The 72,089-nt window shown below is 46.6% G+C and overlaps 1 pseudogene; it reads left to right on the top strand.

The window, feature by feature from the left end:
• The first annotated feature begins 45,020 nt into the window (after positions 1-45,020).
• Positions 45,021-59,667, top strand: LOC144756453 (uncharacterized; annotated as a pseudogene).
• Positions 59,668-72,089: the final 12,422 nt, after the last annotated feature.

Genomic DNA, 72,089 nt, shown 5'->3' with positions numbered 1-72,089 from the left:
TCACAGGTTCACAGAAACTAAATGAAAAAAATAGAATAATGCAGGAGAGTAGAAGTATAACTTTTCTAGGTTGTCCTATGGTACTGAATCCAGTCAATATATTTTTTCACATTCTATGTGCTGAAGAATGGCTTACTGTTCCTGATTTTTGTCAAGTTCATGTCACAGTGCTATTGCATGAGAATAGTCAGGAACACTATCAAAAAGAAGATGAATGTCTGGGACACATAATTAGAAAAGGAGCTACAAAGGTGTCGCCAGAGAGAGTGGAAATAATTCACCAGATGAATCCACCTCAAATTCAGAAAGAAGTCAGGATGTTTTTTGGAAATGGTTGGCTGCTGTAGTGAGTGGTTACCAAACCTTTTCCTAGTGGCTAAGCCTTTACTGAGGCTGACACACAAGGATGTGTCTGAAATACTTTCATTGGACAACAATTGCACAAAAGCGTTCCTAGATTTGAAAGAAAAAAAGTGTCATGCCCCGGCACTAGGGGTGCAATTTATTTAAAAGAAAAGACACCAATTTGCAGTGAGAGGGAGGGCTGCGCTCTCTACAGTGCCTCTTCAGATACCAGAAACATGAATGTGTTGAGAGATCTGTGACGTATTTCCCAATGACCCTTGACCCCAACGTCACAGAAATGCCCAGCTGCCTTAATTTAGTAGCCAAGGTAAATGTCAGTCACAAAAAGAGTGAGAAAATAATGCCTTCCTTTGTAAAGTTGTTTCGGAAATAATACTGTGAATAAGAAATGTCTGAATTCAAATGTATTGAGCTTACAGCCAACAAATGGAATTGTTTGTGATGAAACTGAATTTGAATGTCTAGGTGTCATGAATCTATGCGTAAAGCCAAGGTTAGATTTTAAGGATGAACGTCTGATTGAGCGCAACAATGTCAATTTTTTAGACTGCCCAGGTTTGAAAGGTAACAATGACAGATTAGGAGCAGCACATGCTGTGCTCCCTATATATTATGTTGTCAAAGCTTCATGGCTTTCAGCAGTTACATCAGCCCAAAATTCGAAATTGATTGCCCTGACCATAACATGCAGTATAACTGCTTAAATGGGAGTCATTATTGTCATGGAAGAGACAAATGCTAATTCAGTTGTACAATATTGTGTCCTGTTAGCATATACATTCAATGGAATTTTCAGAGGTGTATATGAAAAGGATATTTTTTATTTAATGACTTAAAGAACTAAAAGAGGTATAAGAAATGTTTTAGAAGCAGAACAACAAGGTTGTACCAGAACAGAATATGAGAAAAATGACAACTGTATAGTAGCAAATGCGTTATTTCAAAAACTGATGCCCAGGTATAGATTGCCAGTTTCTCCGAAATCAGATCATAATGAGGTCTCAAAGTTGATGTGTGCAGAACCACAGATTGGACAAAGAATGGATTGTAGCTATCTGCCTGAAGTTTCAAGCACAATAAAGTCACACAAAGACAGCACAGAGTTACACTTTGCAAAAGACTGTGTTCAGCATCACTGAAGTGGCTTGAATATGTACATGCAAATGCACTTGTGAAAAACACTGATGAAAAGACTAGCCATTGCTGTGAAGCTCTGGCTAATGTGGAGCGTGCAGTTTCTCGTCAGATTGCAGCGGCTACACAAGATTTGCATAATGGTTGGTGCCAAAACTTTGATCTGAGAGATGTTGTGAAATGGAAAGGCCTGTTCCAAATGATCATGGCAAAGACTGTTGTGAAATGTGGTGGCCTTCCAAATTGGGTGTATGCCTCTCACACACTATGGTCCTGTGTCCCCCTGACAAAACAGCTCCTCTTCAAGAAAAGATGCCAGCAGTGGTCAAAAGCCAACAAAAGAGGGTCAGTCAATCTGTAAGGGAACACACACAGTCTGAAACAGCACTAAAGCAAACTGCACTGGAAAAGCAAAAAGTGAATACTGACTCAGATGAAAGCAGTGTCAAAGAGGTGAATGAGCCAGGTGCAGCCTCTGAAGGAAAAAGTAGTGATGTGGGCCAACGAGTGGAGGAAGGAAAAAAGCTGGCTGAAAGGGTATCCAAAATGTCTGCAATGGTCCCTTGAAAAATCATTTGAACCCATAGCTGAAATGTCTGAAACTGATCAAAGCAAAAATAAAAGTGAAAAGCTTGGATTGAAAAGGTGCAAAGGATTGATGGTGCTCAGTCACAGTTTCTCAGCACCTGAGTGGTCAAATTACATGGAAAAAGTACAAAATGCCACATTGAATGAACCATGTAATGCAAAGTTTGAACTGTATGAGCCACCCTGATGGCAAGCTGATAACAAAGAGTCAAGAAATGCTTAAATAAATAACTGAGAACTGTCAAGAGCTGAAGAGAAAAGAATCTTTGAATGGAAAGAAGAAGATTTGTGGTGCAGAAAACTGCTGATACTATCCGTGAGTACATTACTTTGGTCTGCCCAGGGTTGGAAATAGAATCTGAACTTTCCACCAGTTGGCCCAGAAATATTTATTGGAAAAAAAGCAGTCTATTTAACGATCCTTCAAGCTGTTGGGGATGAACTTCTGGATGATCTTTCTAAAATACTTGCTATAGTGACTTTCTTTTTCATTACGATGGTTTTATTGAACTGCAAGTCTTCAACGATTTTTGTTTTTTGTAGCTTGGACTTTGATTGAGGTGAAAATGCTGTTTGATTGTTTCAAATGTTTTATTTCTTTCTGAAATTCCCTCCCCATTGACTGATATATGCATTGGACAATTGGACATAAACTATAGACATTTTTGAAAAAGAACATTTTTGTGCAGCGTTTTTAAGAGACAATACAGTTAAAGACATTGTTGATTTTTGGATGCAAAACATGGAGGAAGAACGCCTGGATATTCAATGCCCTGCGTTGAGAGAGACTAAACATAAATGGACATTCATTTATTTGGCAGCAAGTTTATCTAGTGTTATGAGTATTTGTGTAATAGCTTGGTTCCTACATGTGAAATTTCCTATGCATACACTTGTATGCCCAACATCAACACATGAACATTATTATTTTACTATTTCACTGTTAGATGAGAAACATAGGTTTTCTTACCAGAACAATTCATTTATTCAAATGATGCAATATACCCATAGTATTACTAATATTTTTTGTTGGGTTTGTAGATTGTTGCCTGCACACCAAGAAAAAGGGGGAACGCCTCTCATACCACTCCCATTCTCCCACAATAGCTCTTGCACAGCTTGGTTTGGAGTCCTGTGGGCAGCACATGCTAATAAGATTTTTACCTTGATTATAGGAGGTCTTAATAAAGAGCTAAATATAGCAGGTTATCCAGATGATGATGCTAGCCCACAGGCAAAATTATCAGATTTAGAAGTAGAGGAATATGGTGGTCATGGTGATTATATCACTATGTATGTTAATATGTTCTCTTTTATGCTCATGAAGTTTTATGTATCTGGAATAAATATTTTTTATTATTTAATTAGACAAAATGTGTTTAGTAGAGTCTAAAAGGAGGGACTCTTGAACGGTAAAAAATGTATTCTGTTAAGTTAGCCTGTACTCCTCTTCCATTTTGTCTCCCAGCCCCTATTTTTGTGTTTCTGTGGGACTTTCATTAAGTCAAAAGTTACATATTCACTGGAAAGCTGGTTGTATTGATACTACCTGCGTGCCACAGTAAGGAGTCCTCCCCTGCTGAAGGGCCAAAGTGTACAGATGTCTAAACTGTTAGCCCACCAACGCCTGTAACCTCCCTTGCCTATCTTCAAAGATGACGTGGGTAGGGGTTTATCAGGATTCAACAGTTTAGCATGTACGCATTATGTAAACATGCCAAAAGCGGTTGTGTAAGCATTATGTAACAATGACTAAGTGGTTTCAATGTGTTTCACAAGGCACTGAAAAGTATAAATGCCATGTTTGAATTTATTATTATTTTAAAGTTTTATAGAACGCATAGCTGCCCCAGTGACGGGGCGTCCCAGCGCTGACTAAGCAAGGGTCGAGAACACTCGAAGAAGAAGAGAGTCTAAGCTGGAAAGAGCCAGGTCTTTAAAGCCTTTCGATAAGCCAGATGGTTCTGGAGTCCTCTAATGGAAGTTGGGAGAGAGTTCCAAAGGAGCGCCCCCTGAACTTTAAAGGATAGACCGCCCGCTCTGGCTCTGTGAAATCGGGGAGTACAAACCAAGCCCGGATTGGCCGATCGCAAAGGGCAGTTCGGTACATATTGAGCCAGCAGATCTGCTAAAATCTGCGGTCCTTGACAAGTCAATATTTGTACTTGTTAGTTCCCTCCCTCTGGCACTTGCCGTGTCTGAGTGATGGGACTCCTCTCATGAGTGAAATAACCCGTAGACTAAGGGTCTTCCTGCACCAGTGAGACTGATAAGAATCTCACTTCTACAAATATCAACCCCTTTTATGCATTACTCTGTGTGACAGGGGTGGTGCTGTTGATGTTTCGACGCAACATCCATAGAACCTGACTTATTTCCAGATTAACAAAGTGTCATAAACCTGGGAATGCGTCAGAATCCTACGCCTCCCCATGGGAGGTGTTGGAATGGCGCAACAAGGAGAAATATGTTTATTTATCCTCATTTGTTGCTCATTCTATGTGTGCTGCATTGTGCAAGATGCCATTAACGATTGGTTTTATACAGAAAGGTGTCCCTTCCTGCAAAACAAAAATCATTCCCACAAAGCAGGCACTCTTGCATCATGGCGCAAGGGTGTCTGCATTGGCTCACTACTGCTGCAGAGAAGAAAGACAGGTTTGCGCATTTTCTTATAGATACGGAGCATTCCTGCCCATTTCATTTAATTTCATTGCATTTTGACGCACGGCAGCGCAGCAGGAAGCCATGCATCAAAATATAGTAAATGAGGCCCTATATTGTTGCAAAGAGCATATCAAACCAGACAGGTTTCTGGCTGGATAAATCCTTTTGGATCTGGCGATTATCCAAGATCTCTGAGAATATTTTGTGATCACAGTTCATTAATGTCTTTCACGTAAAACTAGATTCAAACTAGGATGTGAATGTGAAATTGCAGATTTTTCTAAGAAATTCCATATTATTTCTAGGATATTCCATGAAAATTATGCAGAGGTACGCAAAACAGCAATAAATTCACTTGTCCGTATCACACACGAAAAGGTTATTGAAGGGCATTTCAGAAGTCACATAAAGCAATGACAAGAAGCTTGTTTTCCCACAGATTTTTTTACTTTCCCCATTTGTATAGGAGTGCCCACATTCTAGTTTTCATAGCAAGATTGCTGGGAGAGATCTGGGGGTGTGGGTTGGATGTGGTAGGGGTGAATGCTGGCATAGAACAGTTTGTATCAAAGGCAGTTCTAGGAGAATTGCTGTATTGGTTTAAGGAAGGTGACTTCAGGACAGGCTTGAGGTAATTAAGGACTTCGTTGGGGATTACAGGTGAGATTCCGGCAGGAGGTTATTTAGGTTTACTGATGGGATATCTCTTAGTAGGTGTGGGGTGGGGTCACTGACATGAAGATATCATGGTTTGAAGGAGATTGGTCAACTGAGTGAGAGATTTAAGATGAGACTTAGGGGCATATTTACAAGCCCCTAGTGCTGCCGTTACGTCACTTTTTCCCATATTAAAAGTGACGCACCAGCAGTTCAAGAGGCTTGTAAATAAGCCCCTTGGTTTCCAAAAAATGTGAGGGGTGGAGAACAGAAATGTAATAATGCATGATCAGAAATAAATTTGGTTAAACGGAGTCAATGTGTTTAATTGTCAGGATTATGATTAAAAACACCCAGAATGATGAAGTGTATTGCATAATAGTGACTCTAGGAGCAAGGTCATCAAAGAATGATTTCATGACTCCTGGTGAGCGACAGATCACCACAACATAAGTGTTGGAAATGTTGCCCTTTCTGAAGGGTCACCCTGTTATTTTTGTCTTTTGCTGAGCACAATTTTGCATTTTATCCCTGCTAACCAGGGGTAAAGTGCTTATGCTCCTCCTTTAAACATGACGAAACTGGTATACACCTGATTCGCATATTTAATTCACCTATTAGGCCCTAGTATATGCTACCTAGGTGTACCCAGGGACTGAAGTTTAAATGTCTTAAGTGAACTTCAACATTACTTGCTAATGCTCGCCTCACAGTGCAGGTTTTAACTGCAAATTCAACCTTGTCAAAATAACCCTTTTGGCTGGTCTAAAACATCCTTTAAATATTATTAGAACATTGGAATGTTCGGAGCTCCATTGAAAACAATGGAGTGCTCCGGGCTTATAATGGCTGGTATAAGCCTGGAGATCCAACCTTCCAATGTTTCTTTGTTCACAGCTCTGGCTGTGAACAAAGGCTTCAGTGAGCCTGAGGGGATTCCAATCCCCTCACGCTCCCGTAAGGCTTTGTTTTTTTTGTTAGAACATTCTGGCCTCTAGTTGCAGAATGTTCTAATAGCCTTATAGCCCTTCGTAGCTGGGCTATACTGGCTATTAAAGTCCCGGCTCGGGCCTTTAACGCTTGAGAGGGCCTTTAATAGCCGGTATGGCCCTCTACGGCGGGCCATTGCCCCAGATCTCTTAGCTTGACTATATGACGGCATGAAACATGTTGACCTTATGATAAGTCACCAGTGATCATTGTCTCCACTGGTGACACCCCGTTTTTAATAAAACAGGAATTCTCACGGATTAAAATATGATTTGAAATTTACCTAATCTTTTTAAGTTCACTACACCAACACCCACTTTTGTCAATCTGCACAAAGGGCTCCAAACTTTCATTTCATATCATAGCTTTGGAAAAAAATCTCCAATAAAGTGCACCCTTGAGGGTGCCCATTGGGCATTGCAGCGCGGCCTGACAAGGAGCAAGTCTGATGATGGATCATAACACCCGCCAGGGTATGTGAGGGCCCTATTTCCAAAAAGGAAGCACTACTCATCTAGTGGTTCCTTGTTCACTGACCTATTACCTCCTCCACCCCCAGAAACAGGATACCTCATTATTTCTATACTTAAAACTATACACATGCCTATTCCCACTTCTTTTATTGTTATGCAGTTCAACTTTATTACTGTTTTAGCATTGTAGCAATGCTTTATTTATTTATTTATAAAGTTTTATATAGCGCGAACATGATCCCGAAGGATATCAGAGAGCTTTACTATATGTGGGAAGGGAGGTACTAAATTGCAGTGCCAGCATCAATAAGATTAACCAATATAACAGTTACAAAACAAGGTGGTCGATAGAAAGTAATACAATAAGTGGTACATAGAGAGCAAGAGGGGAACAAATGATAGGCTAAATAAGAGGAGCACCCAGCGTAAGGTTGTAAGTCCAATGACTTGGAGCCGATGATCCAAAGCCATTTAAGGTAAGAACTTGTTCATAAGGAATCTTTTAGCTTCCAATTTGAAAGCAACCGTGGAGGAGATTCTGCGTACTTCTGCTGGAAGAGAGTTTCAGCTCTTCGAGCAGAGCTGCAGAATGCACAGTGACACGCTCTCTTTTTGCAAAAGATCTGTGGTTTCAGGAGGAAAGTGTTAGCATTTCGTGTATGTCTACCGCCTCCTGATAGTTCTAGCTTTCGCGTAAGATAGCGTGGGATTTTGGGATGGAGGGCTTTGTGAGACAGGCAGGCAATCTTTAGTTGAATTCATGCTTCATAGGGCAACCACTTAAGGGATTTTAGGACTCGGGATATGTGCGCATTTCTTTTGGTACCCGTAGCCAATCTGGCAGCAGCGTTCAATGATGCCCTTAGTGGGGCCCAGATATATTCGGGGAGGCCACAGAGCATAGCATTGCCATGATGTAGTCTTGGCAAAAGAAGCACTTGGACTACCTGCTTGAAATCGGCTTGAGGAAGGAATGGTTTGATATTCCAGAGTATCCTCATCAGGTGATTAGCTCCCGTGCAAACATTGCTGATATGATTCTTCATGTTCAGATGCTTACCCAGGGTGATTCCGAGATTTACTAAATTAATAGCTACCAGGGGTTGAGTTCAGGTTAATTTATTGACTTCAAGGGCTCACAATGACAAGGATTGTGATTATTACTTAAGTGTAGTACTTGCCCACCTCAACTTATAACCCAAATTCTTACAATGAGCATACAAATGCTAGTAACCATGACTCAGCCATATTCAAAAGATGATGGTGCAGGTTCTAGTGTTTGAGAAGAATGGTTATGACTGATGTATTGAGGAGCATGGCTACACCTCTGCCTTTTAAGGTTTCGTGTGGTGTCTCCAAAAATGGAGCTAATGCAATGTGAAGGGCTGTATGGTTGGCTTTATCTTTTAAATCAATCCACTTTTTGGTGATGGCTGATAGTGTAATAGGGTAGATGAGAATCAATGTGTTCTGTGATGTAGAAAGTTTGATTGCGTTTTGAATGGCATTCTTTAAGAAAAAGGAGAGTTTCAGAGGCTGTGCAGTGAATTTGTGAACTGAAATGTTTGAGAAATGTCGAGTCCAAGTGCTATTGTGATCAAGGTGAAAGTGATTTGCTTTCTCATCACGTCGCAGTGAAGGTTGAGTGTAACTAGTGGAAGTTAGGAGTGGCCAAAAAAAAGTCCATGACTTGGGAGGGTAACAGTGAATAAAGGAGATAGGAAATCATAGTGGAGTACAACATGGCATGCTGTCATGGCAAGAAAGCTAATGGATGTGTTGTGATGATGTACGAACCAGGTTGCCAGTTGGCTTATTTTGAGTGGGTGAGGTGTTTAGAGAGAAAAATGGCCCTAAAAGTTATAATGCATCAGTGGTCGGGTGTATACCTGAGTATAACTGAAGTAAGAAATATTTAGACCTGCTATGAACAGGGCACAGCATCATCCAATATTACACATTATATAATGTTGCCATGGAGCAACTTCATCAAATGCAGCACAGCATGTCAAGGGGCAGCAACATCACGAGTAGTATTATACTGGTATTATTAGAACAGGGATATAGAGTAGAAGTTTACCTACGGTTAGTAGTACGGTGAATTTACATTCATATGATATGCTAGAAATGGAGCAATTGCATAATGCAAATGGTAAATTAGTTGTGCTGTTTTTTTGCAAGATGTGCATAGAGCTACTAAATAGAATCCTTAAACAAACTGTGTTATGGGAGGCAAGCTGGATAGACACCACCCATTCAAGAAGGAACAACAATGCTTAGAATAATGAGAGTTCATGACTGTTAGACCTGTCATCCTTAGGGTGGTCTTCCCACAACCCTTTAACTGCTTACAGCCACTTTCTGCTGTATCTGTGTGTTGGCCTTGGGACTCAGAGAACATGTGCTTCACCCCTACACATGGTGACATTATTGTATACCTGATTGGCTTATTTAGTTTACCTGTAAGTTCCTTGTAAAGTGGTATACCATATACCCAGGTTTGTTACTCTGAGCTTTACTAGTGAGCCTGCAGCACTGGTTGTGCCACCCGTACAAGTAGCCTTTCGAACCTGTCTTAGGCCTGCCATGGTAAGGCCTGTGTGTACTGTTTACTGCCACTTTGACGTGCCATTTAAAACCATTTGATAAGCCTTAAACTCCCCTTTTATTACACATATGTCACCCATAAGGTAGGCCCTAGGTATCCCTAAGGGCAGTGTGATAAAGGTAGGACATGTACCTATAAGTTTTACATGTCCTGGCAGTAATAAACAGCAAAATGTATTTTGCACCACTTTGAGGGCAACTCCTCTCATAGGCTAGCACTGGGTATTCCAAATGTCAAATTAGTCTTTATTCGATATATTCAATCATAAAAGACACAGATACAATACATGTAATATCATAAAATACCTTAAGAAATAGTCATTGCATGTAAAATTCTTTAAAAATATCATTAGGGGAATGTTTTGTAAAAAATTGTACAGACTGTATAAAAAATGTAATAACATTTGATGGTGATAAAAATAATGACTAGGATTGATATCCTTAGGATTAGAAGAAAAATGTAAAAGACCATATATAAAAAACAGGTTGTTCATGGGAGTACAGTACATAGAGGATACACCTCACTAGATATAAATGCAGGTTAATTAATGCGGAGTAGTTACTGCGGTAGCCTCCAAACTCGTTTGTCTAAGGGCCCATGTCCAGCTCAAAAACTTCGCCGTAGCTTTAGCTACGTCTTCGCGTGTATCAGTTTTCAAATTACGCAATGCTGATTGGCAAGATCTTGTAACAAGATTTAAACAAATCAGCTTGAGCCATTTGTATAGAGGGCCCTTATATGCTGGGCATACAAACAATACATGAGCTATAGACTCTTCCATAGTTAAGCACGTAGGGCATTTAGTGTCTAAAGCATTATGCCACTTTGACGTAAAAGATTTTAAGGGGAGGGTACCCACTCTGAATTGGTAATATAATTTTCTATTGCAAGGTCTCGCGATGTAATTCCAGTATGCTTCCGGCCTAAATTCATACTTGTGTTCTAAAAAGATACCAGTCAAGGAGGTGCTACTCACCAATGACTTGGACTTATAACTGGCCATGTCCCTCTAGAGTGCTTTGTAATAATTTTTACTAGGAAACAAATTCCCTACTGGGTCCTCCCACAGATTGCTGAGCCCCATATCAAGTAATGTTCCCTTGATCTTTTGTAGCCAATTAATTTTTGAAGACATGTCTGCTTCTCTAATATGCTTTACTGCATTAGCATATGGTGCTAACTCCGGTGTTGTCCATTATCGTCTCCAGCAAGCCAGGGGTCTAAAACCCGCTGCCTCCTCAAACGAAGTACATCCCAAATCTAATAGTAAGGGTTTAAGAGGAGTCGATTGAGGGAGACCAGTTAGTGATCTCAGGAACTTTTTTTGAGCAAGGACTAGGGGAGCTAGATTTTCGAAACCCCAGAGTTCTGCACCATAAATTATTGATGCCCTAATTTTCCCTTTGTAAATTGTTAGTGCTGGCCCTACCGGTTTAGTATGGGAGAGTCGGTGTTTTCTTAGTAGGGCACCTGCTAGTTGGTTATGCCTGAGGACTAACAAATCTATCTGGGGTTTCCAGTTCATCCTCTTACTCATTGTTACACCCAGAAAAGTGAAGGTGTCAAGTTTGCTCCAGGGACGCATTGTTCGTCACTACTCTGCCTTTTACTATTTTATATTTATGCAACACCATGAACTTGGTCTTGTCGAAATTAACTACTAGCTCATGATCGTTGCAAAAAACAGTAAATGTGTCGAGGGCACGTTGCAGACCGGATTGAGTTTTAGACAGAATTAAAGTATCGTCTGCAAACATCAATAATGGAACCTTCGAGCCGGCAAGAGTAGGGGCATCTGTTGGGTAGGCAGTATAATATGAGATATCCTTATTTATAAACCGCAAGAAAAGTGTAGGGGCCAGCACGCACCCTTTCCGTACCCCCTTATTTACTGGGAAGCGATCCGTTAATTCGCCCTGTTGTCCCCACCGTACTTGGGCATAGTTAGACTCATGCAGTTTAATGATAAAAAGTAGGAGCTCGGGGGGGCATCCCTGCTTACTTTAATGTTTCCCACAGCGTGAATCTGGGCACCATATCGAATGCTGATTTTGGATCTATAAATGTAGCATATTGAGTCCCCCCGGCTAAAATCACAGTGCTACAATAAATCATCATCTGGGTATTCCTTGAAACACTTTTAAGCTGTAATTCCTGATCAGAACAGAGTAGCTGCAGCATGTTTCATATATTTGGAATGGTAAGGATAAATCCTCTTTAATAGTAAAGTTGGAGTTAACATTACTATTTTAGAAATGCCACTTTTAGAAAGTGGACATTTCTCTGCTCTTACTGCTGTATGTGCCTTGCATCTTATCTCCAAAAAATGTCTGGGCTGGGTGACAGCTACACTTTGTTCATTCCCTCTAGATATCCATATACACAGCACAACCACAAGTAAGCCCATAGTGCAATTGACATCTAAGCACTATTATTGTTTTAATCATTGAAAATTCCTTACTCCGGTTCTACTTTTTGGATTTTTGTCATTTTGGTCTTGTTTTACTCAGATTTTCTCAATTTTTCTAAACCTTTTTGTGGTGTTTTCATTGTGTTAGTATGTGTGTTTGTTGCAAATACTTTACACATTGTCTCTTGAGATAGGTCTGACTACTGCGTGCAAGCTACCAGAGGGTGAGCACAGGCTATCATTTAGTGTGTATCTAGCTCACCCTGACTAGGATTGTAGTTCCTACTTGGACAGGGCGCATACCTCTGCCAACTAGAGACCCAATTTTTCACAATGATAATATAATTAACATGTTGGAGGTGTTTAATTACTGTTTAGGTGGTAATACTGATATAATAGTTGATACATTAGAATGGTGATTGAAGCAGTTCTAAACCACGGGGCAGTGCCTGAGAGAGGTTTTAAAATGTAATTATTATGTGGGGGCATAACTGGTTTTGGGATACTGGCCGTATTACTCTTAGTTGCCTCTTACAGGAACTAACAGAGATAAATCCTTAGCTACAATACTCTTTGCGAATGACCCCTGATTGAAGTCCTGCATGAGAGTGGCCGATCACTGATGAGCAATCACAAAGAGAGAATCTCAAACAGAATGAGAACACAATGATGAAGGATGCTGGTTTGGTCTCCATATGCAAGGGACTGCTATAATGTGCATATGTCATGGCAGAAACCAACAGGAAAGGCATTATGGTGTGGTCACCTTGAGTGTAGTGTAGGTTTAACATACCACCCTTCAACAATTTATAGAACGAGATTTGAACATGAGCAAAAAAAATAAAAACAATCATACTACTCAAAAAATCAATAATAGCCTTCCAAAACACTGTATTTTGGGATGGCCCAGTTTTGGAATTACTTTTTCTACAGAGGTGGTCAGCATCACCTTAACTTCCAGACGTTTTATATAGCCATCAGTGATAACCAGATAGTAGTACATCATGTTGGGAAGCCAGCAAAAAACTGGATGTTGGTCTGCACAGGCTATTCTCACATGGAATAATATCATTCGGTACTGTACCACGGGAACAGTGATTCACAAAGGCATGCAAATTATTGCGAGTCTGGTTTCTTTCAAGCGGGGTTTTGTGGTCTTTGTGATATCTCCCTAACCATGGTTGCTAGATCGCTCTGCATGACCACTATGCTTCCTTTAGTAAACTATTGTTTTCACCTTTAGTAAACTATTGTTTTCAGCTGCTGTAAACCAACTGATTCTATTAAACGCAAATAAATAATACGTCACACAAATTGTACTTTATGTTATGTTACATTTGAACTAGAGAAACAGTTATGTTTACTGAAGTGCATGTACATCTGAAGGAAAGTTCGGAACTGGAAAAATGATACCCTACCAATGTTAGGTGATCTTGCAAACCTGTGCTTAACACTGCCGAACAAATTGGCAAATCCATTCCTTGGAGACCAAGCTGGTCGGCACACCCTTGCCTGATTACCCCCACTGCACCCAAACTAGGAATTATTCCAACAAATATCAGGGTGTAGATCCTAGAAGTGTGAAAGTGAGTTGAATACAACTTGCTACTTAAAACCTAGCGAGTCTGCCAAGGTTTGTGATAAATGCCCATTATTTAAGTAATAAACCTTTCTGCCATCTACATAATAAATCTAAGAACTTATTGCTACTCAGTATTTGCTGAGTGACTGAGCTATGCATTAACACTATGATTTAAACAAGAATTTCTTTAATGTGCTATAATCACATATCAGAAGAACTGTGGTATCTAATGATCTGTAGAGTTCTGAGACCCTACTAATAACACAGAACCCTTGCTATACAAATATATGGACATATTTACACTGGTGTAGTGCCACCAGAGAGTCACTTTTTTGGACGCTCCGGAGGCGCAATGCCCTGTTCCATTTTGACGAAGCGGCATTAAGATACTTTGTGTGTCTTACTGACGCTTTGTAAATATTATACCCTTTCACACAGGTATCTGAGTGAAATTGACGTGCAATAGGTGTTGCTGTGGGTGTTCCACTGCAACACCCAGCATTCTGCAGCACACATAGAAGGAGCTAATTGCCTTCAAAAATTGTTTATGTGCAGGAAGGTGTCCCTTCCTGCACATAAACAATCACCCCTGCAACACAGCCCCCTTGTACCATGGCACAAGGGTGTCTGTGTTGGTGCTAGGCTGCTGCTTTTTTTTGCTCCAGCGCAATGCGGTTGCCCGCAGTGCACGCAGTGGGCCCCTTAAGAGGGCGGCCCCCTAGTGCCGCTTCAGCTACCTACCTGCCCTTGTCGCTGGGACCCCTCCTCTGGGAGTTCCCCCTCAGGTTTGGCGCCTACACTGTGTCATTTCCGTTGCACAGTTGGCTGCCCCAACCCATTGGCCACCCTCTTTGTCCCCCGCTGGGCACGCTGTTGTGTCCCTAAAGTGGCGTTGGTTCCCCCGCTGTTGTGTCCCTGGCGTTGGCTTCGTCGGGGTGAGTGCAGGGTATTGTCAGCCCCCTCCCACAAAAGTCTTTCACCCTTCGGTATGGTAGTGTGTGGTATTGCGGGGGGAAGAGTCGAGCGGCGTGGTGGGTGGCCCAAGGCCCGATGTTCAGTTACAATGGAGGCTGGCTGCTCGGTTGCCACCTTGAGTTTTTGTTTTAATTTTGGCAGTTGTGCTACGCGGTGTTGTGGCTCAGCAGTGGGCCATTTCCTCCGCTATTGGGAGGCCACTGGTTCTTGAGGACCAGGATTTCAGGCGGTGAGTCCGTGCCCTTTGGGGCGGTTTGTGGTCATGATGTGGGCCCACAGCCGGGTCATGCTTGGCTCCCGGGGTCGTTTCTATAGCCGGCGGCCTTGGCTCATGGGGATGAAAGAGCTGCGCTGGCCTCCTACGGCGGAGCAAATGAGTGGGTATTTGCAGCTGGGAACAGTTGAGCAGGGGCCCCCACTGGTGTCGCGTACACACGATGTCTGGACTTTTTATTTGTATTATTATATTACATTTATAAGGCGCACAGCTACCCGGAGGGTTTCCGGCGCCCAGGACAGATTGCAGACAGAGCAAACAGATTTTTTAATGGTTGAATAGCCAGGTCTTGAGGCCTTTGTGGAAGTTTTTATGACAAAACTCGTGGCGGAGTAGGAAAGGGAGTGAGTTCCACAACACTGGGCCCAGATACGAGAATGAACGTCCGCCCATGCGTGAAAGTTTGAATCTAGGGACTATGAAATTGGCTTGGGATGAGGAGCGAAGTAGACGGGTCGGGAGATAAGTCTGAGCTAGGGAGCAAAGATAATGGGGTGCTGTACCTAGCTTAATCTTATGCATGTAGCATCAGGCTTTAAATGTCGTCCGGTGCTCAATCCTGAGCTTGGGGACCGCAGCCGGCCTTGTTGGCTGTGGGTTGTGTTTCTTAGTTCCCCTCATCTTATCTGGTGAGTTGCCTGCGGATTTTAGGGGCAGAGGTGACATGGCCAACGAGTACAAGGGTATTGATTGAATTTAGCCTCCTGGTATGTGGTTTGTTATCGAGGGAGAATTCTGTGCCTTTTTCTATCCGGTTTGGCAGGGGGTTGGGCGAGCGACATGTTCATGTTCTGGTTTGCAGGGATTCCTATTCTCTGCTCCACCCACTTCTACACTGTCCTTCACCGTCTGGTGACCTGGACAGCGGACAGGTTGGAGTGTGGATCTCGGGGTCTGCCCCATCCTGCTTTGGTTTGTTTGTTTGCTGGTTTGGCCCCGCCATGAGGCACCCGAGGGGGGCTTTCATAATTTATATAGACTGGCCGTTTCCCTTGACATGAATGCATGTCGTAATTCTCATGCTAAAGGATACAGACAGAAAGTCTAATGACTTAAACTACCCCTTTTTTCTATGTATATGGTACTCTCCACTTCTCACTGATTTAATCAGAAACGTTTTTATGTATTTACCGAGTCTTCTGCAGCCCTGATCCTTGGTGCTGCCGTGCCCCATTGTGGTGAGCTTGATCAATTGTAATTTGTGGTGCACTGAAGAACTAGAGACAGTTTGGGGTGGGGATGATTGTTACTCCGACACCACACACTCCGTGAGACCGCAGGGTTCTGGGCCTTCACGGGGCCATGGTTTACAATGCTTTTGTTCCCTCGGCCAACCGACGCAGAATGGCCCAGGCAGGGGCAGGTTAAACACTACCCCTAAGTTAGGGACCAAAGGTAGGCCTCTTTAGAGCACAAGGAGCAGCAGCGTCCTGCCCTTAAGAGGGGTCCTGCTCCCTAAAGGCATGTTTATAGCAAGTGGCAGACCTAGCTGGCCGATTAGGGGTTCATAATCAAATTGGGCACTACACCTGTAAGAGGAAGTAGTTTTTGATCCAGGCGGGTCAGCTTCTGAGGCATTTAGCTCTGGAGGAACTCAGTGGACATTCCGTGAGGGGTAGCTGTGGGTTTGATAAAGTCGAACGAAACCAAATGCACAGTTGGCTTGGAGAGCCTTGACTACCTGAGCCTCTTGCGTCTGTACTGAAGTTAGAACAAAGTGACACCTGGCGGCACGCCCAAACACCAATTCAGAAATTGTTGTTTTGTTTGAAAGAAACCGACTTCTGTAGATGAAGGACAATCTTATTAAGGAATCTGGTTCTTCCAGGCGTGCGAACAGGTCTGATGTGCGGTAATGTGATAGGCCAAGGGAGGGCTTATTCCTAGGGGTGTCGACGATGGCCCATGTGCAGCATGTGAGCACTGGAACAACACTGCGGTAAAGTTGTACTGGTGGAGTTTGGTGACCCATGTAACTTCTAAAAACTCATTATGGATATAGCACAGTCCCATCATTTCAGAACTGAAGCAATGTTTAATATTCTTACAAGGAGGCCATAACTGTTGCTTATTTACCTATGCAAGTATCAACGGCCCCAGCAGCGCTGTGGATGCCTGGCTTCACCTTGGGGGTGCCCAGGAGTGGACATTTCACAGGAAAGCCAGGATGGGTTCCGCAGCGGTATGAATACAGCGCTACGAGGCCTCCGGGTAGAAGTGCGCTATATAAAAAATACAAACATTACAGTATCAACTATTGTCCAAAGGCAATAATCATGATTGCTGATAGGTCCAGTGGTACAGGTCGTTTAAATAGATGACCAGGACAGAAGAGCCAGAACTAGGCGGCACACTATGCCAAGAAAAGATTTCAGCTGAAATGCTTTAATCCAATAAATAAGATAGAGCCTCAAGGTCGAGGCCAGAATCATTAGGCCACCGGGTGGCTCAACTAAGGACTTAAAGCTATAGGCCTAATGTTACAGGATGAGTAAATTGATGGAGATAATGGCAGAAGACATAATACTATGCGGCAGTGTTGGACTTGGCCCTTTTTGCAGAGTCATCCCTGACCTTTTTCCTTCCTCCTGTATTTCTGACCTGTTGTTGCCTGTTTTATGACTCTGGGCACTTTACCACTACTCCATGATTGTCTTGATTCGTTTACCTGTCAGACCCTAGTACAGTGCACTGCGTGTGCCCAGGGCATGTGAATCCAATGCTGCTGGTGGGCTTGCAGCACTGATTGTGCCACCCACCGGAGCAACTTGTAAAGTGTGTCTCAGGTCTGCCATTGTAGAGCCTGTGTGCAGTCAGGTACTGCCATGTTAACTGGGCCAGTACACCCACTTGCCAGTCCTTAAACCTTCCCTTTTATACATATTAGTCACCCGTATGTTAGGCCCAAGGGCAGGGTGCATTGTAGGCAAAAGGTAGGACATGCCTTGATGTGTGTGGCATGTCCTAATAGTGAATTACAGCCATTTTCATTTTCCACTACTGCAAGGCTATCTGTTCCCCATAGGCCGGAATGGGCAGTTTGATTATAACATCTTATAATCCTTACTGACTCAGGGAATTAGGTATAAATTCGAGTTTAGTATGCCTGAACTCAGAATGATAAAATACATCTTTTAGTGAAGTTGGTTTTATCATTCTGTGTTTGAAAATACCACTTTTACAAAGTAGGTATTTTCTTGCCTAACTATCCAAGCCTGCCTCTGCTAGGATGTGTATTCCTTGTCTGGAGCTTGAGTGACAGGAGCTGTGGGATTCCAGGAGACAGGGTAAGTCAGCACAGAGCTGAATAGAGAGATCTGCATGCAGATGGGAGGGAGGAGTTGCACCTGGGACCTGAATAGGGCTGTGGCTTCCCTCCACAATGCTGGCTCCACCTCATGTGGTGTGTCTGATGTCCCTGGCCTACACTGTGAAAGGAAAGAATGAGTCTTGTGAACAAAGTGCTCCAGGACTGACAAGAACTGGTTTGGACTAGGCAAATGCCTCTCTGCCTTCAGAGAACAAAGAGAAAAGGAGTATAAATATTGGGACCCAAGAACCCGAGATAACTTCTGGGAATCAAGACCAACCTTTGCTGAGGAGAAGAACCAGGAAGCTGAAGGAGGAGACTACCCCTGTGCTGTGGGTTTGGGGGTTGGCCTGCAGTGGTTGCTTCATTCCCAAAGAAAGGAGAAAAGAACTGAGTGTGCTTTCTATCAACTTGAAGAAGAATCTCAAAGGGCTTGAACTAGAGCGTGCCTCCTGCCTGAAGTCTCAGGGATACAAGGCTTCACTAACCAGCTCCCCCCTGGATTCCCTTGCTGGGAATTGAAGTTCCTGCTGTTGTGCTGGGCCTTCTGAGAGACTGCGTGTCGCTGGGAGCTGGAAGCGCGACACAGCGACGAGACGCGCGTTGCTGCCGCAGCAGCTGTCGCCGCATCGCTGAAGAAGAAGCGAGCCACCGCTACTGCTGTCATCATTGCATCGCTGAAGCGCAACGCATTAGTGGAGAAGCGGGACGCCGCCACAGAGGTCGCCGTTGCATCACCGGAGAAGCGCGTCGCCGGGCCTATCGCGGCTCCAAAGATCATCGAGTTGCCGCATGGCAGTCGGACGTGCACGCATCACACCAACGTTGTCACATCGCAACCAAGACACCAATTTGTCGCATCGCACCGGAGTAGAGTATGGCATCGAGGTGCCATCTTGTAGCATCGTACTGGAGAGCAGTAAGAAACCAACGCATCAACTCCCCACACAGTAAGGAAGCGAACATCGACTCCCCTGCACAGCAGTAAGGAACCCACACATCTATTCTCCTGCGTGTAAGGAACCGACACATCACCTTCCCTGCGACCCTTTTGTTTTCTTTGCGTTATGCATTCAAGGTACATTAGGAGTAAAATGTCGCATTTGCAACTTGAGAGAACTGAGCTATTTTATACCATTTTAAAGTCTATTTTTGAGTACAGTATTGTGAATTTTTGTCGTTTGATCTTGTGTTAAGTCTATATAAAAATACTTATTTTTATAATACAACCTGTGTGGTGTCCATGTGTAGTGTTGTCACTGTATTACTGTATGTGTTCACAAATACTTTACACACTGTCTCTGAGATAAGCCTGCCTGCTCGTGCCAAGCTACCAATGGGGTGAGTAGGGGTTATTTTAGGAGTGTAGCCCTTACCCTGACTAGACGCAAGGGTCCCTATTTGGTCAAAGGTACCTACCTCTGCCAACTAGAGACCCCCATATCTAAAAGGCATGCAATGCCAAGCAAAGATGTCAGCTTAAATGTTTTAATACAAGGCCAAGAGAGAGTCTTGAGGATCGCGCCAGAAGCATTAGGACATCGGGTGGCTTGGCTAAATACAGATGGCACAGTTGATAATGGTGCAAGATAATTCCCCTTAAGGTACACCCCTGCCAGCCAAATGGGGAAGACTTGTACATAGATGAACATGCTTGTTTTAATCAATATTTAGTTTCAGTCAGAAGGGGTGATTGGCCTATTTCTGACATGCCCTCGACCATTAGTCGTCGACTTGAAACTTGGTTATGTCCAGCTGGTCTAAGCTGGGTGGGGCGAGTTGCCAAACAGCCGATGAGTAACAGTGACAGTTCACAGAGCACCATTACTGTGGCCAGGTAGGCACAGCCTGAAGGGCTGAAATCGGGCTGAAATCTTTTTCACAGTTTGGGTTATGAGTTGAGATCAGGAGATGGGGAAGGACTGGATTAAAATTTTTATTTTAAGATCAGGTAACATCATTGTTGAGTGGTATTAAAAAGCGCCAAAACAAATAACGCCTTTTCTTGTGAGGCAAAAGGACGGCAGAGTGTGATAGTAAAATTGGAGCGAACCCATCGGTTGGGTGCAAGTAGGTGAAAGCCAGAGGGGGATTACAAGGTGTGCGAAGCTGGTGCCTGAGAAACCAAGACGGGGCATGAGTAAATTGGTGCCCAGTAGACCCAGGGCACCCGACCAGTTTGCTCTCATCACCGGTATTAAAGTAATCCCAATTTTATTTCTATGATAGTAAAAATCAGAGTGTCACTTCCTCATGAGGAACAACAAAATCACATTGCCAAGTACATATAGGCAGCGTAGTGGTGCACAATGGTTCCCCATTTGCTGCTCTTGTCAGGTTCCCAGGAAGGCACCAGGCGAGGGCATTACTGGCCTCTTTGGAGGACGTCAAGTTGGAATCCTTTTGGGTTGTTATGATAGATAAACACCATAGCTCAATAATGCAAATACAGGAGAAAGCTTTATACAGTGGACACCCTGACCAAATGTATTACAAAGTGCCCTTAGGTCAAAGGAAGGTACAAGTAAGAATTTCAGACAATTCCCTAGGATCACACAATGTAGTCAAGCATGGTATAGGAGCTTCTATTACTTAAGGCCATCTCATCAGAAGTTGTGCCTTCATGGATAAGATTCAGCCAGCAGCAGCATGTCCGGTTGGGGGCTAGTTTGACTTGGGTCACAGGCAAGTGTGTCAAGTGAACAGGACCATGTACCTAGGTCACACACATTAGGCAGTGGGGTACAATCCACATGAATGGGGACTGCACCAGAACGGAAAACTGCAACGGTTAGATTATGACATAATGTCGCCACACCACCGATATTGTTAACAGTGTAACAGCCTTGAGGATGATCAGCTGAACCGCACAGGATTTAACTGCAGGTAGAAAATTCCTTTAGGGGATTATGGGGACATGGGGACAGTTTGAATCATACAGGCAGGCATTTCTCAGGCCACTTATTTATAAGCACCTGAAGCTGGGGGTGCACGTAGCTCGGTGAGGACGGTCACAAACGTATATCGCGCGTTGTGTCCACTCTAGCAAGACATTGTTACACCCTTTCTACTACCGTGATTCTGCATGTGGTAGATGGGTACTAGGAGGCAGACCAGTGAATAAGCAGGCCTCTTAGTCGGACGGACGGCAATAAATTCCGGGGAGATACCTAGTGAGCTAGGTCCTATTCATCGAATGGGCTCACTCAGCTGTGAAGAAGGCAAGAGTTTGGGAAGCAGCCCTGCCGAGAGAGGAAGCACCATCTCATAAACAAAGAGAGGCGGAGTTTGGGAACTTTTCCTTGAAACACAGAGCACGGTGAGCCATTATTTCAACCTGCAAACAATCCTACTTAAGGACAGAATATTAAATAAAATAAAACATGTGGAACTTTGAAGGAGGCCAGCTCGAGGGACTTGCTGTCCCATAATGCAATTTGGTATAAGGGTAATCAGCTGGGATAACATTTCTTTTTGACACTTTTGCCACAAAGAACCTGCTCCGCAGTAATCTGGCGTTGTAGCACACCAGGGAGGCATTCGGCTTCTCCTGGTGGGCCCGATGATGAAGCATGTCACCACCCAGGGTGGTGAGTGAGGGCTTCCTAAAAATAAAACCGCTGATTTCCACTGTGACTTCTTCAGGGAGATTTCTTCTCTGTGTCTAGTGCTTACACACTTCTCTCACAACACTCTTTTGTTGTTTTACAAGATTTAACAGGGGGACCAAGAGTGTCCTTTTCCCTCTCTCTCAATTTGTTATTACTACTTTCATAGGGAGGGGACATCAGCAAGGCACCACAACAGCTAAATATCGCAGCCAGAAGGTGAGGGGCTGGCATGCAATACGGTCATGTAATTTAGCAGTATACGGGGGAAGGCGCAATGCTATAGGCGTCATATTGGCCATAAATAAATACACGGGCAGAAGGGTACAGTGCCAGGAACCCGCAAATAGAGAGGGTTTTTAGAAAGGGTTTGCGTAAATTAGGCATTCCACAAATGTGTGTGTTGCGACTCCAATGAGGGGGAGAAAGAAGAGTTTGGTACACTCATGCTGACAGTAACTAGACCACAGCTTGTATTCAAATTTGGAAGGGGCAGGTAAACTTCCACTGCTGGTGCGGTACACAGGTATTAGTTTCAACCCCCAATTTTGGGATTAATCAAGTACGGGGGTAAACAAGGACCTAGTCAACCCGAAATGTAAGGCACCCAATTGCACACAGTGCACAATGGATTAAATCAGACATAACCAGAGTTACAAAGAGCAGTAGTTTCCGTTGGGTACGTTTATGGCTGGTGTGGTACTCCTATACAGGTGGAGGCCAGCTGGCAGAGAGAAGGGTACGGTGTTGCCCACAAACAATTACTTGTTAACAAATGCACGGTTGGCCTGGGAGGCCAACTCCAATATGTTTCTAGTGTATTCTGAAATCAGTGACCGGACGGTGATGGTTAAGGCACAACCCAGCAACACCTAACAAGTAAGCTTGTATTGGCACAGTGCATCATAGGGATTGCACCCTGAACTGCGGTTAAAGTAGAGAGCAGTTCTTTCAGTTCCGGGCAGGCCATCAAACACGCCTATGGGTGGGTAAATAAAGCTGTGGTTAAAACAAAACAGTAGTAATTTAAGTGGAGGCCATCAAACATGCCTACGATGGGGTGCACAAACCCACCAAGCAGGAGGGCCTGATTCAACTTCATTCAAAACCAAATAACATAAGTGCGCTTGGTAAATAAAGCATGGTCTCTTGAGTGCATACGCCACAAGGTTCCCCCAATAGGGACGGGGAACACCTGCGGACTGGTAACCTTTCAGAGGTAGATACGAATTGTCCAGCTAGAAGGACTGGTACCCACATGTTGCAGAAGGGTAAGGAGCCTGCCTTGGTGGGGGGTAGGCTCTGGATGTGAAAGCAGCCACATCCAGGGATTTGGTGGAGTTACAGGGCGATCCGGATGCTGATTGGTACAAGGTGTACCCTATCAGGAGCATAATAAGGGTGCATTATGCCAAAATCCCAGGAGTTTTTACAGGAGGACCCTGGTTGAAAGCAACGGCACCCCGCTAGTTCTTCGGGTGGATGTAAGCCTGAGCAACCGGGGGCTTGCCTGGTTTTGCTCCTCCCCTAAAAAAACGTGAGTAAAGGGTATGGACTGGAGGTCCATGATATGTAAGGGGGATAACCCCCACTGATTGGATTGGCCACGGTGCAGTTTGGCTCATTAGGTGGGCAGGACAGCTTAGGTGAGTCACCACTGCCTGCCCTTGGATCGCCCGTAAACTAACCCACCAAGATGGCATACTCCTTGTATGTAATAAACCTGCAGCAAACTTTCTCCAACAAGAACTTGTGTGGACTGGTTATTTTGCGCAGCGTGACTAATTACTGTTGAGCGGGGGGTTGCCGATATCGGCACTATAGAAAAAACAGGGGTACGCAATTGAGGGCCAAGAAGAGGTGCAGTAGTTATTTGTATGATTGCAACTGTGGTGCATACACACAGTGTTTCAAAGGTGTAAAGGGCCAGGGCCTCAGGGGTAATTGGGCCTTGGCACGGCATACAACAGAATCACCAGGCACACTTCTTTACAGTCTGGACGTGACTAGGAGCGGTCCACCGCCCATTTATTTATCCCTGCCTGCTGTGCCTGGCAACCAGGGTGTATGATTCACATCGTGTTGGTAGAGTCAGGTGGTAGTCTACTAAAAGTAAAAGGATGAACATCAGAAGTTAAAAAATAAGAAAACATAAGATTCCCTAAAACCACCTGTAATGTTAACCTCCCACTTCGCATGCGAGGGATCACAAGCGAAGAATTTCGGAACAAAACATAATTTACTCAGTGAGACTTAACTCTCTGAAGCAATCAAAAGTCTACATCAACAGGGAGGAGCTTCACGCGTTTCGAAGATGGACGTGTGAGCTAAGGGCTCCCGAGACCCTTTCCGCCTCCCGCAACTATCCTGTGATTAATCCTGATTTGGATGACGGGTACTTGTTATTGATGCCCTGCTGATGTTCACATTCTTTTCGAAAATCGATTTGGCCGCCGGACACCGGACTTACTGCACTTTGAACTTTGAGGCCCACATCGTATGCCAACCGGGGGCTCGAGTCCCCGAGGTACCCAGGTGGTAATCGAACAACAACGGCTGATACGCCACGCCCTCTACCCCTGGGTTACTTTCGGTTTCGTTTTCGGTCGTTGTGGTCAGCGACTTGCAGCCGATCGGCGCACCGGCTCTGTTATTGTGGCCAACCTTCAGTCAGCGTTGGATCCCTGCCCTCTCGCCTTTACGAACTTGCCACGACGGTAATCACTTTGACCAGATCCTAAAGGTCCCGTCGGAGTTTGTTGCCCATCATGGCGGGCAGGGCGGTTGTTGAGAAGCGCACCACCAGAGGCCCGTCCCGGGGAGGGGTTGCCCAATCCCAGACTATCGATCGCTTTACTCGCCCTAAGGGATCCCCGGGCGGGTCGAGTGGGGCCCTCGAGGAAACTGGTGACGGTGCTCCTGAAATTGAGGAGCCAACTTTGAAGGACGTTATGGGCGCCATTGTAAGTGTCCGGACCACCATGGGCCAGCAATATGAAACCTTGGCAGCTAAGATAGACACGGTGGCGATCGAGGTCACCGTCATCAGGGCGGACTTGGGGAAAACTAATGACCGGGTCAAGTCCCTTGATATCAAGACTGCGAGTCTGACCACAGATGTCTCGGATCTTCAGACCACAGTTCGCAATCTCCGGACGACTAATGATCTGTTTGCCCGTCGGCTGAAGGATTTCGAGGGCCGGGCCAGACGCAACAACGTTCGCATCGTGGGTGTTCCGTAGACCTCCGCGGACCTGCCCGTAGACGTCCTGGTGGAGGACCTCGTATTGAAACACCTGGCACCGAAGGGCCTCAGTAAACTTTTCGCTGTGGAGCGGGCTCATCGAGTCCCTGGTGGGAAGCCGAAGTTGGGAGCCGCTCCGCGGCCCATAATAGCCAGGATTTTTAATTTCCGGGACAGAGACGCTATCCTGCAAGCCTCCCGCACGAATGGACCCACCAAATTTGAGAATGTATCGATCAGTTTTTACCCGGACTTTACTCAGGCGGTGCAGAAACAACGAATGGGCTTCATGGGAGTGAAAAGGCGCCTTAGACATATGGGTCTGAAATATGCTATGCTTTTCCCGGCCCGCCTGAGGATCGAGCATGAGGATCGTGCGTTTTTCTTCGATCGCCCTGAGGTGGCTAGTGACTGGTTAGACACTTTGCCGACGCGCCATGATGGCCCGGAGAGCTCGAGGGGTGCTGAAGGCGGTTTGGCGGAACAGGAGTAGTGAGTCTGCATCGGCGAACCTGACTTCACGGCAGTGGCTCCGAGACTGTGTTTTTATAATATGGATACCCGGGGGTGGGGGGGAACGGGGAATCTTCCTCCTCTGGGGACTTTTTCTCTCTTTTTGTAGGTTAGTTTAATGGGGCGACAGGCACACTGCAAGTTGGGGTGGCTTTTCGGTCTACCGCAGGGGTGCAGGGAGGGGGGTTTGTGTTTTGTGGGTTCACTGGGGGTGGTGGGGGGGGGTTCTTTCTTTCTTGTTTGTATCGAGGCTGCACTTTGTTCCATATTTGCTGCTATGTGCTTGTTTCATGGTGGGGGGGCGGACTGTTTACTTCTGGGATGGGGGGGTAGGGGGCTGAGGGTGTTGAGCTGGAACGGTCTTGGTGACAGGATAAAGCGGGGGATAGTACTGCAGTATTTGAAGCGATCCTCCCCAGATGTGGTTTTGCTCCAGGAGACGCACTTGGTGGGTAATACGTGTCGGGCATTGAATAGGCTAGGTTACCGTTTGGTGGCCCATTCCGGCTTTACCACTGGATCGAGGGGGGCAGGTATCCTGGTTAGGAACTCCCTCCCCCTGGAGATAGATGGCACGGTGTTGGACGACAAAGGCCGCTATGCGGCTATTACGGGGAGGTGGGAGGGGAAGTTGATCTCCATATTGTCTGTCTATGTTCCGCCTGGTCTGCAGTCTACTACATTCACCGATTTGGGTGGGGTGATTCTGGGGCTGCCTGATGGTTTGTTGGTATTGGGTGGCGATTTTAATTCTGTGGTTAATGGAGAGAGTGACCGTAGCCCCCCCCAGGCTTCTACCCGCATCACAGTTATGGCTGGGGGAATTTTTGGATGCTTTTGGGCTGGCGGATTGTTGGAGACAGCTGCACCCTGGACAGCTCCAGTACACCTTCCACTCGGGAGCTCATGGGAGTCTCTCGAGACTCGATTATATCCTCGTGCCGGTGGTGCAGTTGGTCTCGGTACGTGAAATCAAGCATTTGGCTAGGGGGATTTCCGACCACTCCCCGCTTTGGCTTCAAATCGATGTACAGCTGGGGGCTGGGGGTCGGATTGCCCCGATCAATCCATGGCATTTTCAGAATCCCAAAATCAGATCGGAGGTGGTCAAGTGTATGGACTTCTACTTTTCTGAAAATGAGGGATCGGTGTCCTCCCCGGTCTCCCTGTGGGAGGCCTATAAAACTGTGATCCGTGGTCAGACTGTCTTTGATCGCTGGCGAGAGGAGGCGCAAAAATGAGGAGGTGGTGAGCTTGGAAACTGAAATTGCTGGGTTGGAGGAACAGTTGGAGTCTGGGGTTACACCCGAGCGATTGCACTTTTTAGCTCTTAAGCAATCTGAATACAGGGCTTTGGTGACTGACGCGGCTGAGGCGATGAACCGTGTGCAACAGGGGCGTTTGTATGATGTGGGTGATAAAGCGGGAAAGCTGATTGCTTGGCTGGACAAACGAGACAGACTGAATCGAGTGGTGCCTGTGGTTGAGAAAGTTGACGGTACGCGAGTGGTGGACCCGATTGAGATAGTCGAGGTGTTTGCCTGGCACTTTCGGGTTGTATACGCGCCGGTCTCGAATATGCCAGAAGAGGACTCGCACTTGTTGCTTCGTGATCTCGTGCTGCCTAGTCTCTCGGAGTCGGACAGGGTGCTTATGGAGGCGGACTTTTCACCTGATGAGGTTGCACTTGCTATACGCTCCCTTCGCTCGGGGAAGGCCTCGGGTCCGAACGGTATACCGGTTGAATTATACAAGCTATGCCCGGACAAAATGGCGCCGTATCTTAGTCGGATGTTTGCGGCATCGCGAGACCTTGGGTCCCTTCCTAGGGATCAGAGGCTGGCGTCCATTGTGGTTATCCATAAAGATGGCAAGCCCCGTGAGCGCTGCTCATCGTATCGACCGATATCACTTTTGAATGCGGAACCCAAGATATTGGCGAAGCTTTTGGCAAATCGATTGGTCACGGTGATTAGTGATTTGATACACCCGGACCAGTCTGGTTTTATTCCTCGTCGGAATACTGCGCTCAATCTCCGCCGTCTTCACGGTGTCCTTGCGAGGGCGGAGTCTCTCAATGAACCAGCCATCTTGGTTTCCCTTGATGCCTCGATGGCCTTTGACACGGTCGAGTGGCCGTATTTGTGGGCTGCTCTTGCTAAATTTGGTTTCGACCCGAAGTTCATCGCGTGGGTCAAGCTTCTGTATGAGCAGCCGTTGGCTCAGGCTGTGGTTAACGGCAGAGCCTCGGAGCCCTTTGTTCTCGGACGAGGCACGCGGCAGGGATGTCCTCTGTCGCCGCTTCTATTTGCGCTCGCGCTTGAGCCCCTTGCTGGGAGCCCTCACGCAAGGGTATTCGATGGTCCCCTGACTTCGAAGATCGCATATCACTATATGCCGACGACATATTACTGTACCTGACCTCCCCCCGTAAGTCACTAGGAGTCCTCTTCGACGTTTTGAATTCCTTCGGACGAAACTCCGGTTTAGTTATCAATTGGGCCAAGTCTTGTATTTTCCCACTGACTGGAGACTCGCCCTCTCTGCCCCGCACTTGCCCGATACCGGTTTCTAGAGGGGGCTTTAAGTATTTGGGGATCTATATTTCACTGGACCCCATGGTGCGCTACGAGCGGAATTTGTTACCTCTGCTTGTCCGGCTTCGGTCGGACGTTGCGGCATGGTGTAGTTTACCCTTGTCCCCATTGGGAAGAGCTGCCCTGTTTAAGATGATGTCTCTTCCCCGTTTTCTGTATGCCGTCCAAAACACGCTTGATCTGGTGCCAGCCAGTTACTTTCGTGAAATCGAGGGCCTCCAGAGGAGACTAGTGTGGGCTGGACGGCCCCGCATTGCGTTGGCGAAGTTGACGTTGCCCTGGTAAGATGGTGGTATAGCATTGCCTGATATTAAAAGATACTACTGGGCATCTCAGCTGAGCGCTGCGAACCATGCCATGTACGGTCCAGCTCTGAATCCCGCATTTGAGATGGATCGGTGGCTGTTGCCCGGGGGTGATTATTATAGGGCGCTCTATTCTCGAGGCGCCAGGAGGAACCTGACGGGTCCCACTGGAGTGGCAGTGCAGTGTGGTGTAATGCAACCACGGCTACGGGGTGGGCGGATAAATTGACCAGAGCGACCCCATTGTTTGCCTCTGAGAGACTGGGGGAGCTATGGACGTCGAAGGGTTTTGATAGATGGGACCTCATTGGCATTAGTAAAGTGGGCGATCTCTGGGCTAAAAATAGAGTTAAGACCTTTGCTGAATTGAAGCAGGAATATAATTTGAATGACACGGAGTATTTTCGCTACTTCCAGGTTTGACATGCCATTGAATCGGTTTTTCCAGCCGGATCTACTATCCCGGAGTGTTCTCCCCTGGAGGACAGGGTACTGGACGGGCATGTTCCGGACAGCACTATCTCCCTTATCTATAAAAAACTCATCAATGATCGTTCGGACCTGCTTGTTCAGCTTCGGAGTGCTTGAACTAACGATGGGCTGGAGTTGGATGATGAAGACTGGCAGGCTGCGATATCCTCTCCTAAAGAGGCCGCGATCCCAGCGCGTCTGCGACTCGTACAGCTGAAGATTCTGCACCGAGTCTATGTCACGGGTCCACGATTGATGCATATGGGTTTTTCTGCGGATGGGCTGTGTAGGCGGGGCTGTGGTGTGCTTGCTACTTTCCTCCACATCATATGGGAATGTCCGGAAATGGTGTCTTTTTGGACTAGAGTGCATGCGGTGATGGGTGAGGTGACGGGCGTTGAGTTGTTGCCTGAGGCCAGGCGCTGTTTGTTGAACATCTGGGAGCCGAATGACTGCACTGCTGCTCAGACTCAATGGGTCACGCTAGGGAACATGGTTGCGAAAAGAGACATTGCTCAATTGTGGGGATCTCAGAGGGCACCATCAGTTCGCAACTGGGAAGAGCACATGGACTGGTGCATGTTCAGAGAAAAAATTGTGTATGTCTCCCGTGGCAGGCCCAAGAAGTGGGGCAGGATTTGGGACCAATGGAACTCATATCGAGGGGGGATATGTGATCCCCCCATTACTGAACCTCCCGACACTCCTTGTTCTCCTTGACTGTACGTTTCGGTTTCCTAATTTCCCGTGTTCTACGATTTGTTTCTTGCTCTGTTTCCCCCCCTTCTCCTGGTATCTCTTCTGTTTCTTAACACTGTTCTTTGTTCGCCTCTCCCCGCGCCATATGGAACTGATACTATATTGCAGGGTACAGCCTCGACTCTTTTTTCGATTACGTTTTCTTGTTTATTTGTATAAAATGTGAAACCTTTTCAACATCCTTTCATCCGTAGCATTTTGAGTAATGTCTTGCAATATTGCTGCCGGACCTTCAGTTGTCGGCTGATGAGCTGTGTTCTAACGCGCTACTGTTATTTTGTGTGACTGGCCGGCCCTGGCGGTTGTAGGCTTGTAATTGTTTCCTTTCTTGCTAATAAAGGTTTTTTTAAAAAACAAAAAAACCAAAAAAAAAAAAAAAGTCTACATCAAGGGCTATACAGAACTCCTTAATAAATATATAATTAAACACGTCAAGTTACAAAATGCCTCTACTTTGCATCCAAAGAAAAGGAAAGCCAACACCAATGTCGATCTCAAGGTTTTATTGAGCAGTCGGTCTCAAAATGTTGCACTAGTCAGACTTCTTTTCACACAGGGCAAGTGCTACAGAAGAAAAGTAATTTTGCACGAAAATACTTCAAGCTTTTTTAGAGGTGCTCTAGAGCCTCCCTTGCCCCTGTTCCAGCACCACTGGCAGGGGTCATCACCCCACGACCCCAGAATCATGGGAGCATTCGGCTCCAGCAGCAAATTAGTGAATGCTTTTTCAAGACAGTAGCTTAACCCCCTATTTGATCCCCAAGCGTGGGGCGCAGGAGGGGGGAGTGGCTGTATAAGAAAGGTGGAGCTTCACACCTTTCAAACAGTGGCAACTCTGGAATAGACTATGATATCCAAGAAGGAATCCTTCAGCTCACCTTCCACCATCAGCCACTTCCCTCTCCGGGTGAGAAGCTGAACAACAGGGGATTTCCTAGAGATCTGCACCTCTATACCATGGTAGCTGAATGCACACTATACGCCATATTTCTTTGCAAATAAAGATACATTATGGGGACTGGGTTTCTAAACTTTCATGACAGTGGGCCACACTCCCGCATCTCTCATGTATACAGCCCCTTTTCAGCACCCCTAGGGAGCTAAAGCATTGGGCTTAGCAACAATCTGGCCTTCCTGGGGCATAGAAAGACCACTAGACAGACAGCAGGGTACCCCTGAGTGAAATTAACGAAAACACTTAATTGTGAGGTGACAGGGATCCACACTGGCACTGGGAGTGAGCCTTCTACCTTTAGCTGACCTATCCATTTGTCAGCTTCCCAGTTTGGTGAAGGATCCTGAAAACTCACTATATTAGGCATGTAGTAAGGCATTAGCAGTCAAAACGCCATTCATCTGTGGCCCTGTGGCATACCAGAGGATTTTGGAAAGGGGAGAACATACTCTTTCCATTGATACCTGTCCCTGAAGGATTTCTTGTTGAGGAGCATCTGAGTACTGCGATCCTCAAGCAGAAATTACACATACTATGCACCAAGGATTTATCTTGGGGTATGACCACCTGTTGTACCCAGCCCTCTCTGCAGGGTCATCCCCAAACCTTTTGCCTTCACCCCTCCTGTTTTCTGAATTTCGATTTTGTTTCATTACAATTCTGAGCAATTTACCACTGCTAACCAGTGCTAACATGCTTGTGCTCACTACTTAAAACATGGTGAAATTGGCCTACTTCTAATTGCCACAATAAATTTACTTATATGACCCTGGTAAAGTGGTACAACATGTACCCAAAGCCTGTAAATTAAATGTTATTAGTAGGACAGCAGGGTTTATTGTTCCACCCAATTCAGTAGCCCTTTAAAACATGCCTCAGGTCTGCCACTGCAGCTTGAGTGCAGCTTTAAACTGTCAATTAGACCTGGCAAATAAACCATTTGCCAGCCTAAACCTCCCTGTTTAACACATACTGTGAGGCCCACGTCTCCCATTGAATACAATTGGGTTACCTTATTACATTAAATTTGTGATAACTTTTGATTGGGAACAGGTAGGAATGTAATGTTTGGTCTCAAAGAATTTCAATCAGAGTTCAGTTGTTATGAAAGACGAGTAGCAAGACAGTGTGGCATGGTAGTACATTTTAGTACTGTATGCAGGGGTGGCTCCTCTGCAATGGCGGAGGAGCCCTGCCCCACTGGCTCAAAACTGGCAGATAAAAAATAAAACAATATTTTAATATCGGTTTATTTTTCACCAGCTGGCTCAACCAGCGTGTGCAGGGAGGGACGGGGTCGGAGCCATCAGAGGGGGAGGAAGACTGGCTCCTGCACTTTAAGCGCACGTGTGTTTGGCCAGCTGCCTCATGCCGGCCAAATAGACATGCGCACCTAGGTTTCTCCAACCCAGCTGTATTGAACAGTCGGGCTGGAGAAACAGCACAGACTCCCAGTCCTGAGCGGACCGTCAAAGCAGCCCGCTCTGGCCAATCCCCACACTGCTCTCATGCTTGAAAGCAGCACAGGAATTTCCACAGTCAGCCTCTGATGCTGACCAAGTGGCTGCTGGGACCCAGGAAGTATCAGAGAACATAGGCACAAGGCGGCAGAAGCAGCTACGTTTTTATTTTATTTGTATTTTTAAACTTGCGTCCCCCCATGCTGCACCCTCCTGCGCTTCCACCTCCTGCGCTCCCCCTCTCTACCAGCACCACCACTGTTTACATGCGTCGGTTGCCACTGACTGTATGGCATGCAAATTTGAACCAAGGGCTTTTTTCTAGCTCTGGTTATTGTTTGCAAGGCATTACCGGCATATGGGGGTGTGTTTGATTGACATCACACCTCCGTTCCTTCTCCCAGTTCAAAATTTGCAGCCATCTACCAACGTGCCACATTTGTGTGAAGACCCCTTCCGAAATATCAGCAGCATGGTCCCTGTTTTGACACCACCCCTCCCTTAGAATAAGCTCCTCCACTAATAGGTACAGATTTTATTGGGAGAAATGTGGCAATGCGCAAATCGTATAACACTTTATATTATTAATAACTGATTGTCGTAAAAGTTTAGGGTTACTGGTATGAGTGTCAAAAGAACACCTGTACTAAAAATGCACTGCATTATGGATATTCCAAATTTCTGGGAGTTAAGAATATCATATTTCGCTTAACTCTGATTCTTGAGTACAATTAAAAAATGTCTAGTTTCCCTGGTAACCAATGTCTATTTATATTTCAATGCCAGGTGACAGAGGCCCATTCCAAGCCCCCCAAGCGCCCCCCTCTCCCAGAACTGAGCAGAGTGAAGAACACTCACTGTTAAGAGTTGGCACACCCTCTTTGTCCTCTGTATCTGTCTCGATCTCTGAAGCACCAGCCTCGTGTGCGGTAAAAGTCAGTGAAACAAGCGCTAGTTTGGTATTGGCCGTGCCCTGAGTCTTGTCCCTTGGGGTGGTTTTGATATGAAGAGCGGCTGACTGAGCAGCCCCTGCCCCTGCCTCACCCGCCCCCCTGGAAAACCTGTGGGGTGAAAATTCTTTTGATATTGGATTGCACCTTATCCAACAAGGTAAAGTTCGCCACAAACTTTGCCAGCTCCTTGACAAAGTGGTCCCTGAAGAAGCCCCCTTGCGCCACCACCCCTGCCTCCAAGAAGGCCAGGTCTCCCAATTTGGGGTCAAGCTTGATGAGTGAGGAGCGCCAACGACCCGCTGAAAGGGCGCAGTTGGTATTACCTATCAAAATTATGGTACGCTGTGCCCAGTTTGAGAGAACCTCTAGGGAAATTAGGGCTTCTGAAATCTCAGCCTCTTTTGCCATGTCTAAGACCTATGGCGTCCAGAAGCTTATCCTGGCATGAGCGCCATGACCTGCAAATGCCCTTTTTTGGGACTTCATATACTTTGCTAGAAAGGTGGCCATTTTAGAATCGATATCCGGGATAAGAGCGCTCTGCCCTGAGGCAGTTTCGGGCTTCCTTTTCCAAAGGTTTGTGGAGGTAACCAGCAAGGAACTTATCGACCTTGTCGCCGGGGGCCCACACCACAGATCGCAGATAAATAATGTTGTAATGATCCAGCATACTCAAATCGCCTCCCTGCTGCTGGGGAGGCGCCAAAGCCAGGTGCCAGGTTCTCAAGGAGCAAGCCTCGTCCCTTGAGTCCCCTGGGGATGTTGGGGCTCTGAGGGAGCCAGCCCCTGTGAAGCAAATTTGAGAAGGAAGGCCTATTTGAGGCATGAATGCATCACTGTCCATCCCTCTTCGCACTTCTTTTTTAATGGCGGGGGAACATCTCTTGGGGAGTCTACGAGGGGGTGGGTTTGCATTGTTGGGGATGTGTGCTTGGACCTTGGTGAGCTTGACGCACTCCTGCGCAATCCTATCAGAGAGGTAAGGCACTGCTCCATAGGTCCCACTAAGTCATTGACAGTCCTATAAATTGAGGTATCCACTGCCTCAAAAATCCTTATCCCATTGCAAATAAGCAAGGGAATCCTCCTCCTCATAAGTATTATCAGAAGTCTCCATGTGTGACCAAGGTGTTTAACAGTAAGAAGGTCAGTGTGAGGAAAGACACATGAGGTGTAGCTTTAAGGCAACACAGGTACCTGTGCAGAGTTAGGAGCTGGGGAGACCCATGCTATGTGGGAGGGCCTGAGGCACACAATCGAGACACCTATCCCCAGATAAGCTCCCGCCCTTCAACTTCAATCGGGCTCCGCTGCCAGATATTGTCTGAAATATATGAGGAAAAATTCAGTGAAGTAATTGCCGAACAGGTATCAATGCAAGAAGTGCTCTCAATTACAGACCCCGCCGGGGGCGTAGCAATTAACTGCAGGAAGAATACAGACCCCGTTGACCATGTGTAACCCATGACCATGTGTAACCCATGGCAGCGGGGACCATGTGCAACCCATGGCAGCTTGTGGCTCCAGCAATGCAGACTTTTGCTGTGGAGAGGGAAACAAGATGCACTGCTGGCAGCCAGCGAGGTGTATAGAGCAGTGCCCCCTCGCAGGTGAAGCACACACCGTGTTCGGTAAATCGGGCCATGGCCGCGTGAGGAGTGTAATAGTGATCACGTGGCCGGATTGGGGCTATGAAAGAGAAATAAGCAAACACAATGTTACCGCCTGGAGGAGGAACAAATACATTACCCTAGCAAAGTATTACAGTATTAAGCATAGCCTGAAAAAAATTGAGGAGAAAAAGAATCCCCCCAGAGAAACAGGAAGAACATTTAACTGGCTGCTGAGCAGTGAGGAAAGAGGGAGCCCAGGCAGTGAGGAAGGACTGTATGGGACCCTAGGCTATGGACAGTGAAGAAAGACTCATGCCTTGTTGATGTTTTCATGGTGTTCTGAGAATTTTCTTTACTGAAATGTTAAAATGGTAATCCTCGCCTCCAGTCCTGACATAGAATCTTGTTTCAAATATAATGTCTGAGTTTCGAAATCTGCCACTTCAAGGGTAAAGAATTGGCTTCTGTCCTTGATACCCTTCGAAAGTCCTAAAGAAGTAACTTGGATATTCACCCATTCACTGAGCACTAGTGTGCCAGACCTTTTTGTTTGTTAAAGAAAAGATGTAGGATGTTTAAACCAATCTACCTCGTTAGTCTCTTTGTAGATCTTTTTATAGAAGATTTTTTAATCGGTTTTCAACATAATCACAGAAACTGTACATGGCACGCACATTTTCAGTATGTAAACAATACTTATACCTTTGCTCTTGCCAGCACATCTGCTTCCGTGTTAAAAGTTCTCATTGATTTTCTCCTCACCATATTCCATATTGTGTATGAAGCTTCTCCTAACAGGTGGTGAGTTACCATTTAAAGGTCTCTCTTTCATATCTTTCTTGTAATAATCATACTTCACTGTTCTACTGTTTATCACTGTTGGGAGTACCATTACACTGCTGATTCAACCAACATAACTCTCAACTCCTCTGAGTTGTTACATAATTATGGCATAATCACAAGTCGTGTTTAATTTTGGTAATGTTTGGTGTTCCTCCATCCTTATCGTATTTTCAATGATTCTCAGACTTTACCTGTTTTACCTAAGAGAGGCAGCAAGGGGGGCAATAGGCAGTCCTAGACAAGTAAGGAGATGGGTCTCGATAGAGCTACCCTGCGAGACGTAGAACTCTGTAGAATGTATCTTGGAGAATCCATTCACCATCTGGACTCATGATCCTGGTTGCTACTTTCTTTGTGCACCTTTACAAACCATTGTTGGCACACAATCAGGGAAAACGCTGAATCAATATCTCCCTGAGGACATTATAGAAAATTATATATTTTATGTTTTTATGCCAAATTTGCTCAGTATTCTGTTACATTTCTTAAACTTACGGACATAAATCCCTGAATGTTAATCAAGGATGTGGTACACTGAATGTCTGTAAACTGCCAATACAAAATATTTGTAGTTTTTTTAATGAAATGTAGTCTGCACAATCAAATATTTAATATTAGCACAAATATGTGAATTGTGGCACAATCATTGTTCATGGTGCACGGTTCAGTTGATGAATGTACTCCTGAGGCGGAAGCCGGGAGTTTGAGTTGCTGTGCGTTCTTGTAATTTTAACTACCATTTACTTTGGCATTTTGCTACTGTTTTAATAATCCTTACCCCACATCCACCCTCACTCAGCCGAGTAGGTGCTGAGTGTTTTCATGCCTCGGAGGCTGCCGGACTATCGAACGGCCATCTTGGAGGGAATCAGGGTAGCGGGCTGGTGGTTGGGAAGCGACCTGCATTGCTATAAAAAAGACGGTCATGCCTCCGCCCAGCGGACGCGAACAGCGAATGCGCCATTACCGCACCGAAGGAGCGCCAAAGGAGAGCCCGTCCGCGCCAGGACGGGCCCAGGGGCCAGCACCCATGAACAAACCCCTACAGGGACAGGGATACTGAGGTACAATAAGGAACAGCTTCTGGCTCTCAGGGGAAAGAGAAATTTTAAATGTGCAAACATCATATTACACGAAAAGAGACACAGCTTTTGTCCCTGTTGTAAATATGACCTTTCTTTCTGTGAACCCCCCATGTCATCTAATGGTACCACTATGGTATACTCCCTAGCATTACTCAACTGCCCCTCCCTTCCCAAACATGCAAATGAACTATGCATGTTACTAGAAGAGAGATGCCCCGATGTTCTTTTCTTAACAGAAACCTGGACGAATGCCTCTTCTGATCCTGATGTGGTCACAGCTCTACCCCCAAATTATGTCACAGGACCGAGACAAGGGCCAGGGCGGGGGAATTGCAATTATTTATAAAAATACCTACTGTTGTAGATTAACCTGCTGCACCATCTCTGATTGTGAGAGTTTTTTGTTTTCTATCATGTTTTCTTTCACATGTACTTTATCAGGGATTCTTCTATATCGGCCCCCAGGAGCACATGCCAATTTTTGTAATGATCTTCCTAATATTGCTATTAATCACGCAAGTACCACCCCCAACTTTTCCATTGTGGGGGATTTTAATATCCATCTTGATGAACCCGACGCCCCTGCCTCCCAAAGTCTTATGGCAGGATTAGAAGTGCTCCAACTGAAACAAATCGTCACAGGATCCACCCACAGAGCAGAACATCTGTTAGACCATTTTTTCACTAACCTTGATAACATCAGCCTGAGGGAGTCCACTGTGGTTCCTTGGTCAGATCATGCTCTCCTGTCTTTCTCTTGGTCCCCCCCTGATCTGTTACCCCCCGGCTATAAGAACAAATAAACTGAGTCGTGTCTGGTCTAAGTTGGTATTGGAGGAATGGGATACGAACCTTAGTAGGGCCGTTCCAGCTATTAGCACTAATCCTATATTGGCAAATGCAGCTTTTGATAATTGGCTGGAATCCTCTCTGGACCTTACTCTCCCGAAAACAGAAATCTGTCACCTCATTGGCGCCAATAAAAAAGCATGGTACACCCCGGAATTAAAAACACTCAAGCAGGGGAAGATGGCGGCGGAGTAGGACGTGTTGCGAGTCCCCTCCGGCGCCCGGCCCTGCTTAGCTTTGTTCAGCGGCAGCACCTGGAGTCCCTTCAGCCGACAAATTGCTCCTGACCCCCTCCGGAGTGAGGTGCGACGCTGGGGGCGACTCTCGAGACCCCCTGAAACGGGAGACGTGATCCCCGAGACAGCGACGCTGCCTGGAGCCTAGGGCCTACACGGTGCTCCGGGCGGGGGCCGCCTACAGCGGGAGAAGGCTTGGAGCGACTCGGCGACAGGAGGCAGGAGGTGAGAGGGGAGCCCGAGCTGGCCCGAGGGCACCCTAAATTCCTTCTGGTCGCGAGCGGACACTTGCCCAACTCCGGGGCCTTGGACCTCCGGTGGGGGCGGGGCCTGCGGCCCGCGTTAGCTGGAGGGGAGGCGCGGCCGGCGGACTACTCGAGGCCGGGGATCGAGGCCTGGTCCGGGAGGCGGCCGGCGCGGCTCCTGGGGCTCGGCCTTTGCTCAGTGGCCGGTCCGCTGTTACAGCGGGGGCGGTCTTGGCCCCCCGTGAGCGGAGGTGCTGCGGACAGGCGGCGGAGCGGGAGGCGGCCTTGCTTTGGCTCCGGGGGACTACCTGACCCGGTGGCAGCGACGACCTGGAGAGGGGAGCGCTTGAGCCCGGAGCCCCCTTCGGTGAGCTATTGTTGGGCTGCTTTGCCAGGATCTACAGTACTGCTGCAGTGGCCGCGTTGAGAAGTGGAGCGTCCCCCGGGCGGAGGGTCTACCTGGCGCCCGGGTCCCCAGAGGCGGAGCGGACCCGGTAAACGACTTGCGGAACGGCGACAGGGCCCGGAGCCGGATCAAGGACGCGGAGGGTGAGACCGCTGATCGATTTACTGGGCTGTGGGCCTAGCTGAACTGCATTACTGGCGGCTCGGAATCCTTGGCGCTGCCACGTGTCTCCCCCCTGTGGCCGCTTTCGAGGTGCTGGTCGAGGGGCCTGCCTCATCAAACTTCTTTGGGATATTGGAGCTTCGAGAAGCGGCTGGTGGTGCTGTGGGCCTCGCTGGCCTGCCTGCCGTCCCGCTCCGGGACGTTCTTTCGGCCCCCTGGGGGCGAGGGTCTGGGGCAGAGATGTCTGCTAATTCACGCAAAGGGAAAACTGTGAAGGATGGGACTAACAAGAGCTCTCAGTCCCCGGCCTCCCCGGGCCAGAGTTCATCCTCGGGGAGATCGGACGATGAGGCCCCGGCAACGAAGGCCTTCATGAAGGAACTCTTTACCTCCATCAAAGACGACATATCGGTGCTCCGAACCCAGCTCACGTCGGATCTCCGCGAGGTGCGGAGGGATGTCGACAGCATAGGGGAAAGGGTGTCCACCCTGGAAGACCACGACCTCAGTATGGCCAATGATGTTCATCTGCTGCAGCAGGACGTCCTCCGTCTCATGGAACAGAATATAGATTTGCAGGCCCATGCTGTAGACCTTGAGAACCGTTCCCGCCGGAACAACATTCGCATTCGGGCAGTCCCCTGGGACGGTGAAGCGGGAGATCTCCGAGAATATGTGCAGGCTCTCTTCCTTCAGATCTTGGGCGAGGAAGATTTGCAGGAGATCAGGATGGATCGGGTTCATAGAGTGGGTCTGCCCAGGCGGAACGGAGGCCCCCCCCCTGACATCCTGGTGTGTGTCCACGACTTTCAAGTCAAAGAAAGGATCCTGAGGAAGGCCTGTGATGTCCCCTCCCTGCAATTTCGGGAGCATCGGCCTCAGCTTTATCAGGACCTGGCCGCGTCGACACTCCAAAAGCGGCGCGAGTTCCGTCCCGTCACTACATATCTCCGAGAGCACAATATCTCCTACTCCTGGGGCCACCCTTTCCGAATAATTTTCCGTTGGCAGAACAGGCTTGCACAGATTCGTTCTCTCCGGGAAGCAAAGGAACTATTGGGGATTGGGGATGAATCCCCGACGCCTGATCGTCGGAGTCCTTCGCCGCGGAGAAGGCGCCGTTCTTCGTCCTGGCACAGGGTGGGCCCGGAGAATCGCAGGAGGCCGGACCACACGACTAGCCTTCAGGAGCGGGGGAATGCAGTGGCATCTGTGGCCTCCGCCACGCTTCCGCCGTCACAGCAGAGCTCTGGGGTTGCCTGATCTTCAGTTCGTTTGCCTTGGTGCCGGAGGGGCACGCACTCGCAGGTGACGGGGTTATGAATTGAATTTGAATTTAAAAAGCTTGTATAGCGCAACATACACCATAACGGTTTCTTGGCGCTTTTGGAGACATGAAGAGCAAAAGGAAGAAGGGACCGTTAGTGTGGGAAGGCCTGAACAAACAAGAAAGTTTTCAGGCCCTTGCGAAAGAGGGAGTATTGTTTAATCGCTCGTAGATGGTCAGGAAGGGAGTTCCAAAATACGGGGGCCAAAACTGAGAAATTGGAGCCTCCCCATTTTTTCCTGGTATAGCGAGGAACCTGTAAAAGGGACTGAGATGATGATCGAAGCTGTCTAGTGGGGACATAATCTTTTAAAAGGGAGGAAATGAAGGCAGGGGCCGTTCCCTGCCGTGCCTGGAAAACCATGCACCCAGTCTTGAAGAGAGACCGTTGCAGAAAAGGCAACCAGTGCAGCGCTTTCAGCAGTGGTGTAGAGTGGTGGAAACGGGGGAGGCCATACACCAGCCGAGCTGCCTGGTTCTGCACAAGCTGGAGTTTACGTAGGCTGTATGCCGGGATGCCGTTGCACAGGGCATTGGCATAGTCTAGCCGGGAGATCACCAGGGCAGACATGATAAGTTTGAGAGCCAGAGGGGAGAAGAACCGGGAGACAGTGCGGATAGTGCGGAGCTTCAGAAAACAAGAAGAGACGACAGAGCTGATTTGTGAGTGGAGAGTGAGCTGATTGTTAATTTTTATGCCCAGAGTCTTGACCGTAGAAGAGGGAATAGGAGGGGAACCAAGAGTGGAGGGCCAGAAAGAAGAGTTCCAGGGACTGGAGGAGCCACCAGTGAGCACCAGCTCGGTTTTATCTGGGTTCAGCTTCAGATGGTTGTGGCTCATCCAGTCCCTGATGAAAATCATAATAGCTTGAAAAATTGGAAATAGCGTGAGGGGAAGAAGAGAGGTTGAAGACAAGCTGGTGGTCATCCGCGTAGTTATATACAGTGACCTCCAGCTGCTGAAGCGCAAAGATAAGAGGATAGATATAGAAATTAAACAATAGGGGGGACAGAGAGGAGCCCTGGGGGACACCACAAGTGATCTTAAGAGGGGCTGCCGTGAACTCTCCCAACCGGACCGCCTGTGTGCGATCCCGCAGGAAGGACGAGAGCCAAACTAGTGCTGAGCCCCCGATTCCCGCCGCTCCGATACGTGAAAGCAAGATGGAATGATCCACCGTATCGAAAGCGGCGGAGAGATCGAGGAGCACCAGGGCTTGATGTTTATTTGGTCCAGGCCCTCCCTGAGGTTGTTCAGGACCGACACCACACCGGACTCAGTAGAGTGCTTGGGACGGAAACGCGCTTGGCAGGGCGCCAAGCCTCCCGTAGCCTCTACATGGGCACCGAGCACCGAGGCAACATGGCGCTCGAGCACCTTGCCCAAGTATGGCAACAAAGAGATAGGCCGATAGTTGGTTAGGATAGCTGGATCGGCACCTGGTTTCTTCAAGATGGGCACGATGGTGGCCGCTTTAAGAGCCGGGGTCACAATCCCTTGTGAGAGGGAGCTGTTAAGAAAAGTGATCGGGGGCTGTATGCAAACTGAGTAGATTTGTTGTAGGATGCGTGCCGGACAAATATCAGCAGGGGAACCTGACTTGACTTTAAGAAGTGTTTCCCGGAACACTTCTTCCGTAATAGGGGGAATTGAAAATAGACAAGGCGGCAGGGTTGGCGGGCAGGGGTCAACATAAGAGGCAGAAGGAGGGGGAATGTTGTTCTTGATATTAGAGATTTTATCAAGAAAATAAGAATTCAAAGAATCACAGAGGGATTGAGTGGGAGGGGGTTTAGACATGCTCCTTTCTGAAAAAGCTAACTCGTGAACGATAGAAAAAATTTCTCGCGATTGATTTTCTGCTGTTAAAATTTTGGCTGAGAAATAGGTGGTTTTAGTTTCTACGATGGCTTTTTTGTACTCCTGCCGTAGAGTTAGATAACAGGTTTTCAGTAGGGGGCAATATTCCCTTCTCCATAATCTTTCAGCGCGCCGGAGAGCCAATTTCTTTTCCTTTGAGTCTATGTCAAACCATCGATTCGCCTCCTTAGCTCTTTTGATTGATATCCGGCGCAGGGGGGCTGATAAATTACAGCCTCCCGCAAGCCAGGTATCAATCCCAGTAGCTTGTGATGACGATGGTAAGCCAGCTAAGTCAGGTGTAGAGGCTAGGAGGGAGGATGACAATGAGGTCAGATCGACACGGTTCCAGTTCCGTGCCCAGATGTTTTTTCCCGCGAGATCTTAACTGATAGACTAGGGTGAAGAGAGAAGAAAATAGAAGCATGGTCAGACCATGAACAAGGGGACACTGATATGGAGGAGATAGAGTAATTAAGGGACCAGACTTGGTCTAACACGTGTCCACCGGTATGTGAGGGGACATGAATGTGGGGAATAAAATTTAATGAGTGGAGCGAATCGGTAAATTGCTTTGAAGCAGGGCATTCTGACGGATCGTTGGGCCAGTAGTTGAAATCACCCAATATAAGAATAGAGGCATGATTGACCGCCAGCGTGGCCACTAGGTCCTGAAATGCTGATGTGAAGTGGGGAGTATTCTGGGGTGGTCGATAAGTAAGTAAACAGATAAGTGGGGGGGGAAAAAGTGACAGAGCGAGCCACAAGGTACTCAACAGAGTTAATAGGAACGGAAGGGAGGAGTTGAAAGTTGTACTCTGATCTGGCGATGAGTGCCACGCCGCCTCCTTTTTTCCCTGCAGGGCGATCGACCCGAAGGGCCGCGTAAGCAGGGGGGAGAGCCGCTAGGAGAGAGGGCAAAGACGAGTCGCAAAACCACGTCTCCGTTAGACACAATATGTCTGGCTTCTGGGAGTCAAGCAAGATAAACAGATCCTGGTGGTGTTTCACAGCTGATCTAGTGTTTAATAAAATAAAGGACAGGGAGGAAGGGGGAGTAGGAAGGGAAGGACGAGACACCAAAGTAGGAGGGCTGAGGCCGAGGGCAGAGATGTTACTGCTAATGGCAACAGGAAGCGGCCAATTACCTTGTAGGTGTTTCAAACTCTCCGAGGAGTAGGTGGTAAGGATAGCAGAGTGCCGTGTCCCTAGCCCCGGTCAGCCGCGGACGGGCGCAGACGGGCTTAACTCAGGCGCAACTCCGGCACGCCTACGACGCGCCCGCTGCGCTCGTCCGCTGCGCTGACACATGTGGGCCGTTAAAATAGTATGGTGGCGAGGGGGGTGTGGCGAGGCTCTAACTCGCACCAACCCGTTCCAAAATGGCGCCCGCGGCCGCTGGGGAGCCCGTTAGGCGGTGAGCCCACAGCAGGCGGCTGGGCTTCTGCACGAGTGGGGATCCACTCTAAAGGTAAGAGTCCCCGCTAGTAGTCAGCGGAATGGAGGTGGGGTGATTAAAAAGAGAGGGGTCGCTGCTTGTCGTCAGCAGGACCAAGTCGAATACAATGCTGCTCGTAGTCAGCAGAGACAAAAGTTATAATTAAAATAAGACAGCGCTCCAACAATCGCGCGGTAGCCCCCTGCCACAGGGCAACTAGCAATGTACTTTCTGAGAAGACACCCCGGTCTTTGGCCCTAGGAGACCCGTCCTTGGGTCCCCATCTACGCCCCTTGGGAGACTTTCTCACTCCGGGACTCATTTGGTTTGTATTCTGGGTTGTTGGGGAGTTGGGGAGAGGGGGGGGGTACCGGGTGGGGAGGGAGGGGGGGTTGTTGGGTGAATGGGGGTAGGTGTGTGGGGGGGGGGGGGTGGTGATAACGAATGGACGGGTGTGCATGTGCAGGATTGTCTACTGGCCCGCTGCTACTGGGTTTGGAGGGCACTCGTCGCTCTGTGCTGGGCCCTGTGGGCTTGTTGTCGGCTTGGGAACGAGAGCTGGGAGTGGTCCGGGGGGTGCCGGCCCTGGGAGGGGAGGGGGGGGGTCCCTGGCATGAGTGCAGACTGGAGAGGTGTATTCTGGGGGGGTGGGAGCCTGCTGGATTTAGCTACTGTAGAGTCGGGGGGCCGGATTTGCTTCCATGCCTATTAGCGTGGGAACTTGGAACGTGAAGGGCCTTAACTCCCCGCAGAAACGCCTGAAATTGTGGAAATATCTGCTAGATCATCATTTGGAGGTGGTGGGGCTTCAGGAGACCCACCTGGCCCGTAGAGATGAGCTCCGGCTCCGGCATAAGCAGTTTCCCCTCATATATAGGTCTTCTGCTTCTACAAAACATAGAGGGGTGGCCCTTTTATTTAGGTCTAACATCCAATTCCAGCCTATGGGAGTGAGTAGTGATAAAGATGGCAGGTGGCTGATGGTTAAAGGAATGCTTCATGGACGCCTGTGTACGTTTGTGGTCGTGTATGTGCCCAATGCCCAGCAGAATAATTTTCTTCAGGGACTGTTGGATACGGTGGGAACCTTTGTGGAGGGCCAACTAGTTGTTATGGGGGACTTTAATATGGTGTGGGACCAGGCCGTGGATAGTTCCCGTGCCCAAAGGTCAGACTCTGGCGTCTTCTCCGCTGTGACTAAAAATAGGATGGAAGAACTGGGACTCATAGATGGGTGGCGGGCGGTGAATACACAGACCAGGGATTATACGTTTTTCTCTCATGTACATCACACCTACTCCCGCATAGACTATGTTTTTGTGAGTCAGGCCCTACGGGGAGATGTCCGGGACTCTACGATTTATTCTCTCTCTGTCTCGGATCATGGCCTGATGACGCTCCATCTTCAGTGGTCGGTGAGGGGGGACGGTTACCGGAAGTGGTACTTCCCAGCAGCTCTAGTGCGGGACGAGAGCTCTTGTAAGGCATTGAGGATCGCCATTAGGGAATTCTTGACGCTTAACCTAAGTTCGGACACCTCGGTGTTTAACACTTGGGATGCTTGTAAGGCCTCTCTGAGGGGCACTTGCATAGGACTTAATGCGGCTCTCAACCGCTTGCGTAGGGTGGAGCGGGAGACATTAGAGGCTGAACTTGCGACACTTGAGCGGGCCCACAAATTGAACCCCTCCCGCACGACTCTTCGTCCACTGTCGGCTGTTAGGGGGAAGCTGAAGGCGCTGAGCTCACCCTCCTACGGCTGCGCCGAGGGTCGTATGCTCAGGGGAACAAAGTGGGCCGGCATCTGGCTCGCCAGCTTCGAGAAAAGAGGGAGAGGGAATATATAGGGGGGATCCGGGACTCGGGAGGCACGATCCGTCATCGGGACGGGGACAAAGCGGATACCTTTGGACGATTCTATGAGACGCTGTATAAGGGTGACTCTCTCGATGTGGGTGCGCAAGAAGCTTTTCTGTTAGGCCTCCCACTCCCGCAGGTCTCTGCCGTCAGCAATGACCAATTGGCGGCCCCCTTTACTAGGGAAGAGGTCCTTATGGCGATCAAGGCCTTGAAACCCAATAAAGCCCCTGGTCCAGATGAGTATACAGCTTATTTTTATCAGTCGTTTGCTTCGGAACTTGTCGACTGCCTGGTCTTACTTTTCAATAGCATGGCGACCGCCGGAGAGACCTCGGGTACTATGGCCGAGGCCTTGATCTCTGTGATCCCCAAACAGGTGAAAGATCCCTCCAGCTGCGCCTCATACCGCCCTATAGCCTTGTTGAATGTAGATGCCAAGCTGTACTCCTCTCTGATTGCCCGCCAGTTGCAGGATTTGATGCCGGCCATTATACATCCGGACCAGTCCGGTTTCATTAAGGGACGCCAGACCCATGATAACCTGCGAAGGGTGATACACCTGATAGAGAAGGCCTCTAGATTCCACATCCCTGCTGTGCTGGTGGGGTTAGATGCGGAAAAGGCCTTTGATCGAGTCGACTGGGGTTTTTTGTTTCGCACCCTGTCTGCCTTCGGTTTTTCACGCCAATTCCTCACGATGATCCAAGCGAATTTTCATCAACCAACCTCGAGGGTGTTGGTTAACGGTCATCGGTCGGCTGCGTTTCCCCACTCTAGAGGTACGAGGCAGGGGTGTCCTCTCTGCCCTCTCCTCTTCGCCCTGAGTATCGAACCCCTGGCGCTGGCGATCCGGGAGAATGAACGCATCAAGGGCATTCCCTTCACAGGGGAACAGCACAAGATATCTCTCTTTGCAGATGACGTCCTGTTATCTTTAGTTGATCCTGCTCAATCCCTACCGCCTGTCCACGAGGAGCTCTCCCGGTTTGAGGCAGTGGCGGGCTTTCGGGTCAACCTTGACAAATCCCATGTCTTGAATTTGACCTTACCTCCTACAGAGGTGGACCGGATGCGATTATTGACGAATCTGTCGTGGACGCACACCTCTTTGATGTACTTGGGGGTCCGCCTCACGCCCACTGTGGGCTCCCTCTTTACAGCTAACTTTCCCCCCTTGCTGGCGTCGGTGCGCTGCGACTTAGATCGGTGGAAGCCCAAATTCCTCTCGTGGCTCGGCCGAATACATGCTCTTAAAATGGTCCTCCTTCCTAGATTCCTTTATCTTTTCCAGGCCCTCCCTATTCCATTAGACGTGGATTTCTTCCGCCGCCTGAAGACGATGATGCTGAAGTTTGTTTGGCAAGGGGGCCGGGCTCGGATTCCTTTTACGACGCTCCGTCGACCGAGGGGGGAGGGGGGGTTGGACTCCCGGACATGCTTCTGTATTACAAGGCTGCACAATTGCGGGTGATAGTGGAATGGTCCCAACAACTCTCGGAGAAGCACTGGCTACATATGGACCGGGCAGTGGCGGGTAGATCGATTTGGGATTTAGCTTGGAAGCCCAAAATGGATCGACCAAAGAATGCTTACATCAGCACCCCCACTAGCACGGTTCTAAAGGTGTGGGATACGGTCACTGGTGACGATCGTTGGACCACCTTTCCGTCTCCCTTCACCCCCATCCACTTTAATCCGGCCTTTCCACCGGCCGCTCAGGAGAGCCCCTATCGCCAGTGGCGTGAGGGCGGATGTCGGGCACTTACGCACTTGTTCCATGGGGATGTTCCCCTCACCTTCCACAATTGTATGCGCGATTATGACTTGCCGGTCACAGAACGCTATCGCCATGCCCAGCTCCTTCACTGGGCAACCTCGGAGGGGGTTCGAGAGGCTGCTACTCGTCCGCTTTCTCTCTTCGAATCCTTCCTGCTTCGCACCTCTGCGATGCGGGGGGCGATCTCGTTCATATATAGCCTGCTTCTGCGCACCGCGATCGCCCCGCGACCTCGATATATGGAGCGGTGGGAAGGTCTTTTGGAACGGGACATTTCTGATACGGAATGGAAACATCTTTGGAGGGATGTAGCAGCGCACAACCATTCTATGAGCCTTAGGGAAGCTCATCTGAAAACCATGTATGATTGATATCTGTATCCCTCTAGACTCCATCGCATTTTTTCTACGTCCTCGGATCGTTGCTGGAGGGGGTGTGGCTTCTTGGGCGACTTTCGCCATATTTGGTGGGATTGCCCAATCATCCACCCTTTCTGGTCGGAGATACTCTCCCACATCAAGGAGATATTGGGGTACCCGATCTCGGACTCGATGGCTCATGTCTTACTGGGTCTCCGAGATCCACTGCTGGAACACCAGACTAAGGCAGACAAGCGCATTCAATGGCTCTGCCTAGGGGCGGCTAAGCTCACGCTGGCGGCGGCGTGGAAAAAACCACTTGCACCTGCTGTATCACTGTGGCACTCGAGGTTATGGGGTCTTCTGAGCATGGAGAGAATGTCGGACATCTTCCTGGGAGACTTTAAGAATTTCCTATTTAGATGGGGCCCATTAGTCCGCTTTTTGTCATCAGGCTTACCATCTGCGGTTTGCCCGCCCACTCTACGGGCCCTGCACTTGTTTCAAGTTTGAATGGATTGTATGTCCTCCCACCGGGACGTGGTGGGGAAGGAGCTGTGTTGTCACCACCGGGGAAGGGTGGGGGGTGGGGGGAGAACCAGTTGGGGTTTTGTTTCTGTCCATAGTTGCGACTCTGCTTAGCTTGTGCACCCAGGATTTCTATGGCTTCAGGCACCTTTTTTTTTTACTGCTCCAGGACAGTTTCTTGCGGACCTTTGAGGAGGCACGAGAGACGTGATTGACCTTTATCTGAGGAAGCTTGTACTGATATGGGTTGCTCTCAGCATTTCATTTCATAGCATATTGCACTCCCCTGTGTGGGATTTGTGGCGGGGTTGTCGCCTGTCCTTTTTCTTTTCCCCCTTTCTTCCCTTCCCTCTTTCCTTTGAATAAAAACAATAAAAATATGTTTTACAAAAAAAAACCACTCAAGCAATCCTGCAAACAGTTAGAAAGGAAGTGGAGGAAGGACTTCTCAGAAGTTGGCAAAAGTAATTATAGAGCAGCCCTTCGGTCCTACAAAAATAAAATAAAAACTACGCAATCTAGTTATTATCTAAATAAGATTACCTCTGCCTCTAATTCCCCTAGGGACATTTTTAAAATGTTTTATTCATTAGTTTCTCCTGCGGGCCCTTTTATAGGACCGTCTAACGCACAGAAGCGCTGTGATGAGCTAGCAACCTTTTTTGCTGCAAAAGTTTCCAATATTTACTCGCGGTTTCATCAGGTGGAACCCACAGTACCCTGTGCCCCCCCGGAAGGACTGGTGAGCCTGGAGGAATTTATCCCCCTTGACTTACCCACTCTCCAGCGTCTACTGGGGAACCTTAAGTCTGGATCACTGGCCGATGCTGCACCCCCCACCATTCTTAAAAACGCCTCGGAAACTATCTCGCCAGTTTTACGAGACGTAATTAACTGTTCCCTTGTGGCGGGGCTGGTACCTCCCCCCTGGAAACAGGCAAGAGGGAAGGCACTCCTAAAGAAACCCTATCTAGATCCAGAAGACTGGGCTAACTATCGTCCCATCTCTTTGTTACCTGGCATAGGTAAATTGGCCGAAAAGCATGTTAAATCCCTATTATCCACCTTTCTGGAAAACAATAATGCCCTTCACCACACCCAGACGGGTTTTAGATGTAAGCAAGGCACGGGGATGGCTCTTATTGCCGTAGTCGAAGAGGTGAGGAAAATAGTGGATTCCGGAAGCTGCGCTGCTATTATTTTATTGGACTTAAGCGCGGCTTTCGATACTGTCAATCACTCGATAATGATGCAGAGGTTGAGTGACGTTGGGGTATCAGGGCTGGCCCTTAACTGGCTTCAGTCCTTTCTCACAGACAGAACTTTTGCTGTCTTTGAGGATGAGGCAATCTCAAAGCAGATTCCCCTGCAGTACGGCGTCCCCCAGGGATGCTCATTAAGTCCTACCATGTTCAACATCCACATGGGCCCTTGGGTCAGATGGTCCTTCCCTGGGGGGTTCAGTTGGTCACCTACGCCGACGATACTCAATTGGTAGTCGCCCTTTCCAGACATGACACCTCTGGCACTAACCTCTCCGCATGCCTTGGCAAAGTCCTTGAATGGATGGATGCATCGTTTTTGAAGCTTAATGGTTCAAAGACCGAAATAATGATACTGGGCATATGGCACCCAACAATTTAGATCCTTGGTGGCCAAGCTGTCTTGGGCTGCCCCCCCCCCCCCAGAAGCAAATTAAGAGTTTGGGTGTCTGGTTAGACCCCAACCTTAATTTCTTGATACATGCACGCAAGGCTGCGTCAACTTGCTATGGTCTTATTAGACTTCTCAGAAATGTTTAAAATCTTCTCCCTTTTGTAGCTAGGCGTTTGTTGGTCCAGTCACTCATCTTGTCACGTCTTGACTACGCGAATGCAGTGTACCTGGGTGCACCTCTGGGAACTATTAAAGTCCTGCAAACAGTACAACACTGTGCTGCTCGCTTGCTCATGGATGTGCCTAAACGTAGTTCGGCCAAATCTGCATTACATCAGTTGCACTGGCTTCCAGTGCAGCAAAGGATTTGGTTCAAAGCTATGTGCACTGTCCATAAGTCCATTTCTGACTCTGGACCTAACCATGTTTCAGCTCCATTATATCCCACGGACCCTCAGATCAAACCATAAGAAGCTGCTAACAATCCCCATCATTAAAAGGACAAGGATGGGTGGCTGTCGCTTCTCCCTTCACGCTGCAAAATTTTGGAATCAGCTTCCCGATACCATCCGACGGGAATCTAATCACCTTACATTCAGGAAACTGCTTAAAACCTTCCTGTTTCCTTGAGCTGGAGGAATGACTAGGTACTTAATGCGCTGGGATGCCTAAGGGTAGCCATGCGCTATACAAATGCGTAATCATTCATTCATTCATCATTCATTCATTCATTCAATGATATCAAACTCAGAACTGTATGGAAAGTAGAAAAAATATTTATTTTCTAATTTTGAACGACTTAAGGAATCTATTGGAGCAGGTCAAATTTCCCTTATCCCACTGGATCACATTAGAAAACATAGAACATGACATTCGTCAGATTTGAGCGTTTTTGTTACCTAAAAAACAGTAACTCCCTTCAGACTTCCTCAGGCAGGAACATATACACATCTGTGTATTCTGGGTCTTCTGAGTTTGGTTACCCAACATTTTGCCAGGCAAAAACCTTCTTTGGCAATACATATAAGTCACCCCTAGTATAGGCCCTGAACAACCTGTTGGGCAGGGTGTGTTGTATTTAAATGGCAGGCAACTTAGAACTGCAGACAGTGCGTCCGTGCAGCTCTGCTACACAGGTTTTTGTTGAAAACCCATTTGTCTTCCTTGTAGACACGTCAAGTGCCAATTTCAGGAGGCATGTGGCTCCTGCCACACTGTAAAGGGTTTATTCCCTTTCTTAATTGATTTTATGCACTCATTTGTCACTTTCCTTTTAAATAGTTTTATGTTACCAGTATCGTTCCTTCTACAGGGGAGCCTGTAAAGGTTTGAGGGGTTGCTGGACACTCGTTTGTGTTTCATTTTCCCATTTGTTTGTCAAGCTCGCACATTAGAGCGTCGGATCCCTGCCATGTCCGTGGACAAGGCCCCCTTCTAAGGCGGGCTATTTAGAACTGCAGACAGCGTGTTCGCGCAGCTCTCTCCTACCCAGATTTGTTAAAAGGCTATTTGTTTTTTAGGTCTCGGCTGGCGATAGCAGCGTGCTTGCGCTGCTCTCGGCATTCGAGCTGCTCTCGGCATTCCAGAGCTTCTTGAAATCAATAAGGTTGAGGAAGGTGACTTGAAGCCCCGCCCCCTCTTCCCATTGGCTCGCGTCATAGCTTAGGCTAAATGCTGGCATTCTATTTTTAAGGAGGCTTTTTAGTCCCTCCTTGTTGCCGCCCTGTCCACTTTTGGCCCCACCCACCGGGACTGGATCTTTTACTGGCGGCAGTACACAGGCTGTTTTTTTTTGCTTTTAAAAAGTGCACTCTCGCCGTCCATCTGTGTCAGTACCACAACACTGTCACACGCAGCTGGCAGAGATCAAGCTTCGTACCCATGACAACGGCACCCGCAGCTAGCTACATCACTGACATGAAACCCAGCGACCAAATTAAAACATTTTGAGCGAAAGAGAACACGCCATGCTTACTTAGAAGATCTCGAAATGACATTGTGCTTCAGGCGGCACCCGCAGCTAGCTACATCACTGACATGAAACCCAGTGACCAAATTAAAACATTTTGAACAAACAAGAACACGTTGTGCTTACTTCGAAGATCTCGAAATGACATTGTGCTTCAGTAACGGCAATGGAGACAGTACAGTGATGAGCCCAGCGACTGGAAACACAGCAGATAGCAAAGACTCGGGCCTACCAAAGCCTACTTCTGTTGCTCTAGCAACTGACGCCGCAGCTACGGCAGCACTGAAAGGACATTGTAGTTCGAAAAGCAAACTCAGAATTCCAGAAATGGGAGGAGCGTAGGCATTTAGGTGTGCTGAACATAAAAGGGATGGAACGCGCTGACACAATCCTTACCCAGCACAGAGAAATCATGTTTCTCTTTGGACATAACTTAAGTGTTATCTGTAAGTGCACTGGGGTATCAAAGCGGTAATTTTGTGTTATTGTGGTCTTTTAATCTCCGTCGCGGACCTTACCTACCGAACCATGGCTCGTACCAAACTAATTAAGAGCCAGGCAAAAACACAGTTCTCCTCTTTTCCAAGGGAAGATTCGCATAAAACAATATGCCTGATCAAGGCATGGCCGCCGAGAGACTCAGCCCTCCACACAGGCGCGGCCGGGAATGATTGCGGTTTATGTAGTGTTTTTTTTGCAGATTTTAATTTTTATATAGCACGAACTCGACCCGAAGGTATTGAAGGCTGTACACAGGCACCAGTAATATCACGTAAGGACAAACGTTAGCTCAAATGGCACATGCCTTCTATTCTGTTGTTCCCAGAAGGTGTTTGTGGTTCTACACGTTTGCAGTGTTGCTCAATTGGGTTAGATCACGCACAGCTGGGGTAAATTGTTCTCGGTTGGGCAAGCAAATATTGATTTGTGCGGGTTGCAAGTAATGGCCTATTTTAACAATCATATTGCACTATTTTTAGGGTATTGGGCTAGAAATTTATGTTGGTAACATGCTCAGTCTTTGCAAGTAACATGCCCGGGTAATATCCCTGTGCTTGCCAGAAGTTCAGATCTGCCCTCTAAGAAGTGTGTGACTGAAGCACTTAAAAGAGCAACTGTATAATGCACATTACCAAAGACGCCTTCCAACTAACTCGCTCTCTTGCTTATCAGCTTATGCAGAATCAGAATCAATGTAAAATCGAACATTCCATACAGTCATAAATAGTGTATGTCGCTGTGACTCATTTTAAAAGCCCAACTTCGTTTGCACTGAAACCCTTGATTTGTCATGCATGAAAGTGTCACATGTTTAAGTCATTGGGCTGTCCAACAGTTTGTTAAGACACTTTCACAGGTGGGAGAAGAGTGCTACCAGACCAAGCAAATGTAAATAATTTCAGGTTGTAACAATTACAATCACGTGTATCCAGTTTGCTTAAACTACAAGTTTAAGTAAAATTCCATATTAAAGTTAAAAAAAATTGGAGTTTCCCTCCAGACTACATGAAAATGTTGACAGGCAGGCATTTCTCAGGAAACCCATCTTTATGCCATAACTTGTGTCTTCAATTGCCCCAAATGTTAAAATTACACTGTCCGTTGCATGGATAAACCGGCAGGTTAGCAGAAAACATACCTTGCCTTGGGTATTCAACAAGAAAATGGACAGTATTCAGGCATAGTCTGGTTAGCAAGAACCTATGGTGTAAGTTGTTAACCAAAATGAAATAAGGCGCAGTGCCAAGGCAAGTGCGAATCTGAGCATGGGCAACAACTGTGGACATTCCAGAATTTTTTAACAATCTTTCCTATGCACATTTAGCAAAGAATAGTTCAGTCAGTGATCTAGAGAAACTAGCAGAAACAGCACAAGGGTTCAAAAAAGAGCTCGTTTAGGTCCAGCCAATTGCAAATCTTGGATATGGATGTAATCCAAGAACTTTAATATACACAAGAACTACGTGTCCCAGAAGCATACTTGCCACCCATGACTACTGGGGAGCAGGTATCGACCGGCCGTAGCGAGAACGGGGCCTTTCCTCCGTGTGCCGCCAGGGTGGGGGCCAGTTTTAGACCCCTGGGGGGCCATTTTGTTACCTGGGGCCGGTTTTGCAGCGTAACCGCAATATCGGCCCCTGGCAACAAAAGTGCCACAAAGCCTGTTTCAGTTCCCAACCCGGCCTTGCTTGGGAGGCGGGGCCCACAACAAAGTTGCGCTATAAAGCACTAGGCTCATTTCCACTGCGCTTGATCCAAGGACTCTAATTTGCACAGGGACTACCTGACCCAGGATTATTCTTTCGACCCATTACTGCCTAGGAGGCGAGGCCCACAGCGGTCTCGCGATATAAAGCGATGGGCTCAATCGAGCTGAGCAGGAAGCGCCCTGGCAAAGATCCAGCCAAGAGCAGGCCTGTCATTTGCCCAGCAGCGTTCGAAAGAGGCTAGGCCACCTCTCAGAGAATCAAGACCTGTGATCGGTACGCAGTATTATTTTATTATTTAGAAGTTTTGTATAGCGCTAGCTGGACCCGAGGGTATCAGAGCCTTCACAGCATGTACAATTATGAGCATTATCGGCATAAACAGAATCCGCAACTTACATACTTATGAGCATTATAGACATATATACAATACAGATCTTGTGATCGAACAAGAGGGTTGGGGCTGAGGGGGTTCATATAGAGGAGTTAAGTTGCTGATAGCGAGTGGGGTGTCTATCGATCAAGACGAGGTATGACGGGTGGACCCGGCGATTTATGTTGGTTCTGAGACGACTGTTTTAGAAACAGCGAGGTTATGGTAATGTGTTGAACTATTTCCGGAGTATTTTGTGTTCTTATCGTTACGTTCGAGGGCTTTGAGTAGGATCTTGAATTTCGGGAAAGAGGTTGTCATTCTGATGTGGGGGGGATGGAGTTCAAGATCTTAGGTTAATTTCCCGCAAAAGATTTAGTTGCGGTTTTGTGTTTCCGAGATTTCGGTGGGATGAGTAGTAGCGTGTTGAAACTTGTGAGATTCCTTGACTGGCCGGCCCTTTTGAGTTTGGCGGCCAGATATTCTGGTTTGCCTGTGTGAAGAGCTTTATGTGTGAGGCAGGCTGTTCGGAAGCTGACTCGTAGTTCAATTAGGAGCCAATTAAGTTCCTTGACTGCGGGAGAGATGTGGTTGAATTTCTTAGTTCCTGTGACCATTCTTGCTGCAGCATTGAAGGTAGTTTTCAGGGGACCTAGGTGAGATTTTGCTGTCCCGGTCAAGGCTGCGATTCCGTAGTCAGTTCTGGAGAGCACCAGTGCTTGGGTGGCCTGTTGAAGGTCTTGCGGGGGAAGGAAGGGTTTTATTTTGTATAGAAGTTTCATATTGAGAAAAGCACTGTTGGCGGATCTTGAGATGTGTTTTTTCATGTCCAGTTTGGGGTCTAGGGTGATACCTAGAAATTTCACTGAGTCCGTTGGCGTGAGGGTGCTATTGAGGGCGTCAATGGCTTTGAGCCATTCTTCGATTTGGGGACTTCGTCTCTGTTGGAGATGAGGAGTACTTCTGTTTTCTCTTGAGTAAGTTTAAGGTGGTTGCCATTGTTGGACCTCTTTGAGCGTGACATTTAGTCTGTGTATGTCATCAATGGAGGTGGTTTCCAGATAAAGCTGTGTATCATCCGCATAGAGGTGGAAGGGGATGTTGGAATTCCTGAGCATTGTGGTGAGGGGTTCCATGTAGATGTTGAAAAGTTGGGGGGAGAGTACTGACCCTCTTGTGGAACACCTCTGTTGACGGGAAGGGGGTCGGATTCAAAGTTTTTAATTTGTATTCTTTGCGAGCGGTTGTGTAGAAAGGAGGAGAACCAGTGTACGACCGTCCTTTTAATGTCTGCTCTTTCATGGAGGATTTTGAGGAGCAGGGTGTGATCAACTGTATCGAAAGCAGCACAAAAGTCTAGGAGAATGAGAAGGCAGCATTGGTCTGAGTCAAGTGACTTGTGTAGATCGTCTAAGACATTTAGGATTGCGGTTTCGGTGCTGCAACCCTTTCTGAATCCCGATTGGTGTGGGTCTAGGAGCTTGATGTTCTCCAAGTGTTGGTTTAGCTGTGGAAGTACACAACTTTCCAGAATTTTGGATAGGAGAGGTAGGTTCGATACGGGTCTAAAGTTGTTCATATCCTCAGTGTCTAGCCCTGGTTTTATCTTGCACCATATTGGGGCTAAGATGAGCTTCAGGTCTTTAGCCAGGCTTGTGGGAAGCTGATCTAGGGAGTGGAATGAAGGTTTAGCGTTGGCGAATAGATTGACTATCTCTGCTTCCTGGATGGGATACTATGGCAGATCACCTGTTCTGCGTTTCTGCCTCTGCGATTTTGCTTAACTAGAACATGGGCTGTGCTGACATGGTAAAGAGAAAGTCTACCTCTGCAAGGGAGAATCCATGAGTGGGCACCATAGTATCCTACCTTAACAAGCATTAAAAATGCAATAGGTCTCGCCTTTCATTAAGTTAAAGCCATTTGCTTTGCTATACAATACCATTAGCAAAGCAAATGGCTTTAACTTAATCAAAGGCGACACCTATTTCATTTTCAATGCTTGTCTTGTACTGAACTGACTTTGGATTTGTAGAACATGGCTAATCACCGGTGAGGGTCTCTAGGCGCTGTCCATAGGCATGTGGATATTAAGTGGCATGCCCAGAATCACAGAAAGTTGAGCCGACCCTGAGATTCGAACCTGGATCCCCAGTGCTGAAGTCGGCAGCTCTGGCCATTACACCATACCCCATTAGAGGGTCAGCTCGGTGCCACCCCTCCTAGACCCGCCCCCTCCTCCCCTTCTATGGGGCTATTTAGAAATGCAGACAGTGCGTCTGCACTGCTTGCACACTTTGGCATGCCTAAGGCAAGTCCGTCTGCGCCCGTTCGCACTCGGTTTCGCCAAGCTCCAGCCCCCCTGCTGGTTTTATGCCCCAACCTGCACAGACACGTGTTTACTTGAAGAATAGTTGCGGGTGTGCAACCTGATGGGTAAGAGTTCAAACTGCATTAGATTAGATCCATTCATGTCTTAGTAACACAGCCTCCAAAGAAACGTGTCAAGTATGCACTCGCTGATAGTGAGCCCAGAGGCTGATGACTACAATATATTGATATCTAAAAACAACACTCAGGTGATAAAAGCGATCAGAGAAGAGAAGATCTTTTGTGCCCTTAATAATGCCACGTCCCTGGTAAAAAATGGTAACAATTTTTCTGATTTTGTAGATAACCATAAGCTTGGCATAGTTTATGTAACTGAAAAATGGGCTGACCCGTCGTCTAACTCAGACTTGGTTGCAGCAATTCTTCCCAGATACACCATTCAGAGATTAGATAGATCTCATAAGCGAGGAGGAGGCTTAGCCATTCTATACCAAGAGAATATGTCAGCATTCTTACTACCAGTTACCTTGTTGGGACGTGAAGCCCTTTAATTCAATAGAGAAGTGTTCAAAACCCATTTCTGTAAAGGATCATTAGTATATCGTCCTCCCAGCATTAGAATAATCTTCACTCTACTATCAGCACTTTACTGGAATCATGTTTATTCTCCAACTACTTTACAGTCTTAGGGAAGTTTACTTTCTACTTTGAAGAGCAAACGGATAAAGAAACAAAGACGCTAATCAACACCATGTCATGCCTTGCTTTAATCCAATTTGTAATAGGCCCAACACACCAAGCAGGCCCTCCCTTTGTCGGATCTTTACAAAAAATTTCTTCTTAACTGAAATTAGCACCCTGCCCCTGATTTGGTCAGATCATAAGGCAGTGCTATTTCAAATAAATCTCCCTGGTCGCGCACTGCCTGATAATGCCTCCCAGAATCTTTGCACAAGTGCTTGGCTCAAAATCCAATCTGATCCATTAAAAAAGATTCTCACCCATTCAAAGCCAGAGAATGTAGAGGCCTTAGATCAAGCAGCCCTGAACTATTCTAATTGTTGTAACTTGGCAGTGACTACCCTAGCTCCTACCAAGGTATCTCAGCAACATGTAAACAAACCTACGGTACCATGATTTACTGACAATCTCTGGAGCCTGAAACAATGCCGTAGAAGACAGGAATGAAAATGGAGAAAGGAATATAATGGTATAGAGAAAGGAAATTATAGGCAAGGGATGGCAGACTACAAGGCTCTTCCAGGAAAAGAGAAATCACTCTTTACAAAAAAACTGAAGCTTCAAACAACTTGGCAAAAGATCTGTTTCAGACGGTGAACAAACTAACCACTATTCCTAGCAACTTTGCAGACAGCAGTCAATCCTTTTGTAATACCCTCCCTAACTTCTTTCAAAACAAAGTGATGAAGGTTTATAAGATTTTTCATTCAATAAGTCATTCATAGCAACAGGAGACACATCCCCTCAATCCTGTCCTAACAATGCAGTCTCTGAAGAATTTACTGCTCTCACACCAGAGCAAGTTACAATCCAAATTAAATCCTCAAAGTCAGGCTCGCCATTGGATCCATGCCCTCCTTCGGTTGCTAAATTAGTACCTGAGATCATTGCCACTAATCTCACAGGCATATTTAATAGAATGTTTAAGACAGGCCACTTCCCCAATCAATGGAAAGTAGCTTCAGTGCTTTTGCTCATTAAAAAATCCAATCTGAACCCCAAGGACCCCAGCAAGTATCCGCCAATTGCCCGACTTCCACTACCTTTCTCCTGAATGCTGAATAACTACCTTTTGGACCCTACCCAGTTTTGATTTAGAAGTGGCCACAGCACCGAATCTGCCTTAATCATGACTACAGAGGAGATAAGGGCCGTCCTTGATTAGGGAGGAAGAGCAGCCCTTGTCTGACTCAACCTATCTGCAGCATTCGGTACGGTCAATCACAAACTTTTGATACAGAACAATCTATAGCACTGGAGGATTTTGTCTACACACCGTTAACACTACTATGAGGAGTGCCCGCAAGAATCCTCATTAAGCCCAACATAGTTTAACATTTATGTCACCTCTTTAGCTACACTCATCAGACCCTTTGGTTGTTCATTAACAATCTACGCTGACGTCACTCAAATTTTAGTTACCTTTCAGGCAGGCATAACAACACAAACAAAATTCCATAACTGCACGCATGCAGTAAGCAATTGGATAAATAACAACTGCTTGAAATTAAACTCAAAGAAGACAGAGGTAATTCTGTTTGGAAATCAGAAAACTTTCTGGCCCCCAGTCCTTGTGGCCGCAGTAATTGAGAACTCTTCCAATTATAGTGAGAATGGCTAGGTATCTTGGAGTGATAGTAGATAATAAGCATGCCTTTTGTGATCAAGTCAATGCGGTCATCTCTGCCTCCTTTTATACACCTAGGACTATAAAAAAACCTCTTTCCGTATATTCCTTCTGACTCACAGAAAACAGTAGTCACCTCACTAGTACTATGGAAAATAGTCTATTGCAATGACCTTTACCTAAATATGCAGCAGCAACTGCTGAATAAACTGCAAACATTAAACAATTTGGCAGCACGTCTGCTGCTACAGATTCTCAAATTTCACACAGTCTCTCAAGCCATTCGATATTACAATGCCTACCAGTCAGTCAAAGGATAATTTCTAAGGCCTTATGCCAGTGTTCTTCAATCTGTGGGGCGAGCCCCCCTGGGGGGTCATGACACCATTCCAGGGGGGGGCGCGCACTCCACTCGAATCTGACCTTTGTTCCCTCTGTCCGTGCAAGTGTTCTTGGGGGAGGGGAGATCGATGGGGCACGAGGTGCCCGTTCTTTTGTATTGTTAACTCTCCCTGGAGGGGGTTAATTCACAGAGTTGACTGCTTTCACAGCAGTGGGAGGCAAGGAGTCTCCTCTGCTAAAACCGAAAGCAAACAAACAGACACGCTTTCGGTTTTAGCAGAGGAGACTCCTTGCCTCCCACTGCAGCTGAAGCTGTCAACTCTGTGAATTAACCCCCTCCTTGGAGAGTCGAACGAGTCTGTGTGCTGCTGCTCGGCGCTCGATTGCCTACTGTGCGAGCTGTGTTTTGCTACCAGCACCAGCTTAATGCTCAGGTATCTTCAAACAATGCTCTCTTGATGTCACTCACTGCATCTAAGGGCTGGAGAACATCACAGTTGAGAGTAATGTTGTTCTAACTGCATTCAAGGACTGTCTGGATGCTCTTGAACAAGCCGTCTGTGGAAGAGAGTTCTACCTTAGAAACTCGTTAATGTTGTACTGGGTCAGTAGAATATGCTGTGACTCCAACTTCTGCAACACAGAAGATATGGAAGTGCCTGCTGTAGACGAGACCCCAATGGATAAAAATGTAAAGATTGCTTCACTGACCAGTCCTTGGACGCATGCACATCACCTGGAGAAGTTCAGTGCACCGGGGAGCATACCACCTGCGTCAGCTTCTCTGGATCAGGCTCCATACCCAGTGAAGCTGCAATACAGTACAGCATGGCAGGATGTGCTACTCAGGATTAATGTGAATTTTTTCACCTACCAGCGACCCAAGACTACAGTTATGATTTACAGTGCTCACCTGCCGAGAAGCTTTGAGACCATTATTCAAATCTCTGATGCAATCACACCCTAGCTTAGTGATAGTCTGTAGAAACATTCCTAAAGCTTTAAAAGTGCCTGAAATACAGAGTCTTACCTTGTGAAGAGGAACAATGTAATAATGAAGCAGATGAACTCATGTCAGCCTGAATTATCATGTTTTAGTCTATGTATATTCTGCCAATAGATATAAATACAAATTATATATCATGTCCCAATGTTGACATGTGATACCAAGGGAGTGTAACACGCTGCTGCATGCTTAAAAACTAGCTGACTTTGAATTTCAGACTCATTCAGGTTTATAACTTCCTTTTCACCACTAAACACAGTTCAATTATAAATCTGTACTAGAATCTAATAGAAATGTTTACCCTCCTGTCTGAGATGCAGCAGGAAGTTTTGTATCCAAATATTGATAATCAGCCGTTGGGGCTTGACCTTGAGTTCATCCTTCTTCCTTTCCACATTGAAGGCCATCAATGACCACTCTCAGGAGATTCCCAACTATCTAACCAGCTTCTGTCAGTGAGACCTTACCAAGTGCTTCCAGCCATTCCTGCTTTGTTTCTCTTTCTTAGCCTTAGAGGTGAACACCTCTTTGAATATCAGATCATGGAAATATCTACCAGCTTGACAAAACCGAAGAATGGAGAGTTACGAGTTAATATCCTTAATTGTAATGTGCTCTGTAATCCAGCAAATTGGCACTCACAGCGATCACAATGCGGTCACACTGATCACCATGCACTCACCATTCACCCGCTCACCCTGCACTCACAGTGATCACCATGCACTCACACCATTCACCCGTTCACCCTGCACTCACAGTGATCACTCTGCACTCACAATGCACTTGCGCTGTTCACCCTGTACCTAACCCTGCAGTCACACTAGCACACTACTCAACCTGCACTTGTGACACTTCAATCACCTGTCCCCCTCACTGTTCAATCTCACTCCAATAAGCCCACCATTAACCATACATTCATTCGTTCCACTCTGCACTAACATGCGCACCCAAATTCATATGGTCGCCTTACTCACCCCTGTACACAAGTCATTTCACCACACCCACTCACAAACCTGCAGTTTACTAAACACTTATTGTATTGAATGTTATTCGCTGAATATGCCCGGAATGTGCGCGTGGCGGTCGAGTCCAGAAATGTCTGTCAGGTGGTGGGGGGGCCCGAACGTCTAAAAAAATTCAGCTGGGGGGCTCAACCTACAAAAGTTTGAAGACCTCTACCTTATGCATTGCTGATGAACGCACTACATGACAGTGGCCCGGAATATCTGAGACAGACCTTCAAATGGTACTGTCCAAGTAGGACCCCGAGCTAATTCTGGCCCAAAAAAATATATAATTCCCTAGTTCAAACACTCCATGTGGAGTGGAAGGAGTTTTGGTATCTGCACAGCTAAGGCATGGAACGCCTTACCTTTGCCTGTCAAATCCGTAACCAGCCTGCTATCCTTTAGGAAAGCATTAAAAACATGGGTATTTGGAAACCTGTAAGCTTTTTCCCCAATCTGTACATGCAGAGCTTGCGCCAGGACACCTCTGGGTATTTGTGTGCTTTAGAAAACTACGAATTACCTGGCTTTGAGGGTAATTCAGAATACTGAGTTGTTCAGATGACACTCTAGCTCTAAAATTAAATTCTAGGGACATTTAATGAAAACATTGGTTTTTCACGCTCCATGTACATTCATAAGAGTTTTCATTATCAAGTGATGCATGGCCCGAATACAATGAAAAAACATTATAAACCAATTGTTGGGTCTGGGTAGTAAACAAACTACAAACAAAACAAATGTCTGCAATACACAATTCTGTCCCCTAACAAGAAGAAAGATGCTATTTGGAATTTATTAAACTAAAGGAAAAACCCATATAGTGCCTATTTCCTAGTAGTGGCACAGACGTAAGTGTGCCCCAGAAAGGAACCAGACATTGAAAGATTTTTTTTCTTTGGCTAAAAGAAAAAAATTACGAAAAGATCCAAAGAGCTTGGAAACTTGTTGGGGCACAGACACGTGCCTGTGCACCAGCATTGAACCAGATGGTGTTTAAAAAAATCCAGTCAGCATCTGTCTGCTTGCTGGGGCACATACGTGTGTCACTGTGGCACGGCAAGGAGCCAGACTCTAATTGGATTTTTTCATAGGCTATGACAGTATTCAAACAGCGTCTAGATCCTTGCTGGGGCACAGAGGAAGATAACTGTGCCTTCGCAAAGTGCCTTTTGGTGTTTGGATTTTATGGGAAGGCACAAGGGCCAATATTATGCAATGCTCCTTCATTGCTAACTCACACAGCAGCAGCAAGGATAGAACTTTAGTATGGTAAACATCTCAACATTCTTGTACAGATACAAAAGCTCAGAACCCGCAGCCATCTTCCTTCTGTTGCTACTCACACACAGATATGTATTAAGCATGATCTTTTTGAGGCTTTATGGATGTCTAGATTGGTTACATGTTTAGTAAGGATTCATATAAGTATTTATTTTCTTCTTTGAAGTGTGTATCTCCCTTGTTGATTGGCTTTTAATATATTTGATTGTCTGAATTAATTTTAATAAAGGCTTATACTGAGGTTTTTAAAATGGTTTTTAGGATCTTTGGGTGTATTAATATGAGGGTATTTGGGCGTTTAATCTGGTTTTGCTTATCTGATGCTCAAGCCATCAAAGTGAACTTCACTTTGGCTCGCACCTCAGCCACACTACTTTGCTTCCCATCTCTGAGTAGATGGCAGGATCACGGGCAGGATTTGGCGTGCAATACCAAAGTTGGACGGCTCACGCTTTGATAGTTTATTATTCGCGGTTTCGGCTGCTGTACCCACCACATGCATGCAGCCACCATCTTTATGACTAGGGAAACCTATGGGCAATACTATGAAAAATATGGTGGCCATAGTTTGGGCATCTTTGTGGGATAGTGATAGTTTGTTTTCTTTACCTGACTGAATTATTCTTCACCGGAGGCATTAGCATTAGGTGGAGCTCTTTGATAACATTTTAGCTCACATTTGTAGATTAATAGTGGGATTTCTTGTAGAAAAGCTTCAGGATGTGGTAGAAAAAGCTTTTGTTTCCTAGGTAAAGCATATGGGCAAATACATAAATGACTATGAAGAAATTAATTCCTTTACAATTACCTGTTAAAAGAGCTCTGAAGAGCTTGTGGAAGAATACAGTTTTTAGAAAGTAGAAGAGAACTGATGTACAGAGTAGAGATAGGAAAAAAATAAAAAATGTTACACACCAAAGGAAGTATTTTAGTATGATAAATCCCTTGGGGCATAAATTGAAGAGGCATAAAGGATCCGGAGATAAAGCTATGAAGGCCAAGGAAAGGGGGCCAAAATGTTGTGGCATGTGATGATCCCACAAGTAAGGTTATATGGAGTTGAGCTGCCCCTCAGCAGGGATGTGGAATTCCTAAAGCTCGACCACAGAGACATATTGTTAGGGGTCAAGGGCAACAAGTTTTCATGTGTATTTTGTCCTTGGGACAATTAGGTCCAACCCCCTACAGCACAAACCCAGAAGGCTTCCAGTTTACAGTACCACATTATAGATAAGGGAAAGGCATTGACTGCAGTTAAGGTAATATTTGTGTCCATGTGTTAATGCTGTTCAAACTTGTATTTATGGTTCATTAATGCGGTGAGGGCTGGAAGTAAATGTTGTAAGCTCAGACTGCACCACTAACAGGTGTTCCAGTATAAAAGCGTGTACACAAGTTTTCAATGTATAGCATACTGCTCCCAGAATGCTCTCTGATTAGATGCAAATATTTGCAGAAGCTTGAAAGCAAGATTGATGATTCTTTGCTTTCAAAATAAAATGTTCACAAAAAAATGAAAAAACATTTAGCTAAACTACTGTACAATTTTAGCCACAATTTCTTTGCACCATCATTTAGTAAAATGTGTTGATGTATGCTAGTATTTCCCCAAAATATTTTTATTGGGAAATCAGTGTAACCGTTTGTAATAAGATTAGGGGAAACATAAAAATAAACAAGCATTGGTAAAGCCAGTAGGTCTAAAATTGTTGGTCAGCCTTTTGGTTTTGTCAATGTGTGACTTGTTTTGGCATGGTTTTTGTAAAAACTTATTGGTGTGGAAGCTGCCAGGCCCTCACCATTATAACAAACATTGCCAAAAGCAAAAAAAAAAAAAAATGTGGTCTACAAAAGCACACATTGCCAAAGTAGTTCCTGGCAGTGAACAAAACAACTGTGTGTTGATATGCTCCTTGTGAAAGAACAGAATGGAGTCACTCACAGTGAAGCCATTCCATTTAGCAAGCTTTATTCAACGATTGTCATAAAAGCATATAATACATATAAAAACATCTCAAGCATTAAATAAATATTATTAAAAATTACAAGTTCATGAAAGTGATTGATAATACAACCCTAAAAAGGTACTAAAACAGATTTCACATGCATAGGATTTTTCCCCCAGAAGTTAAAATTAAACTGTCATCAGTTTGTTTCTGATTGCCCAGGCCCAGCCTAGAAATTTGGCTGCAGCTATGCACACGGTCAAATTTGTACTAGTGCGTATTATTCTAACTGCTACCGCTCCACTCCTGGTACCCAGAAGCCTACACATAGGGCATAACCAAATTTGCCGAGGGGGCGCATACACAGGACATTCGAACAGCAGGTGGCTTATGCTTTCCAAGGAGGCTGAACATGCTGGGCAAGCTACCTTGCCCCCACTAGTCCACCTGTTGGCGAACGCCCTGATCGGCAAGCTCCCAACTCTCATTTGAAAGAAGAGCTTACGGTCTAAGGGCTTTGTGATAGCGTCCCAGAAGGGTTCAAAGCTTGGCCTATCTTTAAAGTCCAAGAACATGTCAGACAAGGAAAGGGGAGCAAGTCTTTGAGAACTTTCTTTGGGGGAAACCTAGCATTTGTCGGGTCCTCCCACAGTTCCTCGAGACCTAATTCTCTTAGTACCCCCCGAATGTTAGCTAACCATTTGATTTTTTGAGATGAGTCGCTTCTTATTACGTCCAACAGCCCCCTAGTATATATTTCTAATTCGGGAGTAGTCCAAATCCACCTCCAATATAGGACTGGACGCAAAGATGCGATTAAGGCTATAGGAGACAACCCCAGATATAAAAATAGGGGCTTAGGGGATTCTCTGAGGTAATTTTACTATATTTCTGAGAAAACAATTTTCTGAGGCTTTCATACCTAGTAGATTCTCGAACCCCCAAATTTCCACTCCATATAATGTGGAGCTAACCACTTTCCCATTGTATATTGATAAAACTGGGGATATCGGCTTGGTAAGGGACCTTGTGTGTTCTAGATTCAGGGCGCCTGTAAGCTGCCGATGTTTCAAGGTGGCCAGTTCAATCTGCTGGTTCCAAGATAGATCATGCTGGATACAAACCCCCAGATAGCTAAAGGCCTGAACCTTCTCAAGAGGTTTTTTATTCATGTAAACAGTACCCTTATAAGTTTTTGGAGCATTAAAAGACATAAATTTAGATTTAAGCACATTCACTTCCAATCCTCGGGTGGTGCAGAAGTTTTCGAAAATCAGCAAGGCCTTCTGCAGCCCACTCGGGGTTTTTGCTACTAAAAGACGATCGTCAGCAAACATTAAAATAGGAACTTTCACCCCAGCGAGAATAGGTGCATCAACATTGGAGTCTATTAACATTTTAGCCACATCGTCAATGTACATTGAGAATAAAGTTGGCGCCAAGACGCAGCCTTGGCGCACTCCGGTTTTGACAGGAAACTGGGTGGTGACATTACTAGGGCTGCCCCACCTAATCTGGGCAAAATTATGATCATGAAGTTTTTTTAATTAATGAGAGGAGAGACCCAGGCATTCCCATGTTATAGAGAACACTCCACAAAATTGAACGGGGAACCAGATCAAATGCAGCTCTAAGATCTATAAATGCAGCATATAGGATGCCACGTCCGATTACCACCGTCTTCCAGTAAAGCATAGCAAAATGCAAAACCTGGTCGACCGTGCTAATTGAAGTTCTAAAGCCTGCCTGCTAGTGGGATAAGATATTCCCTTCCCGTTCCCACACCAGTACTTTATTAAGAATCAGCCAACCAAAAAATTTTTGGGTGGTGTCGATCAGGCTGATTGGTCTGTAGTTTCCGGGTAGGGATTTGTCCCCTTTCTTAAAAACAGGTATGATTTCGGCCCCGTTCCAGGAATGTGGGATGGGGGCTCCCTTTGCAACCGCGTTTGCCAGAAGAAGTATGTAGCTGCCCCAAGAGTCTTTGTCCTGCAGGAATAAATCCGCAGGTATGCCGTCAATCCCTGGCGCTCTACCAGGGGCCACCAATTCTAAGGCATGCTGCACATCCCTCAAGGAAAATGGGTCTTCTAAAAAAGGTGTAAAAGGTACCTCCGAGGGTTGATTAATGACCTCGCCCTTTGCATATTGAGGTGCAAAGTAAGCAACCCACTTTTCTTGAGGGACCCAATTCTGCGGCTTATCCGGGTTACCATCAGTACCCCATTTATAGACATTTCAAAATCTTCTTGGATCTTTTTGGGATCCTGCCTCTTTTAGGTCTTGCCATCTGTGCTCATCCCAGTCACGTTTAGATTTGGCGATCGTACTTTTGTAAGCAGCCCTGGCCAGACGGATATTCTGGCTTGCTCCACTTTTTATAGCTATAGCCAGGTCCAAACAAGCCCGCCTACATTCCCCTGTGTACCAACGAGGTGGCTGATGGGCCCGGGATCCGTTTTGCTTGCCAGACCTAACAAATATATTCCTCAATTCTCCAAAAAAGGCCTCGTGGATCCTTGTGCCCTTTACCAGTGTTGAGGTCAATGGGTCCTCTTTAGATAGTATATCCAGTTCATTCGTTGCTTGTGATAGCTTGCTAGATATAAAATCAATATTTGCTTGGCTATTCGAGACTTTTGACCATCTAACATGTCGCATGTCATTTGTAATGACAATATCGATGGGAGGGCTATCCCCCGACTCCCCTCCAGGGGCATCTGGTGATTTCCAGTAGGTGAGTAACAAACATAAGGGGTTGTGGTCACTCTCAGCCCTATTGGTAATTGTCATGTCCTGGAGGTACCTCCATAGACCCAGGGTAATCATGATGAAATCAATTCTACTCTCCCGGAATCCATTCTTAAATGTATTAGCTCCGGACTTGTCACCAGTGGTCCTACCGTTAGTAGATCTCAGACCTTTGTTGAGACAGAATGAATTAAGTTGGATTACTAATTCTGTTCACCTTTTAATAGGGTCTAGATCAAGTTTGGGTACACCCCACTCCCTGTCTTCCTCGCTGAAATATTCCAATTATTACTTAAAAGAGGTTCAAAAGTTACATTAAAATCTCCCCCTACAATTATGTTAGGAAGGAGAGGATGAGATTCTATCAATTCTTCCAGAAGTACTAATACTTCAGATTTCTTTCCCCCTGTACTACGGGCATACACATTATAGATGTGAATAGGCTCTTGATTTGTGAATTCTAGCCGCAAGGCCTGTAAGTCCCTGTGGTTGGAGAGTAAGGGCTTGCTTACCACGTCAAGATCCTGCCTAATCCATATCGTCAGGCCACCAGATGGGCGGCCTCTCTCCCCCTTTTCAGCCGGAATGCTATAATTTAGATACCCTGGAAAGTGGAGTGCTTCCAATAGCCAGGTTTCCTGAAACAGGCATATTTCGTACTGGCTGATAAATGTCGTCCATTCTGGAGAATCCACCTTGGATTTCAAACCCGCTATGTTCCAGGAAAGAATTGATCCAGGTTTACCAGAATCGGGGGCAGAATTAACACTTTTGGCTGTATCTGGAACACTGGCTAACACAGTATTTAAGGACAACGTAGAAGACGTCATGGGTGATGCTAAAAGAGTGTCACCCGTAAGGCTAGTGTTGCCCAGAGGTGAACCTTCTCCATTAGTTACTACTCGTGGGGCTTTTGCCAGTAGTCAGTCATTGCTATCCAAACTAGAGTTTGCCAGGGGAGTACCCACAGCTGGATTCCCTCGTTTCGTCAGCCAATTCCAGGGGGGGGGGGGGGGTTGGGGGGGGGGGGGCCGGGGTTGATCTCATATGCATCCTAAAGTGATCCGGAGAGCAAGTTCTAAATTCCAGATTGACTAGGTCTCCAGCCATCTTAGGATTTTTGAGAAGTAATTCAATGCAATCATGTGAATCTCCCTGATGGGTGAGTCTCTCAGCATGGAGAATGTCCTCCCTGATAACAGACCTGCACCCCCTAACGTGCCTGATCCAATTAATCGATTTGTTGATTAGGGATTCTGTTGTTTCGTAGTCCCTGTCGTGGCTCAGCTTCGGGGCATTGACCATGTACACTAATGGACGTTTGGATTGATTGGAATTAAACTGGGGAACAGACTTACTATAAGGGGCAGGGTTTCCAACCCCCTTATTAGCTATTTTTTCCTGTACAGATGGTCTTGACCAAATGAGGGGCTTTCCCCCCACACTCCCTGGTGTTTTGCCTAATGGAATGGTAGTCACTGCACTACTTTGGGAAAGATGCCGGGCTTGGGACCCCTTCCTGGTCATCTCACTAAATGTAAATGTGGGTGTACTTGTAAAGCGCACTGCGACTCCATGGAGTATCCTGGCGCTGAAGACCTCTGGGGAACCCGTCCTGGTTTTCCCTGTGAGATGGTCCCTTTCTGGGTATCTCCAAGGTGAAACCAGGCATCCCCGGCGTCTGTGGGGGGCCGTTGTAGAGATGAGGCAAGCTTAATGCCCAGAGTTGCCGAGTGTGTTCCCTGGTTAGAGTAGGCACCGAGGCGAGAATTATCGAGTCCGTTTTGACCCTGGTCCACAACCCTGCCGCGTCGGGAATTGAACCCTGGTCCCGGGCCGTTCTCTGCTTACGGGTCTTCCGCCTCTAACCAGTGAGCCACACCACTCCACTAGACATGAGGTTTGTAGATGGAGAAGCACCTAGCAAGGACAAAGGGGTGGATATGTGCTTAGTGCAACCCCCCACCCTTGTATAGTTTCGGCCTGGGGGTTTTGGTACTGCAGGGCCGGTTGGACAGTGACCTAAATCCACCCTTGAATTATTAACTACGGCGGATAAATGATCTATTTTGGTTTGCATACCTTCTACTAGGTCACACAAATGCTTTATAGCTACAACCAGGGGATTATAATTTGGCCCTGCTAGCTGTAAAGCCTCAAGGACTCCACGCACAAATGGGGTACCTTCCCCTCGAGGAGGAACTGGCACCGAAGTGTCAGAGGGACCGATCTCAGAGTCACAGTGTTCTATTTGGGCCAAAACAAAAAACCTGTTACTACAGGGCAAGGCAATAATATCATCGGTGTTCGGAGTCGAAGCAATAGGAGGTTGAGCCTGATCTGAGTTGGGTTCCCCCCATCTAGGCTCACAGATTTTGCCCCACTTATTACGTTAAACTTTGTTAAAAACATTTCAGGAATAACCGCAGCCCCCTTCTTTTGCCCCTTCCCTTCATTAGGACACATATTAGTGCCACCCTCAATTGCCTTCTCCTCTGGGTTAGGGACATCAGTCAATAGGACTTCACAATCTCGCACCAGTCCATTGATTCGGTCCATTACACAGTTTCCACCCGCATGTAGCAAACGCTTTCTGGTGGGCTTATCCTTAGTTCTTTTAGCTTTTTTTCCTCCCTTCGCCACCACACCTACAGTCTCATTGGCATCCTCAGTAGCTTTCCTTTTCCCCATAGTTGTAATTGAAAGAACCAGGAGGTAGGTAGATAATGACAAACAGGGGTTACCTTCGAATGGCAGTGTGAAGGGGGGGCCCAGCCCAGCCTCGTCCTGCCCCGGACTGTCACAGACTGTCCCGCCCTTGTCCCGGGCTTCTCCCACGTGCGATCCCGCGGCGCGGGGATTCTGCCTGGTCTTTATGCGCCTCCGGGCGCGATGAGGGCGGGATTAGGGCGATGACAACTTCCGCCGCTGCTACCGCTGGGAGATGTAGTCACCCCGCACCTCTCCGGCCGCTCCGCGTTGGTGGGGCTTGCGGCGACGGGAGGGGGGGACCAGCCGACCTGCAGGAGCGTGGTGGGCAGACAGCAGAAGGAAAGGTAATGCCCCCAAGTCCGTTCTGATGGGTTCCCGCTCCACCGGGACTCTGCCTGTTCTTTATGCGCCTCCGGGCGCGATGACAACTTCCGCCGCTGCTACCGCTGGTAGATGTAGTCACCCCGCACCTCTCCGGCCGCTCCGCGATGGTGGGGCTTGCGGCGACCGGAGGGGGGGGACCAGCGGACCTGCAGGAGCGTGGTGGGCAGACAGCAGAAGGAAAGGTAATGCCCCCAAGTCCGTTCTGACGGCTTCACAGTGAAGCTAGACGATAGACACAGAGACAGAACTTTAGGAAACACAAAAGGTAATGCTTAACGCCCAAATATTACATAAAGTCTCAAAAGTGCACCAATGGCCTTGCTTTAAGTGCAGATTTTGGTGAATTCACAAGACTTTACACAAGTAGGCCAATAAATGGTACTCCTAGAAAACATTTGTGAACTGCATTTCAGCATGAGCAAATATCTAGATGAAGATTTGCTCATTGAAAATCTTGAGTGTTTGCAAGTTCACTTTCCCTCCAACCACTTTTTTTCACAACACTGGAAGAAGTTTTATGTCTGCTATTGTCAAGAGTAAATGTCCAATCTTTCTCAGTATGGCAAGAGATGAGAGAAGAGTTAGTGAAAACCCTTAAACATGCAAGTTAGTAGGTTTGCACAGACTCAAAAGAGAAACTTGGAACTGTTGCTTATCACTACCTTCGCCTGAGTATGTAGATCTGCGGAAACGTGGCAACATAAGGGAATTCTTAGTATTAAAACCCTACTATGAAAGGAGCCCTGGCATAATCAGAGAAGATATGTCAGAGCTCTTATATATAATGAGATTGCTGCCATAATTAGTCGCCACATTACATGGCACAAAAGGGACAAGTGGATTTTGTTACAGGACAAATAGATTTATGAAGCAACCTGCCTCAGTGACAAGTAGATATTTGATTAAATTCCACCCCCCCGCTTCAGATACTGATTCGGCCTAAGGTTGAGGGGATTCAAAGAGACAAAAAATGATAAAGGAGGAAAAGGAATTGGGGATATACGCCTAATGGGTCATTGTGGGGGTTACATACTTGACTCATTACTAATTCAACACCCCCTCTGACCTCAATGGGCGCCAGGCAAACATATGAGATCTAAGAATCAAATACCTACCTTATCAAATAAGGTGGCTTTAAACCCAGAATAGGACCCACAGATGACGATGTACTTAAATACGTTTGGTTGTTACCCGATAAACTGTCTAGATAAAGGTCCTAAAGCTGTAAGCACAGACTCCTGAATGTATTGGTTGTATTAACTAAAATATTTGATATTTTTTGTATTTGTATTTTGGATTTGAAGTATTCCTGTGAAATTCATGCTTAGATCTTATGGAATTGTGCCAGCAGGTGCAAAGGGAAGTGTGCCTTTTAATCAACAACAATGCTGCCCTGTATATTGACAGATGTAAAAGTGTTTTAATGAAAATCATTCTAAAGCTGAAAGAACGGGAAAGGAAGGAGGAGCATTATGTAAGGGAATGTTTGTTTAGCGAGGAATGATTAGGGTTGTGTCTGGTATTGTGAGCACCTTTAATTCAGTCCAGAGGGCTCGAAGAGAAAGTAAAAAAGTTTCTATAGAAAAGAGTTTTTGGCGGAGCAGATATAATGTAGGATTGATTCTAAGACCGTAATCAAAGTATCACACGTGCTTCTGTTACACAAGGTTATAAACAATTTAGAGGACAACAAGGTTTATTAGGTTTCTTCCAGAAACAGCAAAGGAACCAGGCTTGTTTTGCTTGATGAAAAGGAAACCTAAAGGAGGTTAAAAGTTCAATGACAGACTTGCCCAATTTGTAGAATGATGGAAGGAGATAATAAGAGAAGCATGGCCCTGGAAATGGTTCAGGGACACGAAAAAGTGTTTATAGACTTCTTTTCAGGTACTGGAGCCAAGAATTTTAAAATAATTTCAGAGGAAATATATGAATGGTGGATCAGGAGATGGAAGTTTTGTTTTTAGAAGAGTGGAATAGTGCTGGTGAGGAGTGGTTCGAGAAGGTTTGTGAACAATATTTTCTTAGTGGAAAAGAACAAAAAGGGTATCAGACCAATCGTAAACCTTCGGGTATTGGATGATTGTGTAGTAAACCGACAATTCAAGATGGAGGGAATCCATCTGTTGAGAGATGTATTAAGGAAACAAGATTGGTTGACAAGATTAAATGTTAAGGGAGAATACCTAACGTTCCCTATATGTCACAGACGTCTGGATTACCTTAGGTTTCTGTGTGACAGCAAGCTGTGGAGGTTCAAAA

This window comes from Lissotriton helveticus, chromosome 5_1 (genome assembly GCF_964261635.1).
Source record: "Lissotriton helveticus chromosome 5_1, aLisHel1.1, whole genome shotgun sequence".
NCBI classification, from domain to species: Eukaryota; Metazoa; Chordata; class Amphibia; order Caudata; family Salamandridae; genus Lissotriton; species Lissotriton helveticus.
The sequence above is the reverse complement of the archived record's forward strand: the minus strand, read 5'-3'. Positions and strand labels throughout refer to the sequence as shown.